This window comes from Salmo salar, chromosome ssa16 (genome assembly GCF_905237065.1).
Source record: "Salmo salar chromosome ssa16, Ssal_v3.1, whole genome shotgun sequence".
Taxonomy (NCBI): domain Eukaryota; kingdom Metazoa; phylum Chordata; class Actinopteri; order Salmoniformes; family Salmonidae; genus Salmo; species Salmo salar.
In genome coordinates this window covers 41,103,472-41,155,303 of record NC_059457.1, presented here as the reverse complement: position 1 = coordinate 41,155,303, position 51,832 = coordinate 41,103,472, and the positions used below count along the sequence as shown (strand labels likewise).

Genomic DNA, 51,832 nt, shown 5'->3' with positions numbered 1-51,832 from the left:
AGAATTGACATGGCTACAGTAATTCTTTACATTGGTCAGGATTCAGGAAATGTTCTATAAACTTGTGAATGGAAAGGTCAAAGCTCAAATCAAGCTCAAATGCCAGCTGTGTGAATTCATTTGTAGCTATTGGTTTTGATCATTTCCGAAAGACAGTGTCAGGATAGATTATCCGGTCTAGCTATTTTTGACAAAGAAATGATTGTAAAGACTTAAGTGTACTGGTAAGTGGCCAATCATTATCATGATAAGAAACATAATGGTCTCTTTTCAGGGTGGACAGAGGAGACATCGAAGCCTCACAGAAAATGGGTGGCACACATTTCTAAAAGTTTCTGTAAATACTTATTTATTTTGTTCAGTCCAGTTGATTATTTTTCTCCCCAGTGTGGGTTGCTTCAATGGTCAGGCAAAAGTTTTTACTTTGGAACTGCCAGTCCCTGACTTGTTAATCAAAGTGGATATTAATGTAAACTTTAATACATTTTTGTATGAAGCCGCCTTCCATCGGGGCATGACTATAATGTTTACATAATGAGCCAACTACAAAGGAGAAGTGCTGCATCTTAAAAAGGAGGCAAGCTGAACACAGGAGGTTGGTGGCACCTTAATTGGGGAGGACAGGCTTGTGGAAATGGCTGGAACGGAATTTGTGGAATGGTATCAAACACATGATGCCATTCCATTTACTCTGTTCCAGAGATTATCATGAGCCATCCTCCCCTCAGCAGCCCCTGCTGAACAGTGCAGGCCTGTGAAGACATTAGTCAGTCCACTCACATTCACTCAATCCATGTGTTAACTCTACTGTATGTATGGAAAGAGTCTATCTACCCCAACCCTGTCCCAATTACCAGACACACCACAGGTTGGCATCCTAATGAACTGCATCCATAAAGGTAGGTTTTTAAAGGTCCACATCACTCCAAATAATGTTTTCAGACCTCAAAAGTGGTCAAATGTTGTGATCATGTCCCACACCATCCATTGTGTAGATCCAGCTATGCCTCAATATCAAATGAATGGGAAAGATGGGCAGTATCTAATGTTACAGATGTATTCAGTGCTTATCGCTTCCATTTATGGATCAGAATGTGGTATCATTAATCTAGAAAATGGTTATGCACCAGCAGTATTGTCTTTTATACAGTATACAGGCGAATCTCAGAAATCCACAAAGCACTTTACTTGATTTTAATGTATGAGGTAAATGGCACAATACACTGTATGGCAACGTTCCAGTTCATTTGCTGAATTGTTCTTGAGTTTCATCTGTTTTTGCACAAATAAAATGAAATATATAAGTATGTAATAATTTCCTTTTTCAGAATCAGACCTGCCTAAATCTCATTTACAACATTTGTTTTTGTGTTTAATCGGCTAAGTTACACATTCTGTTAACATATGACCCCAAAGTTATCTGTCTTGCAATTTGTAGTCTGACATTTCAGATTTACATATGAAGTAGTTTGGTAGTAGTGAACTACTTTTTCAAAGTATATTTTTCTTAAGGGTAGCTTAACTTCTTCCAGTGTAAAGTAATTGGTAGCTCGGTAAACTATATATTTTTTAGAGTAGCTTCCCCAACTGAGTTTCATACATGCTTGAGTTTCTTTTGTCAGTAGATCCAGGGTTAGAAAACTGCTATATTTGTCATTCATTTGTATTCCCTTCACATTCAGAACTCTTTGCCTCATCCTGTATGCTTAAAGAGGCTCTCCCCTCTGGCAAGTGGAGCTATGACAGTTACCTGGGACTTGAAGTCTTTCAAACCCTCTTTTCTCTTGCTCTGGTGAATCCTCTGAGTGCACCTGACTGACGTGTTATTTCAAAGATGAAAGCCGAAAGACATCAAAAGGGAAAACAATGTAAAAAATACACAAGAACAGACTGAAGCATGCTGTTCTTTTACACGGTGGTAAGACCTCATGCTGGACTCAGGAATGCCAGTGCTTTAATGAGAACTGAGGGAGTTGACTCACTATGGTTTTTTCCTGCAATGTAGTCAGTCATTCTCTAAGACAGCAAAAAAAATATATATATTTCAATAGTTCCTATACTGTATTGCACTTGAAGCATCTCTGCTGTTTAAATGGCTATAGTTCTAAAGTTACCAAAATGCCCTTAGGAGCTTCAGACTGTGACAATACTTTTTTTCACAGAGCTTTGACAACATATGGGGTCTGTCCAGAGGACAATCTCCGCCACACGCTTACATAACGCTGCTTCTGCTTCTGCTTCTCTCTGGCGCTGTGCTGTATAGACAGAAGCTCCACCAGGATATATAGCTAGTCTACTGTGGCTCTGTTACTGTGTAGTGCCTGTAAAGTTGTGGTGGCTCTATAAAGACAGACATTACCATAATGTAATGGATGGAGTGAAGGTCTCCAACTGGGCTCCATCATACGTCGACTGCTGTTAGACGAGCAACAGCGACAGGTACTTATTATTCCACATTGACTTTCAAATGAGCTACCATTGTGCATTTTCGCAGCCTGGACGTTATTTATGATCCACACACAGTGGGAGGGTGATTGGTTGAAAGCCGAGAGTTTTAGCCAGAGGTAGCTACATGATGAGTAAAGTCCAGCACATGAGAGCCCTACAATTCAGGTGTGTGTGTGTGTGTGTGTGTGTGTGTGTGTGTGTGTGTGTGTGTGTACGCGTGCGTCTGTGTGGGAGTGGGGTGGTCAACATCTGAGGACAAAACATATTTTTGGGGATCTGTTTACATTCACATGAGTGACCTTGGGAACAATAGGGAATGGAGTGATTATGCAGCAGAAGTGTTCACTGAAACAAAGGAAACAGTCATTGGAAACAGCTGGGGTATTGGAGAGCGTAAGCCATGTTCAAGTAGAGCTTTAGATGGATTAATACAGCCTCCTCTATTACTTCCAGGGTTAGTTGTTATCCACACAGCAGTGGTCAGCTAAGCACAGGCGCTCGAGTTTGAGAAGGAATCTTCTTACCCTGGAATGGGGATTATCCCCCCCCCCAATCACTTTGAGTACATGTATCTATTAGAATATGTCATGGTCTTTCTGCAGTATTTCTCCATTCATTTTCCTATTGTCACTAAAGGGGATTTCTCAGAAGTAGTTTGTTGTGCTGAGTAAGCCCATGGCAAATGCTGAAACTGTTCTTCCTGAATGACAGACACTGTCAGTGTTCTCAGTGACTGTCATTGTCTCGTTTAGGGTGCATCCAAGGAGGGAGTCGCACAGTGAGTAAAAATACCCCTAGGAGGCATTTCTGGGTTTGTCAGACACATCACAACTAATCCAGACAGTTGCCAATATAGGATTTGAATCAAGCTTCAAATAGCAGCTGCCACTGCATAACTGGAACAAATAGAAGTCAGAGAAGCAGAAAATACCATGAAACAACAAGAGGTGCCTCAGCTCCATAGGTGACAATACTGTAGTTAACGGGCCGGGGCAGGTGTGTTACAGCTTGTATCTGCTCAGGGCTTTTATGTCTGTGTAGCTAACTGCTGTATGCTACGGTGCAGTGTTGTGGACCCACCCCACCCCCTCCTTATCCCCTTCTCGCCCCTTCTGGTATCCCAAGCTGAACAGGAGTAATCAGATGAGAGGCGGAGTGGGGAGGCTCACGTGGGGACACAGCGTCTACCAGGGATTAAAAAACAGGAATCTTGATTGAAGTTCCACTAGTCTCAATCTACAAGCGGGTTAAATGGGAGAGAGAGAGACAGACATACAGAGAGAGAGAGGGGAAGAGGGAGAGAGGTACAGAGGGAGGTACAGCAGTGAGAAGGAGTGGGAGGAATAAAGAGCGAGAAAGGGAGACAGCGCAGTGCTGGGCGGCAGGGGGAATGAGTGTGAGGGAGAGAGAGGGGGGGGAGACAGGAAGCGCGCCACAGCCACTGAGCCAGAGACGCAGGGAGAGGAAGACAGAGAGGCCATGAGCAGCAGAGAGGGCAACAGGGGGAAGCAGTAAGGATCACAGCACGCTAAGACGGAGCGTGAGGGGGTAGGACCGGGAAGAGAAAGAGAGAAAAAACAAAGGGATACAATCAGAAACAGGCTTGGACAGGAAAGGGGAGCGAGTGGGTGGGGGTCTGAGGAGAAATAAGCGGAAGAAAGTTTTCGAGAGAGAGGAAAAGAGCGGGAGAGGGAGAAGTCAATGAGAAAAACATTCCATGTGAATGTCAAGGGCGGGAAGCAGGAGGGGGAAAAAAGCTAATTCTTTAAGGAGTCTTCCTCTGTGGCTGCTGGACTGCTTCCATCATGTTCTCAGACACCAGAGCGCCTGCGGAGCACAGAGGCTTTCAGCACAGCAACCCTCATCTCAACCTCTGGCTCCACAATAGATTCAGGGCCCATCACAGTGACATGGGACTCAATGGGCAGCGCAGGCGGACTGATCCCAACCTTACCTATCCCAACAGAGCCAAAGAGGTAGGCTTTAAATCACAAGAGGTAATCAACAATATACATGGGAAGGAAAGGATGGGTCCCCATTTGAATGGACTGGAACTGGAAGAGCTAGATTTAAGAAGCCAAGAGGGCAGTCCTTCCAGGTGGAGCCAGGTCCTGTCTCCAGAGCCAGGCCTGAGACACAGCGCATCTGTCAGGGACCACTACACAGAACGCTCCTTTGTTTGGAACCACCACCAGACGTTACCACACCCCTCAGTCAGGAACTACGTGACTTCCCCCGCTCCACCAACACAGTTCAAAGGTCAAGACGGCTGTAAAGTGCCTGTTTGTTTGGAGGAACAGCTTTGGGGTTACCCCAGACAGACCTGTCAGAGGAACCTTCATAAATCCAGCTGGGTGGATTCAGCCACAGCCACACAGGGCTTACCCAGACACCAGAGTTTCGGTTCTACCTTGAGATCCACCCCCAAAAAAGTCAGAAACATCCAGAGAGACTTGACTAGACCAGTAGGCGGAGCAGAGACCAGAAGAGAACAGAAATACTTGACTAAACCTGTGGAGGGTTACAATGGACCCAGCTCTCTGCATGAGGTCATATTCTCTACAGAGGTTCCTCAGAGAAATATGGGAGGTCCCACTCTCCGACCCCAGCAGGGTCCCAGTAAGCCCTGTCCCATCCCAGAGGATGTCCAGACCAGGCCCGCCAGTGGCCACCATGGCTCCAGGAGAGGGCCAGGGCTGACTGGGTCGAAGAGGAGCCACCGGAAGGTGGTCCGGGATCAGATCCGGAGAGTGGTGGAGAACCTGGAGGAGGTTCTAGGAGGCCTGAAGGACATCCATCAGGAGATGAAGGAGGTAAAGACGTTTCTGTTTGCCTATAAGTTACAGATAGGGTCTATCTTTGATGGGAGGACTTAAAGCTGTTTCTCGTGCAGAGCTGTGGTGTAGTGGTAACACTCCCCGGCACAAGTCACATGTACAACGGCGACTGCGGTTCATGCCCCGCATCCCACTGTTCTGATTTCCAAACTGTCTCAATAAGTGTCAAATATTGAAAAAAAAAAGTTGTTTTGGGAGGGGATAGTGAGCGATATCCTGGTATTGTCATATAGGCTTCAAAATATTGCAGCTGCTTTCTTTGATGTTCCTTTGATATTTGTATATACATATCACGCTATTTCAACGTCCCGAAGGGACTGTGAAGAGCAGTTGTACAGTGTGTTACTTTTGCACTTCTCAGAAAGAGCATAATACCAGTTCATACGTTTGATACTTTAACATGCATTAAAGAGGCGTCTGAATTGATATACACTGTTATACTGCTTGGAAAGCATCTCTCCACCACAGTGTGACAGTCTTATCTATGAAACAGCATAGAAGTGAAGATTTCACTGCATTTTTAAAGGGAGGAAGTGGTGTTTGCTGGGTCGTTCCACCCATAGATAATGATAGAGAAAGCATCCCTATATCGTTTCCATTATGACGTCTGTGAGCGCACAGGCCGAGCTATTGAGGCAGTCTTCATTTTATACTAGTACATTTTCTTCTTCAAATCAAAATGTTTATTTATTTTATTTCACCTTTATTTAACCAGGTAGGCTAGTTCTCATTTACAACTGCGACCTGGCCAAGATAAAGCACAGCAGTAACACAAACAACACAGAGTTACACATGGATAAACAAACATACAGTCAATAATACAGTAGAAAAAGTCTATATACAGTGTGTGCAAATGGGGTGAGATAAGGGAGGTAAGGCAATAAATGGGCCACAGTGGCGAAGTAATTACAATATACCAATTGAACACTGGAATGGTAGATGTGCAGAAGACGAATGTGCAAATAGAGATACTGGGGTGCAAAGGAGCAAGATAAATAAATAAATACAGTATGTGGATGAGGTAGTTGGACGGGCTGTTTACAGATGGGCTATGTACAGGTGCAGTGATCTGTGAGCTGCTCTGACAGCTGGTGCTTAAAGCTAGTGAGGGAGATAGGAGTCTCCAGCTTCAGTGATTTTTGCAGTTCGTTCCTGTCATTGGCAGCAAAGAACTGGAAGGAAAGGCAGCCAAAGGAGGAATTGGCTTTGGGGGTGACCAGTGAAATTTACCTGCTGGAGCGCGTGCTACAAGTGGGTGCTGCTATGGTGACCAGAGAGCTGAGATAAGGCGGGGCTTTACCTAGCAGAGACTTGTAGATGACCTGGAGCCAGTGGGTTTGGCGACGAGTATGAAGCGAGGGCCAGTCAATGAGAGCGTACAGGTCGCAGTGGTGGTTAGTATATGGGGCTTTGGTGAAAAACTGTGATAGATGGAATCCAATTTGTTGAGTAGGGTGTTGGAGGCTATTTTATAAATGACATCGCCGAAGTCAAGGATCGGTAGGATGGTCAGTTTTACGAGGGTATGTTTGGCAGCATGAGTGAAGGATGCTTTGTTTTGCGAAATAGGAAGCTGACTCTAGATTTAATTTTGGTTTGGAGATGTTTAATATGAGTCTGGAAGGAGAGTTTACAGTCTAGCTAGACACCTAGGTATTTGTAGTTGTCCACATATTCTAAGTCAGAACCGTCCAGAGTAGTGATGCTGGACGGACGGGCAGGTGCGGGCAGTGATCGGTTGAAGAGCATGCATTTAGTTTTACATGCATTTAAGAGCAGTTGGAGGCCACGAAAGGAGAGTTGTATGGCATTGAAGCTTGTCTGGAGGTTAGTTAACACAGTGTCCAAAGAAGGGACAGAAGTATACAGAATGGTGTCGTCTGCGTAGAGGTGGATCAGAGAATCACCAGCAGCAAGAGCGACATCATTGATGTATACAGAGAAGAGAGTCGGCCCGAGAATTGAACCCTGTGGCACCCCCATAGAGACTGCCAGAGGTCCGGACAACAGGCCCTCCGATTTGACACACTGAACTCTATCGGAGAAGTAGTTGGTGAACCACGCGAGGTAATCATTTGAGAAACCAAGGCTGTTGAGTCTGCCAATAAGAATGTGGTGATTTGACAGAGTCGAAAGCCTTGGCCAGGTCGATGAATACGGCTGCACAGTAATGTCTCTTATCGATGGCAGTTATGATATCGTTTAGGACCTTGAGCATGGTTGAGGTGCACCCATGACCAGCTCTGAAACCAGATTGCATAGCAGAGAAGGTACAGTGGGATTTGAAATGGTTGGTAATCTGTTTGTTAACTTGGCTTTCGAAGACCTTAGAAAAGCAGGGTAGGATAGATATAGGTCTGTAGCAATTTGTGTCTAGAGTGTCTCCCCCTTTGAAGAGGGGGAGGACCGCGGCAGCTTTCCAATCTTTGGGGATCTCAGAAGATACGAAAGAGAGGTTGAACAAGCTAGTAATAGGGGTTCCAACAATTTCAGCGGATAGTTTTAGGAAGAGAGGGTCCAGATTGTCTAGGCCTGCTGATTTGTAGGTTTTTCAGAACATCAGCTATCTGGATTTGGGTGAAGGAGAAATGGGGAGGCTTGGGCAAGTTGCAGTGAGGGGTGCAGAGCTGTTGACCGGGGTAGGGGTAGCCAGGTGGAAAGCATGGCCAGCCGTAGAAAAATGCTTATTGATTTATCGGTGATGACAATATTTCCAAGCCTCAGTGCAGTGGGCAGCTGGGAGGAGGTGCTCTTGTTCTCCATGGACTTTACAGTGTCCCAGAACTTCTTGGAGTTAGTGCTACAGGATGCAAATTTCTGTTTGAAAAAGCTAGCCTTTGCTTTTCTAACTGCCTGTGTATACTGGTTCCTAACTTCCCTGAAAAGTTGCATGTCGCGGGGGCTATTCGATGCTAATGCAGTACGCCACAGGATGTTTTTGTGCTGGTCGAGGGAAGTCAGGTCTGGAGTGAACCAAGGGCTATATCTGTTCCTGGTTCTCCATTCTTATTTAAGATAGTGAGGAAAGCACTTTTAAAGAATAACCAGGCATCCTCTACTGACGGAATGAGGTCAATATCCTTCCAGGATACCCGGTCCAGGTCGATTAGAAAGGCCTGCTCACTGAAGTGTTTTAGGGAGCGTTAGACAGTGATGAGGGGTGGTTGTTTGACCGCGGACCCATTACGGACGCAGGCAATGAGGCAGTGATCGCTGAGATCCTGGTTGAAGACAGCAGAGGTGTATTTGGAGGGCAAGTTGGTTAGGATGATATCTATGAGGGTGCCAGTGTTTACAGATTTGGAGTTGTACCTGGTAGGTTCATTGATAATTTGTGTGAGATTGAGAGCATCCAGTTTAGATTGTAGGATGGCCAGGGTGTTAAGCATGTCCCAGTTTAGGTCACCTAACAGCACGAGCTCTGAAGTTAGATGGGGGGCAGTCAGTTCGCATATGGTGTCCAGGGCACAGCTGGACAAATGCTATTTGTCACTTGCTTCGAAACAACAGGTGTGGACTAACAGTGAAATGCTTACGGGCCCTTCCCAACAATGCAGAGAGAAAGAAAATAGAGAAATAATAGAAAAGTAAAACATGTAATAATAAAAGTAGAAATAGATACAGAAAGAGTAACAATAACTTGGCTATATACAAGGAGCATCAGTACCAAGTCGATATGCAGGTGTACGAGGTAATTCTATGTTCACCTTTTGTTGCCTTACAGCCTGAAATGAAAACACATAAAATCAGACTTTTTATTTACACACAGTAACCCACAGTGTCCAAATGAGAAAAATGAACCCACAAGTAAAACAGTAAAATACCATATTTGGATAAGTGAACACCCCCCTGAGTTAATACTTGGTGGAACCACCTTTTGCTTGAATTACAGCCATGAGTCTCTTTGAATTCGTCTCTACTAACTTTGCACACCTAGACTGTGGAATATTTGCCCATTCTTCCTTGCAGAATTGTTCAAGCTCAGTCAAATTGCATAGTGAGCGCTCATGGACCGCACTCTTTAAGTCATTCCACAGATTGTCGATGGGATTTAGGTCGGGGCTCTGACTAGGCCACTCAAGGACATTCACCTTCTTGTCCTTCAGCCACTGTATGATTACTTTGGCGGTGTGCTTTGGGTCATTGTCATGTTGAAACGTGAACCATCTTCCCATTTTCAACTTCCTGGCAGAGGGCTGCAGGTTCTCATAAATCTGTCGGTATTTTGCACTGTCCATTTTCCCTTTTATCCCAACAAGTGCTCCCTGCTGAAGAGAAACACCCCCTCAACAGGATGCTGCTGTCACGTGTGCTCCCTCTCCGGCCTCTAGGTCACCAGGCTGCTCGTTATGGCGCACACCTGTCAACATCGTTACGCGCATTATGACACTAACCTGGACTCCATCACCTCCTTGATTACCTGCCCTTTATATGTCACTCCTTTGGTTCCTTCCCCAGGCGCCAATGTTTCTGTGTCATGTCTGTGCGTTGCCCCCCCCCAAAAAAAAATGTCTGCATTGCCCATGTTTCTTATTTGGTATTATGTTGTGTTTATTTATTAAAACGCATACTGCCTGAACTTGCTTCCCGACTGTCAGCGCACATCGTTACAACTGCCACCCCCGTGCTTTACTATAGACTTGGTGTTCCTCGGGTGGAAAGATGTATTGGGTTTTCGCCAGATATATTGTTTTGCATACAGGCCAAAAATGTTGGTCTCATCTGACCACAGCACCTTTTGCCACTTGGCCTCGGAATCTACAATGTGCATTTTGGCAAAGCTCGAACCAGACTTGATGTGGCTTTTTTTGAGGAGTGTTTTTCTCTTGCCACCCTCCCATAGAGGCCAGATTTGTGGAGCGCTTGTGGTATTGTGGTCACATGCACACATTGACCAATCTTTGCCATAAAGGCCTGAAGCTCCTTCAAAGTCACCATTGGCCTCTTGGTAGCCCCTCTGATCAGTCTCCTCCTTGCCAGGTCATCCAGTTTGGAGGGACGGCCTGATCTATGCAGGGTCTGGGTGGTGCCATACGCCTTCCACTTCGTAATATGGTCTTAACTGTGCTCCGAGGGATAGAGAAAGCATTTGAAATCTTTTCATATCCATCCCCTGACTTGTGCTTTCCACAACTTTATCTCATAGATCTTTTGAAAGTGCCGCCCATAATGGATTATTTGCTTTGAATTGCACTACTAAGCAGTGGAGTCCTCTATGAACTGCTTTTATTCTGAACTAATCAAAGTCACTACAACTGATCACAGATGGAAGCCAATTAGCTTGATTTGTGGTTGGTTATACCTCAGCAAGTTTGCAATTTCAATTCTAAGGGGGGGGTTCACTTATACTAATAGGGCATTTTACAGTTTTGGGGATTATTTTTTTAATTGATATTGTGGGTTACTGTGTGTAAATATAGCTGGAAAAGTATAATTGTATGTGTTTTCATTTCAGTCTGTAAGGCAACAAAAGGTGAACATTTTGAAAGGGGGTGGTAACTTTCTATACCCACTGTATAACTAGGAATAAAGTGCTAGATAGTAAACGGTAGGAGCACGGATGTGATGAGTCAAAAAAGTTAGTGCAAAAAGGGTCAATGCAGATAGATAAATAGTTAACCAAATAGCTACCCGGACTAACTATTTAGCAGTCTTTTAGCTTGGGCGTAGAGGCTGTTCAGGGTCCTGTTGGATCCAGACTTGGTGCATCAGTACCGTTGCTGTGTGATAGCAGAGAGAACAGTCTATGACCTGGGTGGCTGGAGTCTGTGACAATTTTTATGGCTTTCGTCTGACATCGCCTTGTATAGAGGTCCTGGATGACAGGGAGCTCAACAATGACGTACTGGGCTGCCCACACTATCCTCTGTAAAGCCTTGCGGTCGGATGACGAATCAGTTGCCATAGCAAGCAGTGATGTACCTAGTCAAGATGCTCTCAATGGTGCAGCTGTATAACTTTTTGAGGATCTGAGGGCCCATGCCCAAAAAAATTCAGCCTACTAAAGGGGAAGAGGCGTTGTTGTGGCCTCTTCACGGCCGTGTTGGTGTGTTTGGACCATGATAGATCCATAGTGATGTGGATGGCCATCCGTTTCCTGTAGTCCACGATCAGCTCCTTTGACTTTCTGACGTTGAGGGAAAGGTTGTTGTCCTGGCACCACACTGCCAGGTCTCTGACCTCCTCCCTATAGGCTGTCTCATCGTCGTCGGTGATCAGGCCTACCACCGTTGTGTTGTCAGCAAACTTAATAATGGTGTTGGAGTCATGCGTAGCCATGAGGACGTGGGTGAACAGATAGTACAGGAGGGGACTAAGCACGCACCCCTGAGGGGCCCCCGTGTTGAGTGTCAGTGTGGCGGATGGGTTGTTGCCTACCCTCACCGCTTGGTGGAATCCCATCAGGAAGTCCAGGATCCAGTTACAGAGGGAGGTGTTCAGTCCCAGGGTCTTACTCTTAGTGATGAGCTTGTAGGGCACTATGGTGTTGAATGCTGAGCTGTAGTCAATGAACAGCATTCTCATGTAGGTCTTCCTTTTGTTCAAGTGGGAAACGGCAGTGTGGAGTGCCATACAGATTGCATCATCTGTGGATCTGTTGGGGTGGTATGCAAATTTGAGTGGGTCCAGGGTGTCTGGGATGACGGTGTTGATGTGAGCCTTGACCAGCCTTTCAAAGCATTTCATGATTACAGATGTGAGTGCTAAGGGGTGATAGTCATTTAGACAGGTTACCTTGGCATTCTTGAGCACAGGGACTATGGTGGTCTGCTTGAAACATGTATGTATTACAGACTGGGTTAGTGAGATGCTGAAAATATCAGTGAAGACACTTGCCAGCTGGTCGGTGCATGATCTGAGTATGCGTCCTGGTAATCCGTTTGCCCTGCGGCCTTGTGAATGTTAACCTGCTTAAAGTTCTTACATCGGCTATGGAGAGCGTGATCACACAGTCATCCGGGAACAGCTTGTGCTCTTATGCAGGGTTCAGTGTTGCGTACGTCGAAGCAAGCATAGAAAGCATTTAACTTGTCTGGTAGGCTCGCGTCACTGGGCAGCTCGCAGCGGAGTTTCCCTTTGTAATCCGTGATAGTTTGCAACGCTGCCACATCCAACGAGCGTCAGAGTGTGGAGTAAAGGTGATCTAGAGTTATTTTGTCTCTAGTTGCACAGGTGACATGTTAGTAGAAATGTTTTCCTGCATTAAAATCACCGACCACCAGGAGCGCTGCCTCTGGATGAACATTTTATTGTTTGCTTATGGCCCCCTGCAGCTCGTTGAGTGCGGTCTTGGTGCCAGCCTCAGTTTGTGGTGGTAAATAAACAGCTACGAAAAATATGGTAAATATTTGTTAAATAGTATGGTATACAGTTTATCATGAGGTGTTCTAACTCAGGCAAGCAGAACCTTGAAACCTAATATTAGAGATTGAGTACCAACTACTAATTAACAAAGAGACGCACCACCCCCCTTGAGCTTACTTTACACTACCGTTCTGTCCTGTCGATACATAGAAAACCAGAGAATATTATCCATGTCCTTGTTCAGCCAAGTTTCCAAGAAACCTAGGATATTACAGTTCTTCAGGTTCCGTTGATAGGATAGTCTCGAATAGAGCTTGTCCAGTATCTTCTCCAGTGATTATACATTCGCCAATAGAACAGAGGGTAGAGGCGGATTATTTACTTGTCCTTAGTTTCATCAGGGTTCCCCGCAAATCAGTCTCTATATTGTCGTCTCTTTCTCTTCCGAGTGTCGGGATTACGGCCTGGTCCGGGGTGAGCAGTATGCCCTCTGTCGCCAACTCATTGAAGTAGAAATCTTCATCCAAATCGAGGTTAGTGATCGCTGTTCTGATGTACAGAAGTTATTTTCGGTCTTAGGAAATGATGGCGGGAACATAATGTATAAAAAAGTTACGATCAGCGCAAAAAAACATACAAAATAGCAGAGTTGGTCAGGAGCCCGTAAAACGGCCTTTATACATTCCAACACCATTCTCTTTTGTTGGCAAACAAACTGAAAGGAATACATTCTGCCACCTGTAGTGTGTTGTTTGAACAGGTATAAAGCCAAGATTGGCGATTTACTGCCACCTGCAGTTATGGAATTTTTTCTCACGAGTATATTCATTGGCTGATCCCTCCTGATGACCCGGATGGAATCATATGATCCTTCCTTAACCCATTGGAAGTCCCACCCACTTGACTACTTCAAAATGGTGAAAGTCCTCAATCGTGCTGCCCATGCTAATACAGGCTTTTGGCTAGTAGAGGCCTCTATCATTCTCTATGTTTCCATCAAATGAGAAAACCTTCTGGGTAGTGTAACTTCGTCCATTTTTTCCCCCATTTCATTTTAACATTCTGTTATAAAGAGCACATGTTAAACTTAATGAAAAACAAGTATCCCATCTCAAGAAGTTAATTAAATATAAAAATGACTACAGTAAGTTCCAAATAAAGTTACAGGGTTGACGATTTCCTCTTAAATCAGCCATAAATCCATTTGTGACAAGGGGAATGGAAGCTTGCTGTGTGCAACAGGGAGGGGTAATTGAATGCAAACTTTACAAAATGAAATTGTTGAAACATTTCTAGCCTGTCTATCTATTGATAACAGGGTTAATGTGTTATGCTTGACCCGCTCAGTTTCCCATTATCAAAACACCAAAAAATGGCCAAAAAGAGTAGAACCAGCTCACTGCTTTTACACTATGATTTGACTATTAAATGTAAAATGTTTATTTTGAAATAAATATTAAAGCAAAAGTTCAGTTCATGTAACAGGGTGTTTTTTGTATTTTATTTTATTAATCACTTGAAATAAATAATAATCTTCAGAAATTACTTTGTCAAATCAACAAAATAACTAGGGCTTTACAATGATGGTGAAAACGTTTTAGGGTTAAGTGGGTTAAAATCTTCTTAGAAGGGGTGAACAGAGGAACATGTTAAAATATTGAATTTGGGCACTTTAGCAAGTCTTTATTCAATAAAAAAAAAATCTGATGTATTAAAATGACCATGTGGTCTATATTAAAGGGCACAATATCTATTGGTGCACAATTTCTGCTTAAAATATCAAAGGGACGCAAAAGGCGCTCTTTTCGTGGAACGACCCTGCTATGCTCCATTTACCTAATGTATGCATTGTTTTAAAGTGATGCTCAGCAGCGGTACCCACTCCTCTCTGGTCCTTCCACCACCAGATGCTGACAGGGGAGCAGCTGGAACCATGCTTTTAATCCTTTTATGGAAACGCCTGAGCCCTGGCTCATATTCTCATCCCATAAAAGTGACATGTAAATCGGCCCCTCTCACGTTATCTTGCTGCATTACTGTACTGTATATGGCACTCCTGCCGTGCCAGGTGGAAAGTTCCGCATAAGTGCAGTTCGAGAGCAAGGGTATTCCACGTGGGTATTTAAAAGGATAGTAGAATGTTAAATAAATGTATGGAGTAACATCCAGCGATGCTGCTCTTATAGTGTGGTGCAAGGAACATCTCTTACTGGAGCAGGTGGTTAGGGACCTGAAGGAAGACACCAGAGAACTTGAGTAGTTAAGTGAGAAAAACAATTTGCCTAGCAACAGCACGACCACACACAGCAAAGGTTGAGGCAGATCAAACATTTTCTCCATCTAATTTTCTCGCATCTCTCCAGCCCCATCTCTGACGTGTATCTTAATCTCTTTCACAGGTGGTGCAGCAGATTGAGCTGCTGACCTCGTCCATTGACCTGAGTGAAGGGGAAGCCAGCCCCAGCCTGCCCAGTGACAGTAGCTCCACCTCCAGTGGAGTCGTGATGGGCAGTAGCCATCAGAGGCCCAGGGGCCCAGGGGGTGAGGAGACCAGGCAGGGGGACGCAGCTCTGTCCTCCGTCATCAGGACTAACTCACCCCAGCGTCACAACCCTGCCTCCAGCCCGGTCTGCCTCCTCCACCAACTTGCTCCCAGGCCTCACAGGAGTAGCCCTGTTCGCCCTCCCACCCCTGGTCTGTCCCCCATCAGTACCAACCCACCTCACCCCAACACCCATGATCCCTCAGTCAAGAGCAAGAGTTTACATTACCCCCTCAACCCTGCCTCTAACTCTGCTCTGTTTCACATCCTTGGACTTTCCCCCCATGAAATAAGTCCCCCTCCTCACCCCTCTGCTCTCAGTCCTTCTGTCACCTTAGAAACCCAAACAGGGCCACCCATGAGGTCACCTCTCCCTGTCAGCCCACCCAGAGCCCTTAAGACCCAGACCATGGTGGAGGGAGTGAGGACAACATCTGCTAAATCACTGGGGCTAACCCAGGGCCAGACGGTACCACACGGCCCAGGGAGAGTTCCAGGGCCCAAGGGCCGCAAGCCGCCTCCTTACCCGCACGATGGGCAGTTTGATCGGGGGGCAAGTAAAGGCAAGGACCCCAGGAAGGCTCCCCCGTATCCTGTGAAGAGAAGACTGCTCTCGACCACGGTGTGAGAGGGAGGAGGTTGGATCAATGGAGCAACTGCCACAGAGCTGAGGGAGCAGAGGGTGATTTAAGGCTCGCCAACTTGAGCAGAGTCCACGTTTCCAAGGTGATGAGAGGTGTCTCGGGGTAGGTATATGTCAGCAGAGTTCTGCTGCATTTGTGCTGACACCCTGTCCACCTTTCTGGCTTGGCTCTGACCAAGGACAAGAGACAGGATAAGAGACAGCAACACCTGGCTCGGCCGCACTTGTAACGTCTAGGGCCCGATGCAGATGCTCACTTAGCAGAATGATGACACGACCAAATAGGAAGTGAGAACATCTCTTTGGTGTACAATGTCTCTTGGCTGACTTGGTCCCACAGTGCTTGGAAGTGTATCTGGGGGAGATGGGGGAGAGGGGGACAGAGAGCGGGGCAGCTGGCCATTAGTCCTAACCTTCAATGGGCCCTTGGTGGTGATGCCTAACCTAACCCTCCTCATCCACAAGCTCCATCTGTTCCCTGTAAATGTCAATCAGGAAATAGAGAGGAAGAGAGAGAGAGATGGGGGAACACAATCCAAACTGGCCGAGAGCATTTACAAGAGAGAAATGATGACGCACTCATCGGGTCGTATCATGGTGCCCGTAGTTCAGAATCAATCTACCTGTATCACAGTGGTTGTAACGTGCCATTGCATGTTGTAGATCATTTGTATTTGTAGTTAATTTGATGCCATCTTGTGGACTTGACATGTACTTCAGCAGATACATTTGGACTGGAAACATTGTTCTAATCAGGGATCTTAGGAATACCTTCCAATGCAATTTTTAGACAATGTTGGCCATGTTTTCTGATGGGAAGTTAAAAGTCAACAGTTATAGTAGTAACAGATGGCCAATAGTAACGACCTGTTTATAAACTGAACAAAAATATAAATGCAACATGCAACAATTTCAAAGATTTTACTGAGTTACAGTTCACATAAGGAATTCAGTCGATTGAAATGAATTCATTAGGCCCTCATCTATGGATTTCACATTACTGGGAATACAGATATGCATCTGTTGGTCACAGATACACAACACGAACAAAAGTATGTGGACACCTGTTCGTCGAACGTGTCATTCCAAAATCATGGGCATTAATATGAAGTTGGTCCCCCCTTTGCTGCTACAACAGCCTCCACTCTTCTGGGAAGGCTTTCCACTAGATGTTGGAACATTGCTGATGGGCTTGCTTCCATTCAGCCACAAGAGCATTAGTGAGGTCGGGCACTGATGTTGGGCGATTAGGCCTGGCTCGCAGTCGGTGTTCCAATTCATCCCAAAGGTGTTCGATGGGGTTGTGGTCAGGGCTCTGTGCAGGCCAGTCAAGTTCTTCCACACCTATCTCAACAAACCATTTCTGTATTGACCTCGCTTTGTGCATGGGGGCATTGTCATGCTGAAACAGGAAAGGGCCTTTCCCAAATTGTTGCCACAAAGTTGGAAGCACCGAATCATCTAGAATGTCATTGTATGCTGTAGCGTTAAGATTTCCCTTCACTGGAACTAAGGGGCCAAGACCAAACCATGAAAAACAGCCCAGACCATTATTCCTCCTCCACCAAACTTTACAGTTGGCACTATGCATTGGGGCAGGTAGCGTTCTCCTGGCATCCGCCAAACCCAGATTCGTCCGTCGGACTGCCAGATTGTAAAGCGGTATTCATCACTCCGGAGAACGCGTTTCCACTGCTCCATAGTCCAATGGCGGCGAGCTTTACACCACTCCAGCTGATACTTGGCATTGCGTATGGTGATCTTAGGCTTGCGTGCGGCTGCTCGGCCATGGAAACCCATTTCATGAAGCTCCCGACAAACAGTTATTGTGCTGACGTTGCTTCCAGAGGCAGTTTGGAACTCTGTAGTGAGTGTTGCAACCAAAGACAGACAATTTGAATGCGCTATGCACTTTAGCACTTGGTTGCCCGTTCTGTGAGCTTATGTGGTCTACTACTTCGCGGCTGAGACTTTGTTGCTCCTAGATGTTTACACTTCACAATAACAGCACTTACAGTTGACCGGGGCAGCTCTAGCAGGGTAGAAATCTGACAAACTGACTTGTTGGAAAGGTGGCATCCTATGACGGTTCCACGTTCAATGTCACTGTGCTCTACTGCCATTCTACTGCCAATGACGTGGTTAAATGTTGGACATACTGCCAAATTCTCTAAAACGATGTTGGAGGCAGCTTATGGTAGAGAAATTAACATTCAATTCTCTGGCAACAGCTCTGGTGGCCATTCCTAGATTCAGCTGGCCAATTGCGCGCTTCCTCAAAACTTGAAACATCTGTGGCATTGTGACAAAACTGCACATTTTAGAGTGGTCTTTAACTGTACCCAGCACAAAGTGCACCTGTGTAATGATCATGCTGTTTAATCAGCTTCTTGATATGCCACAACTGTCAGGTGGATGGATTATATTGGCAAAGGATACATGCTCAACAAATTTGTGCACAAAATATGAGAGAAATAAGCTTTTTGTGCATATGGAACATTTCTGGGATCTTTTATTTCAGCCAGTTGTGGAAAAAAATACCCAAATGTCATACTTGAGTAAAAGTAAAGATACCTTAATAAAAAATTACTCAAGTAAAAATGAAAGTCACCTAGTAAAATTCTACTTGAGTAAAAGTCTAAAAGTATTTGATTTTAAATACACTTAAGCAGTGGCGATTTCAGCATGTACATCTTGGTTGGGAAAACAAAAACAAAACAAAAATTAGGATGCATGCCAGCAAAGCCATGTCACAACACAACACAACACTAAACAATACATTAATTGCACTATAACGGTGACAAACGGTGCCCACAAACTGTTAGGGCCTACATAAAGCTGTCCCAACAGCAGAGTCCCAGAACAGAAGCAGTCCCAAAACCTTACCACTGCTACACCTGGCTCTCAGCGGAGCCTTGTCTGGCAGCGGAACAGTTCATTCAGCCTCATTTAATGCCTTTAAAAAACATAGCTGATGTGGCTGACTTTCTGAAACAAATGTGGTTTCTATTGACAATTGAGATGTACAAACTATCGCATAAGGGGACGACAAGCGGCTAAGAGGCAATCCATCATTTTGATTAAGACATTAATGAGAGAGCTATGACGGACGTAGTCAATATAACTATTTGTTCAGCACATTTGAAATGTACAGTGACAGAATTCAGAACTTGGGCTGTTCTTACAGTGTTCTCCCTGTACACAAAGTCAGAACCGTAGGATAAATAAAGGGGGCATATAAGCAGACAATGGAAGCTCTTACAATATTAGATGATTACATTTCTCTAAAATAGGTTATAGGCTACATGTGCACCACCAAGTCAAAACATTAGGCAAAATTAAGATGGAAAAATAGACCAAATTATTAGGGTGATGCACATAGGCTACTAACAGCTTACTACACAACATACACTTAATATTACATTCTAAGCTACAGTATACATATCTCCCTGGCATATTACATAATTTATGCAGCAGCATACAATACATTTTTGAACAGGAAGGTGGCGCGGCGGTCCTTTGTGGGCAAATTTTTGCATCAAACTTTGTCATCAAAATCTGGTATTCTCTGGATTTATGGTGCTTTCAAGATAACTGGAAACTCGGGAAAAAAACAAGGTTGAATCATGATGATATCAGTGATCTTCAGGTCGTAGCTCTAGAAAGAGGCCTGAATTCCTGACTTATAATTCCGAGATGGATGACCGTTCAAAATGTATTTTCCCAGTCGGAGCAAATTTTTCCCTGAGTTCCCAGTTGTCTTGAACTAACTGAAGTCAGATTTCCCAGTCCGAGTTAACAGTTGTTTTGAGCGCGGCACAAATCATGCTTCATTGACAGCATGGCCAATGTTGAATGTTTATAATTTTAAGCTTGGAAAAGGGACCCTGAAACCCAGACTTGGGACCACACAGTCACTCCACTGAATAGCAGGCTAGTGATTGCTTTGCAATGCTTGCAGTTAGCCACTGATTCCTTCCAAACCACTCATTGTTGAATTTGCAACTTCCGACTTGTTGTGTAATGTTGATGTCCAATGGTCGATGAGCACCGATACGTTTTATCTATAAATTCTCTTCATAATTTCCCTTCATATGACAAGGATTAAAAAAGATTTGCCAGTAGATTGTCGACTTGATTCATGATGATGACTGCGAGCTAAGATTTTGAAGTATGATGTTGACATGATCAGTTCAATCAAGGTACTGTAGATATAACATGATTTGACGTAATTTTATCTGTAGCCAATGACCTTGAGCCTTCTTGGATGGGCACTTCTAATGTAACTCTATGGCAGCACACAAGGGGCTTGAATTTTCAAGCTCTACCCTTAGACTTGGTGGTGACGTAGTGTCCCCATGAGTGACAGAACAATGAGCCAATCACGGCGCAACTAGAGAACATTACCAAACCCTACGCTACGTAAACTCAGCAAAAAAAAGAAATGTCCTCTCACTGTCAACTGTGTTTATTTTCAGCAAACTTAACATGTGTAAATATTTGTATGAACATAACAAGATTCAACAACTGAGGCATAAACTGAACAAGTTCCACAGACATGTGACTAACAGAAATGGAATAATGTGTCCCTGAACAAAGGGGGGGGGGTCAAAAGCGGGGTCAAAAGCAAAAGTAACAGTCAGTATCTGGTGTGGCCACGAGCTGCATTAAGTACTGCAGTGCATCTCCTCCTCATGGACTGCACCAGATTTGCCAGTTCTTGCTGTGAGATGTTACCCCACTTCCACCAAGGCACTTGCAAGTTCTGGGGGGAATGGCCCTAGCCCTCACCCGCTGATCCAACAAGTCCCAGACGTGCTCAATGGGATTGAGATCCGGGCTCTTCGCTGGCCATGGCAGAACACTGACATTCCGTTCTTTCAGGAAATCACGCACAGAACGAGCAGTATGGCTGGTGGCATTGTCATGCTGGAGGGTCATGTCAGGATGAGCCTGCAGGAAGGGTACCACATGAGGGAGGAGGATGTCTTCCTTGTAACGCACAGCGTTGAGATTGCCTGCAATGACAACAAGCTCAGTCCGATGATGCTGTGACACACCGCCCCAGACCATGACGGACCCTCCACCTCCAAATTGATCCCGCTCCAGAGTACAGGCCTCGGTGTAACGCTCATTCCTTCGACGATGAACGCGAATCCGACCATCACCCCTGGTGAGACAAAACTGCGACTCGTCAGTGAAGAGCACTTTTTGCCAGTGCTGTCTGGTCCAGTGACGGTGGGTTTGTGCCCATAGGCGACGTTGTTTCCAGTAATGTCTGGTGAGGACCTGCCTTACAACAGGCCTACAAGCCCTCAGTCCAGCCTCTCTCAGCCTATTGCGGATAGTCAGCCCTGATGGAGGGATTGTGCATTCCTGGTTTAACTCGGGCAGTTGTTATTGCCATCCTGGACCTGTCCCGCAGGTGTGATGTTCGGATGTACCGATCCTGTGCAGGTGTTGTTACATGTGGTCTGCCACTGCGAGGACGATCAGCTGTCCGTCCTGTCTCCCTGTAGCGCTGTCTTAGGTGTCTCACAGTACGGACATTGCAATTTATTGCCCTGGCCACATCTGCAGACATCATGCCTCCTTGCAGCATGCCTAAGGCAGGTTCACGCAGATGAGCAGGGACCCTGGGCATCTTTCTTTGGTGTTTTTCAGTCAGTAGAAAGACCTCTTTAGTGTCCTAAGTTTTCATAACTGTGACCTTAATTGCCTACTGTCTGTAAGCTGTTAGTGTCTTAACGACCGTTCCATAGGTGCATGTTCATTAATTGCTTATGGTTCATTGAACAAGCATGGGAAACAGTGTTTAAACCCTTTACAATGAAGATCTGTGAAGTTATTTGGATTTTTACGAATTACCTTTGAAAGACAGGGTCCTGAAAAAGGGAGTTTATTTTCCGCTGGCTGCCCCACCACCACAGAAAGTACTGAACTAGGCTGAAACACCTGCATTTTGGAGCTGCCTTACTCAAGAAAGCAAAAAAGAGACCATGTTTGTATTATTCGGCTTTATTAACTCAACGATTTTATAAAAAATGTTACATTGTTTGCAAACTGTCCAAAAACATTATGCACATCGAATTTCGTCTTTGTGTAATAGCTACATTTTCATATGGAACGTAATAATGTAACTCATGGCTATGGAATCTGCTGAACTGAAAATGTGTGCCCTAATAATATAAAACAAGAGCATGAGATCGACACACAGAACTCTGAAAGTAATCCAAGCTGAAAACCATCAAACCTGAGCATGGACAGCAGTGTGAAATATTAGCAAGGACATTCTGATCAATTAGCTGTGTCAAAACATGAGAACACACATTTCACATTCCCAGACAACATGACTTTTATTGGAGCATCAGTTGCACATTGTGATTTAGAAAGCCAAAGAGTAGAAAATAAAATATAAAAAAATAAGTGCCCGGTGGTATTTCCTTCTGGGAGCCATGGGACTCCACTATCAACGCTGAGTGAGGGCCTCCTCTAGACAGACAGGGATGAACCTGGTATGTGCTGGCAAGCTAACTATCCTCTACATCAAGGCAATATGTCTCTAATCCTGGTGGGCCAAATAAGCATCTGTTCTAAAGCTCCACCTAGCTTCATTAAGACTGTTGGTAGGAGTGAGAGAGGAGGGAGAATCTATCTATCTAGATCAAAAGAACAGAGAAACTGGGCTCCATGCTCTACAGTGTCTGTACTAACCATTCACTTGCTTAGAGAAGAAGCAGATTGGAAAAATATATATCTGTTAACGTGCGCACGGCGAAGACAAAAGATTACTCACATTTCCCTGGCTTAGCATAAGACCGATAAATCCTCTGAACCTATAACTCTCTACACCCGTTAAGATCAGACATCCCAAGATGCATTCTCATACAGTATGGAACATAATGAATTTTCCATGTAAAGCCATAATCCTCAAAATAACAAACAATAGATTTATTCAACAGCATAGTTGTAGACCACCAAGGTCTAAGGCTGTCTAAGACTGTATCGTCCTTCGTGCTTGAATATCGTCTTTCAATTGCCACTGTTGTCGACATTAGAGCACAATGGCCTGCCTTGAGAGCACGCCTGGATGTCACCATTTGATGATATTACAACAGTCATTGGGATTTCCAGCCAATCAAAGCTCATTGCGTCGTGTCCGGCCAATAATAGTCAGTTTGGAGAGCTCAGCGCGGAACTTCCCATCTTTGTGGGTCACTGGAAGGGTGATGGGAGAGGAAACAAGTTACTACAATATCATAACACAAGTACAACATTCAACAACATTCAGTAGTAGACAGTGGCATACCACAATTTAGCAGGGCCCCCCTGAAATGTTTGCAGTTTTATAGCAAATTTCCTGTAATTCTATATTTTTGGCCATGGCTTATAACGTGTTCATATTCATATTATTACCCATGGCCCCACCCCCCGCGGAGGTATATGCTAAGCCAGTGGAAGTAGGTTGTTATAATGTTCAGATTGCTGTTGCTGACATTGTGCCAAAGTATAGATCCATCATCAATTCTATCTACTTTTGTCGCAAACGCTTAATTCCAGACAAATAGGTAAAAAACAAGAAGAGTATTGATCTGTTGTGACAGACATACGGGAATGCAGTAGCTCAGCAGTAAGCAGACTAGTCATCTCACCTGTAGAATCCCCCACAGTGAATTCATCTTCCTTCAAAGTCACATCCCTCTGTCCTCCCGTCGCAGTCTGGGACTGTGGAGACGATGACGGGGAGAGATGGGAGCAGGGGATTGATGAGAAAAGGGATAACAAACAAGGGGATGAAAGTGTGAATGGAAAAGAGAGAAACTCATCACGACAGAGGCAAGGAGAGTTACAGTGGAGTGACAAGGTCGAGGAGATGCTCTGCTTCTCAGGAGTGCTGGTTATTTTTATCCCAATGTTTAGTGAGTGTTGTTTATTCTGTCTTTTCACAGGAGACAGTGCCGTCAGGAGGAGAGGTTGAACGGTTCTGTTCTGACGACAGCGTCTGTCTGAGGCTTTGTCCTTGCGAGGGAGGATGGTCAAGAAGAGGCCTGTGGGAGAGCAGTGTATGTGCGGCGATGTACAAAGCCTCCTCGCCTGACAGACTCCTCAGAACAGCGTTTCCCTGTATGGTGTTTGGGTAAACACTGGTGGGTTGCCATTGGTTTGTGTGAAGATGTGGCAATAAACTGCGTCATGACTGCAAACATCAGTTTACATAGTAGATCAGAGGGAGATATAAAAAACTTATGGTGGGACGGACACAGCACAGAACGGTTTAGGAACCACTGCCTTAGAACTCTGTGTGCAACTTACATGTGATGTGACACTAGTCTGAGAGTTGTTTGTACTCTGAACACAGCAGCATTCACTTGGGAGAAGAATACATGGTTAGATCTGAATGCAACATGGTAACAATGTACTCTCTGACTGCAATATAATGTTCTCTCAAATACCTACAGTAACAGTCAAAAGTTTGGACACACCTACTCATTCAAGGGTTTTACTTTATTTTTACTATTTTCTACATTGTAGAATAGTAGAATAATAGTGAAGACATCAAAACTATGAAATAACACATATGGAATCATGTAGTAACCAAAAAAGTGTTAAACAAATAAAAATATATTTTATATTTGAGATTCTTCAAAGTAGCCACCCTTTGCCTTGACAGCTTTTGCACACTCCTGGCATTCTCTCAACCAGCTTCATGAGGTAGTCACCTGGAATGCATTTCAATTAACACGTGTGCCTTGTTAAGTTAATTTGTGGAATTTCTTTCCTTCTTACTGCGTTTGAGCTAAACAGTTGTGTTGTGACAAGGTCGGGGTGGTATACAGAAGATAGCCCTATTTAGTAAAAGACCAAGTCCATATTATAGCAAGAACAGTTCAAATAAGCAAAGACAAACGACATTCCATCATTACTTTAAGACATGAAGGTCAGTCAATTCGGAAAATTCAAAGAACTTTGAAAGTTTCTTCAAATGCAGTCGCAAAAACCATTAAGCACTATAATGAAACTGGCTCTCATGAGGACCGCCACAGGAAAGTAAGACCCAGGGTTACCTCTGCTGCAGAGGATAAGTTCATCAGAGTTACCAGCCTCAGAAATTGCAGCCCAAATAAATGCTTCAGAGTTCAAGTAACAGAAACATCTCTACATCAACTGTTCAGAGGAGACTGCGTGAATCAGGCCTTCATGGTAGAATTGCTGCAAAGAAACCACTACTAAAGGACACCAATAAGAAGAAGACTTGCTTGGGCCAAGAAACATGAGCAATGGACATTAGACCGGTGGAAATATCTCTTTTGGTCTGATGAGTCCAAATTTGAGATTTTTGGTTCCAACCGCTGTGTCTTTGTGAGACGCAAAGTAGGTGAACGGATGATCACCGCATATGTGGTTCTCACCGTGAAGCATGGAGGAGGAGGTCTGATGGTGTGGGGGTGCTTTGCTGGTGACACTGTCTGTGATTTATTTAGAATTCAAGGCACACTTAACCAGCATGGCTACCACAGCATTCTGCAGCGATACGCCATCCCATCTGGTTTGCGCTTAGTGGGACTATCATTTGTTTTTAAACAGGACAATGACCCAACACACCTCCAGGCTATGTAAGGACTATTTGAACAAGAAGGAGAGTGATGGAGTGCTGCATCAGATGACCTGGCCTCCACAATTACCCAACCTCAACCCAATTGAGATGGTTCGGGATAAGTTGGACCGCAGAGTGAAGGAAAAGCAGCCAACAAGTGCTCAGCCTATGTGGGAACTCCTTCAAGACAATTGGAAAAGCATTCCAGGTGAAGCTGGTTGACAGAATGCCAAGAGTGTGCAAAGCTGTCATCAAGGCAAGGGGTAGCTGCTTCAAAGAATATAAAATATATTTAGATTTTTTTGTTTCTACATGATTCCATATGTGTTACTTCATAGTTTTAATATCTTCACTATTATTCTACAATATAGAAAATAGTTAAAATAAAGAAAAACCTTTGAATGAGTAGCTGTGTCCAAACTTTTGACTGATACTGTGTGTTGCCATGACAATCTATTTTATCATCTCTACCCATATAAAGCCCTATATTAGCCTTGATTTACAGTTGAAGTCGGAAGTTTACATACACCTTAGCCAACTACATTTAAACTCAGTTTTTCACAATTCCTGACATTTAATCCTAGTAAAAATTCCCTGTCTTGAGGTCAGGTAATTATTATTTCAGCTTTTATTTCTTTCATCACATTCCCAGTGGGTCAGAAGTTTACATACACTCAATTAGTATTTGGTAGCATTGCCTTTAAATTGTTTAACTTGGGTCATACATTTCAGGTAGCCTTCCACAAGCTTCCCACAATAAGTTGGGTGAATTTTGGCCCATTCCTCCTGACAGGGCTGGTGTAACTGAGTCAGGTTTGTAAGGCCTCCTCGCTCGCACACACTTTTTCAGTTCTGCCAACAATTTTCTATGGGATTGAGGTCAGGGCTTTGTGATGGCCACTCCAATACCTTGACTTTGTTGTCCTTAAGCCATTTTGCCACAACTTTGGAAGTATGCTTGGGGTCATTGTTCGTTTGGAAGACCCATTTGCGACCAAGCTTTAACTTCCTGACTGATGTCTTGAAATGTTGCTTCATTATATCCACATCATTTTCTTTCCTTATGATGCCATCTATTTTGTGAAGTGCACCAGTCCCTCCTGCAGCAAAGCACCCCCACAACATGATGCTGCCATCCCCGTGCTTCACGGTTGGGATGGTGTTCTTCGGCTTGCAAGCCTCCCCTTTTTTCCTCCAAACATAACGATGGTCATTATGGCCAAACAGTTCTATTTTTGTTTCATCAGACCAGAGGACATTTCTCCAAAAAGTACAATATTTGTCCCATGTGCAGTTGCAAACCGTAGTCTGGCTTTTTTATAGCAGTTTTGGAGCAGTGGCTTCTTCCTTGCTGAGTCGATATAGGACTCATATTACTGTGGATATAGATACTTTTGTACCCGTTTCCTCCAGCATCTTCACAAGGTCCTTTGCTGTTCTTCTGGGATTGATTTGCACTTTTTGCACCAAAGTACGTTCATCTCTAGAAGACAGAACGCGTCTCCTTCCCGAGCGGTATGACGGCTGCGTGGTCCCATGGTGTTTATACTTGCGTACTATTGCTTGTACAGATGAACGTGGTACCTTCAGGCGTTTGGAAATTGCTCCCAAGGATGAACCAGACTTGTGAAGGTCTACAACTTTTTTCTGAAGTCTTGGCTGATTTCTTTTGATTTTCCCATGATGTCAAGCAAAGAGGCACTGAGTTTGAAGGTAGGCCTTGAAATACATCCACAGCTACACCTCCAATTGACTCAAATTATGTCAATTAGCCTATCAGAAGCTTCTAAAGCCATGACATAATTTTCTGGAATTTTCCAAGCTGTTGAAAGGCACAGTCAACTTAGTGTATGTAAACTTCTGACCCACTGGAATTGTGCTACAGTGAATTATAAGTGAAATAATCTGTCTGTAAACAATTGTTGGAAAAATGACTTGTGTCATGCACAAAGTAGATGTCCTAACCAACTTGCCAAAACTATAGTTTGTTAACAAGAAATTTGTGGAGTGGTTGAAAAACAAGTTTTAAGGACTCCAACCTAAGTGTATTTAAACTTCCGTCTTCAACTGTAGCTTGCCAGTAAATCAGGATAAAAACAGACCGAAGTCTAAAAATGTGTAGGTAGGTACATACAGTCAATGTAGAAGACATGTTTCCATGGGGATATGCAGTTCTACCTCATTATCACTGAGACAGACAGAAGCGCACTTGAACCAGGAGACCAGCGGAGAAGACGGGTCAATGCTGCTGCGACAATATGCTGACATTGGACATATACCTTATCTACTTTACACCACAAAACATGTTAGCAAAGACTGTGCTCCAATGCATTATTATGTAGAAATGCCGATAGGAGAGCAAATTACATGACCCATCTGTATATGGTGGATACTTACATATGCACTGGCATACTCAATCTTGGCTCCTTTCAGCTCAGCCTTGAACTGTGTGAAAAACAGGTAGGACTTCCCTTGGGGTCTATCAACAAAGAGGAAGAGAGAAATCAACAAAAATGAAGATAGGGATTAAATCACTACTGACGTTTTTATTCCATTTTTTTATTTCACCTTTATTTAACCAGGTAGGCCAGGTGAGAACAAGTTCTCATTTACAGCTGCGACCTGGCCAAGATAAAGCAAGATTGTTGACTCTGCTATTAGTTATTCACTAGGCAAAGCTAAGATGAAAAACTGGAACTGATTGACCTGAGATATCTCAGGTGAATGACCACCAAGCGACAGTTCAATGAATAACTCATTCAGTGTACATGGAAATCTCTGCAGTCTAACTTCTATTGTTCAGTGTGACCTCACACCAGGGATTACAGTTTACCTCCACAAAGAGCAGGAGAACAGACTGTCGTCGTCGCTCAGGCCCACACTCATCAGCCATTGCTGTTAAAACAACATAGCATGAAAACCTGTTATTATAATATTATTATTTTGATTATGTATTCTTTAGGTATGTGAGTAGTATGGCACAGGTTGAAATGTACTTTCTGTTGATCTACTCTGGAATGTACTTTTAAACTGCACACTGAAACCTATGAATCAGTTTACCGCAGGTAGCATATGTTTCAACTCTAGACTAGAATGAAGTGTCCTATTTATTAGGTTGAAACAACCTAAACTTAGATCAAGATACAACCTACCTCGTTGGTTCCCCCTTGTGATGCATACGTGAATGAACATTCATATTCTCTCTGTGAAAGTAGGAGGAATTTAAGACATCTGTACATTTTTCTTGATGATTAAATTGAGCCAGGAATGATCATTAAAAGACAAAACACATTATTTATTTGTAGGCCTAAGTGTTTGGAAGTCAAATCGGATGTTTGGGAGTCAAACAATGTATAGCTCATTATTATTTCAAACATCTGCAATTTGTAATACAACGGGGCACTTTATTTTCACATGCATCGGCTACTATTGTATATTTGGGATTTAACATAAAGACAACATGGATTGCGTCTCTGTCGGAAAATGTAGATCTATTCTAGGCCAATGAATAGCCTCCTTGTGGCACTCCGGTACTGACGTGTCAGCATATCAGAGGTCGTTTCCTCATCATCATGCGACGACCAGAGACTTAAGAAAAAAATGTTTTAGCTACATAGTTTAAATTATATTTCATTTGTGAGCGGTGCCATCATGTTCTTGGTTGTTATTTGAATTAGCTACCATATGTGAACCAACAGCAAGAGTTTGCAGGGAACTATAACGTTACTCGGCAATTCGTATGCATATTTGTGCCACTACAACATTACAATGCAACATACACGACTTCACTAGCTGTCAAGTAGTACAGTACTGTTGGCTGGATGTTGTGGCTAGCTATATTGCTTACCATTTTCTCAGAGAACGTGTGCACCATTCCACCGGGTTTTACGTTGAATTCCACAGTTTTCGTTCGCTCATCGGCACTAGCCAATGTAACTGTTGACGTTACAACCAACAAAGCAAGAAATGCAAAGTTATTTTGCGCCATTTTGGTCTGCTGCTACTGACCGATAATTCGTGCGAGTGCTCTGCGGAGTGTCGTCACATGGAACTCAAAATAATTCAAGTGATGAGGGAATTCGTGAAAAACACGTTTTTGCTCTCAAATACGCGAAACTTCTTGATGCTTTCAAATACAAACATATGTGGTTAAACAGTTTAATTTATTGTTCTTCTTTTTCAGCCTGCATAAATCTTAACTATCCAATCAGTATCTCTCTGCGATAGTTCATTTTCATCACACGAGGGCGCCATTTTCTAAGAATACTGAGGCTGTGTTCTTGTCTCATCTTGCACTGGTGACTAAGCTGATTGTTCTGAAGTTCATCTACAGGAGAAGCCACACATTTCAACCTTTTTGTTTATGGTTATTTATCCTCTATTTTACTTGATTGTTTGTTATTATTTGATCTCATTGAGATAAAACATTGTATTGTATTGTTTACAAGTCATCGAGAAAACCAAAACAGTCCACAGGTCAATTATGAATAGTTCAACTGTCTTTGCAAGAATTCTACCACTTTTAATATAAAAAAATATATATAAAAAATAAAGTAATAATGTAAAGAAAATGTTAAAACCAGTATTGTGAAAGTAGACTATTCAACGTTATGAACCCATCAGCCCTGGTTCTATAGTAATAGTAAATAACAGTGGTATAGCAGTTGACTCCGTATGTATTTCTGGATCTGCGCTGGCCAGCGTCTCTGTTTATTTAAGTCTTGTCTGAGACTTTCATACACTCACCCCTACAAGCCCCTTTCCCTCCACTCTATAGAAGGCCAGCCCATTTCAGGTTCCTCACGTGCACTGGCTGAAACTGCACTGCTAATTCAGGGATACTTCACTGTAATCTTTGTCCATGATTCATGTGGTGATGACGTATGGCGAGGGCCATAGGATGTGACAGAATGAACGGCAATAATTATTTATTTATTTCACCTTTATTTAACCAGGTAGGCAAGTTGAGAACAAGTTCTCATTTACAACTGCGACCTGGCCAAGATAAAGCAAAGCAGTTCCACACATATAACAACACAGAGTTACACATGGAGTAAAACAAACATACAGTCAAGAATACAGTAGAAAAATATGTCTATATACAATGTGAGCAAATGAGGTGAGATAAGGGAGGTAAAGGCAATAAATAGGCCATGGTGATGAAGTAAATACAATATTGCAATTAAAACACTGGAATGGTAGATTTGACAGTAGATGAGTGTGCAAAGTAGAAATACTGGGGTGCAAAGGAGCAAAATAAATAAATACAGTATGGGAAGAGGTAGTTGTTTAGGCTATTTATAGATGGGCTATGTACAGGTGCAGTGATCTGTGAGCTGCTCTGACAGCTGGTGCTTAAAGCTAGTGAGGGAGATAAGTGTTTCCAGTTTCAGAGATTTTTGTAGTTCGTTCCAGTCATTTGCAGCAAAGAACTTGAAAGATAGGCGGCCAAATGAGGAATTGGCTTTGGGAGTGACAAGTGAGATATATCTGCTGGAACGCGTGCTACGGGTGGGTGCAGCTATTGTGACCAGCGAGCAGAGATAAGGCGGGACTTTACCTAGCAGGGTCTTGTAGATGATCTGGAGCCAGTGGATTTGGCGACTAGTATGAAGCGAGGGCCAGCCAACGAGAGCTACAATGCACACTGTGCTTAAGTGTGTAGAAGAACAGTCACACTTTCGTATTGCTTCCAAAAGCTAACAATTACGGTATTTCTAAACAAGTGTATTCCTGTCCAAGCTCAATAACAAACCTGTGTGTCTTCACGTCTTCAGCACTACCCTGCTATGTCTGAGAGAGAGTAAGAGTCTGAGCCAGACACAAGGGCAGCACTCACCTGACTCTATGGCCCTCTTCATTGAGCTTATTAGACAGATGGGAGACTTCTTGGCAGACGCTCATTTGTATGCTATAAATGTGGAACAACACTAGTATTTAGGACTGTGTATAAAAAAATAACAGGATCATTCGTTTCAGTTCAGTTGAAGAATTCCCCACCACCCCCAGCCCCATCCTGCTGGTCTCCCCACCCATCCCCTCTTCCATGCCCAAAAATAATAGAATAACAGGATTTCACCATGGTAAAAATGACTAGAAATGACCCTGATGGTGTCTTGACTGTTTGGTATTTGCACAGGGGCTCTGAAGGAAAAGTACAGGGACATTAATAAGTGCACATTTTTCTATTTCAAACAGGCTACTTGTTAAACTATATTGATGTGCAAATGGGTTTAACCAATAGAATTCCTTGTTCTGCCCAAGTAAACACTCTCTTTTTGAAGCATCAGACACTCCGCTGTTTAACTCTAAAGAAACAAATAAGACATTTATTACATTTAAAAACACCATGAGTTCCCAATGTTCCATGTTTTCTAGATATTCAACAAAAAGGTGCAATTCTTTTATTTTTATATTCTTACTGATACAACGAGTAATAGACTATTGAAAGCCCAAGCCTATCATATAGGTATACCCATTTAGCCCAAGCCCAAATATTGATTATTTATCTTTGAGGATGCTGTCTGTACATTTACAGTATAGTAACCACTACTGTATGTTTGACCAATGTCTCCCCCAGGTCTGGTCTGCTCTGGGATGGTTGTGTACAGTAAAGTACGTGAAGGATGGATCAGTCCTGCTGCTGATCTCTGCAGTTATCTGGCCTGTTTCCTGGCTGACACTGTAGCCGTGAAATTTCTCTGCTCCTCGCCATTACCCAAAGGGCAGTCTGGAGCACCCAAAACTGTAGCACATTACTGAGGCTTAGCACGTTGGGCTCCCTGGGCAAACAACCGGCACCATCGCTCTCTCTCTCTGACATTCTGTCACACTTCAATTCACTTCAGCACTTCTGTTTTTACCAAAGATGGCGTGAGCTAACACTGAGAGGTCATTTTTGGATGGAAGATGACTGAAATATCCCTCTGGTGGTTTGTGGACGGAGTTCAAGCATACAGTTAGTTTCCCTATGTACCCATCCAGAGTGAGTAACCCTTATACTTATTCGTGTGTTTCTTGAATGATGGTTTGTTACAAAATAGGGTTAATTATAAAAATAAGTAGCTTTTCACTGTTTCACTAAGGATATGGGGCGATACTAGATGTACTCTGTGACCTCCACACCTTTGAAAGAAGGTTATCATAAATACTGCAGAGGTATTTCCTCTTGTCAAGTCCTTAAAGGGGATGTGTTGATGGTTTTTCATGGAGAAGGTATTTTCATGGAACAAGTTAAGCAGTGGCAACAGAGCCATTCCATAGACCATTTGCCTTTAATAAATGAGCTCCATCCAGCTGAACAAACCGGAGCCTCTTTTATTTCCATGGCATGTTTAAGATGACAAGGACATGAGGCAATGTGCTTAAAGTGTAGTCCTTTCAATTTAACTCATGCTCAGTATTCCCCTGTTATAAAATCAACAAAAGGCACTACCTGTTACATTACCTCACCCAAATTGTTGTCATTAATAATTCCTGGGTATTTGGAACTCGTTAAACTTTTTCCATTCCTGAATGGGACCCATCAGACAGAGGCTCTGGTTAACACTGCGGCTGAATGTAAACACATTTCAAGAAATCTTAGGCACTTGACATGGAGTTGACACCAGGGGAGTGGGTCCTCTCGACAGCTTTAATGACATACTGAGGGAGAACCTGGCAGAACACACGCAAGAGCAGCTTCCACGCTCAAGCATTTAATTTTTCTTTCCCTTTCCAAGAAACACAATGTGCTAAGTTGGATAATTTCATACATTTCTGAGGCATGCCGTGTTTTCTTAAATAATTTAAGAAATCAACCTCTCTGCCCTCAAATGGTTTTGAGCTCAGCTTGAGTTAAACGCACTCCTGCCACCATCATTACGCACACCTGCTTCCCTCATCACACGCAACAGTGATTCATTGGACTCACCTGGACTCAATCACCTGTTCTGATGCTGTTCCTGTCCTGTTCCATGTCTGTGCTAATTAAATGTTCACTCTCCATACCGCGTCTTTCTTTTTCCCAACGCAGTTAAGTCAAAACCACGCCCCGTTATTCAGAGGGGCATTCTACAACGCTTTAAGTGCTCTTCAAGTCTCCAAGTCCGGAAGTGAATATCACGTAGAGCAAAATTTCAGTCACTGATTAATAACATTTGACCTGGTGTTTCAAGATTGAAAAATATAATAACAATGTCTTGGACCGAGCTAGCCATTAATGTTCGTTAACACTCAAAGACAGATTCAATGGCTGTAGCATAGCGTATTCGACTGAATGATTAGCTAATAAATATTTGAGAAATTATTAATAATAAGCATATGCTTTTACCTGATAGTAGACTACTAATGATAATATAACAACATAAAATACCTAGCTAGTAAGGTTAAGTAGCCTAGGTTAACTTAGCTGACCTTCAATTTAGGGAATTCAGCAGAGTTCTCTGAGACATTTTTACAACTCATTGAAACTCTGAAAATAAATACATGGGCAAATGTTACCAAACATGATAATAATAGGCTTGCATTATGGTAGGCAGATAATTGTTAAATTACACTTTCCATCCTTACCTTGGAAGGTCACTGTCTCTGCGCTGATCGCCTGTGAGTGAGACAACGCTAGCTAGCCAATGGGAGCGTAGTAGAACATCTCTGAATAACGGAGCATGGTTTTGGCTTAACTGCGTTGGGCAAAAGAAAGACTCCGGAGGCGTACCTGCTTCTCATCATCAGCGTTGGTTCTTATAAACTCAGCAAAAAAAGAAACATCCTCTCACTGTCAACTGTGTTTATTTTCAGCAAACTTAACATGTGTAAATATTTGTATGAACATAAGATTCAACAACTGAGACATAAACTGAACAAGTTCCACAGACATGTGACTAACAGAAATGGAATAATGTGTCCCTGAACAAAGGGGGGGTCAAAATCAAAAGTAACAGTCAGCATCTGGTGTGGCCACCAGCTGCATTAAGTACTGCAGTACATCACCTCCTCATGGACTGCACCAGATTTGCCAGTTCTTGCTGTGAGATGTTACCCCACTCTTCCACCAAGGCACCTGCAAGTTCCCGGACATTTCTGGGGGGGGATGGCCCTAGCCCTCACCCTCCGATCCAACAGGTTACAGACGTGTTCAATGGGATTGAGATCCAGGCTCTTCGCTGGCCATGGCAGAACACTGACATTCCTGTCTTGCAGGAAATCACGCACAGAACGAGCAGTATGGCTGGTGGCATTGTTATGCTGGAGGGTCATGTCAGGATGAGCAGGAAGGGTACCACATGAGGCAGGAGGATGTCTTCCCTGTAACGCACAGCGTTGAGATTGCCTGCAATGACAACAAGCTCAGTCCGATGATGCTGTGACACACCGCCCCAGACCATGACGGACCCTCCACCTCCAAATCGGTCCCGCTCCAGAGTACAGGCCTCAGTGTAATGCTCATTCCTTCGACGATAAACGCGAATCGGACTATCACCCCTGGTGAGACAAAACTGCGACTCTTCAGAGAAGAGCACTTTTTGCCATTCCTGTCTGGTCGAGCGACGGTGGGTTTGTGCCCATAGGCGACGTTGTTGCCAGTGATGTCTGGTGAGGACCTGCCTTACAACAGGCCTACAAGCCCTCAGTCCAGCCTCTCTCAGCCTATTGCGGACAGTCTGAGCACTGATGGAGGGATTGTGCATTCCTGGTGTAACCCGGGCAGTTGTTGTTGCCATCCTGGACCTGTCCCGTAGGTGGGATGTTCGGATGCGCCGATCCTGTGCAGGTGTTGTTACACGTGGTCTGCCACTGCGAGGGTGATCAGCTGTCCGTCCTGTCTCCCTGTAGCGCCATCTTAGACGTTTCATAGTACGGACATTGCAATTTATTGCCCTGGCCACATCTGCAGTCCTCATGCCTCCTTGCAGCATGCCTAAGGCAGGTTCACGCAGATGAGCAGGGACCCTGGGCATCTTTCTTTTGGTGTTTTTCAGAGTCAGCAGAAAGGCCTCTTTAGTGTCCTAAGTTTTCATAACTGTGACCTTAATTGCCTACCGTCTGTAAGCTGCTAGTGTCTTAACGACCAGTCCACAGGTGCATGTTCATTAATTGTTTATGTTTCATTGAACAAGCATGGGAAACAGTGTTTAAACCCTTTACAATGAAAATCTGTGAAGTTATTTGGATTTTTAAGAATTATCTTTTAAAGACAAGGTCCTGAAAAATTGATGTTTTTTTGTTGTTGCTGAGTTTAGAATAAGGCTCCAGTCATATTTTATATTTTTCTCTAAATATTTAGGCAAACTTTATTACAAAAGACAATTTCTAAAACTAAGAACTGCTGAAAAACGTCCTCAAAAACATACAGTATCTATTTTCATTACAAAATAACCAAATATATATATTTTAAACCCAGTATATACACTGTTTGACAGTAGCAGTTAGTGTTCTTATGCCTGCTTTAGTAGTTTGAATCTATAAAAGAATGCAAAGAAATCCATGCATTTTATTATCCATACATAGGAATTTATGGTGCATTTTATCACATAAATACAGAACATACGTGTGGCTCATTTCAATGAGCATAGAACTTTAGGGTCAGTGCCTGGTTTACTACATTTATTCTCCATCAAAATAGAAATGGCCTAAAGGAGACAAGAGCACCATTGACTTTCTTGGAATAACCGCCAACTTGGGACAACAAAACAAACAAATTTGTTTGATTTGAAATGGCCTTTCAAAGACTTGTTATGTCTATGTTTGCACAGCACCATAGTATACATTTTAGCTTAGCATTATACTACTGTAACTTTGACATACTGTATACAACCTCCGCTGCTCTCATGCAGGACGTGCATGTCTTTATTACAAAGAGGATAACTTGTTAAATACTTACTGTAGCTAAGTACATCACAGCTCACACCTAAGAACATATGCATTGGATGATTTAAAAAAGCCAGAAAGTGCTTAACGAAAGACAGGTGTCAATACTGACTTCAACAAAAAATACTGATACAACTCCATACATGTTACTCGTCTGGCTTGGTTATCATTGGCAGGCATATGGTAGCAGAAAATGGCCCCTCCATCAGAGCAATTCAGGGTTAACTCCTGTAGAATAAACACAAACCAATGATAAACACATATTTCACAGTATCGCAAATTAAATGTGTATATCAATTATATACAGAAAGTCTTTGTGACTTACCCAGTGATCCTACAGTTCCTGGCATGGACATAGCTTCCTGTGTACCTGATGTCACACTTCACTATGTTGTTTGAGAAATCTGACTCCTGCACTTGCATAGTTGGGTTTACTGTCACCTGAGGTACATCATGAGTCAAGACGGGTCAATGACATGTTGCTAGTTCTGCTATATGTTTTGGACAACTGAAAAATGCCAGTGACAAAGAGCTGTATCTATCTGGTTTACAGTGAGCTCCAAAAGTATTGGGACAGTGACACATATTTGTTGTTGTTTTGGCTATGTACTCCAGCACTTTGGATTTGCAATGATACAATGAATATCAGCTTAAAGTGCAGACTGTCAGCTTTAATTGAAGGGTATTTTCCTAAATTTCCGATGAAACGTTTAGAAATTACAACACTTTTTTTACATAGTCCACCCATTTAGGAGACCAATAGTATTGGGAGAAATTAACTTCTATGTGTATTAAAGTAGTCAAAAGTTTAGTATTTGGTCCCATATTTCTAGCTCGTAATGATTACATTAAGCTTGTAACCCTACAAACTTGTTGGATGCATTTGCTGTTTGTTTTGGTTGTGTTTCAGATTATTTTGTGACCAATGGAAATTAATGTGAAATAATGTATTGTGTCATTTTGGAGTCACTTTTATTGTAAATAAGAATATAATATGTTTCTAAACACTTCTACATTAATGTGGATTCTACCATGATTACAGGTAATCCTGAATTAATTGTGAATAATGATGAGTGAGAAAGTTACAGACACACAAATATCATAACCCCAACAAATGCTTACCTCCCCTGTTATTGTAATGGTTAGAGGTTAGCAGGTCTTGGGGGTATGATATTGTGCGTCTGTAACTTTCTCACTCATCATTATTCACGATTAATTCAGGACTATCCGAATACTATACTTTTGACTACTTTACTACACATATAAGTGGATTTCCCCCAATACTTTTGGTCCCCTAAAATGGGGGGACTATGTACAAAAAGTGATGTAATTTCTAAACGGTTCACCTGATATGTATGAAAATAACCTCAAATTAAAGCTGACAGTCTGCACTTTAACCTCATAGTCATTGTATCATTTCAAATCCAAAGTGCTGATGTACAGAGCCAATACTGTCCCAAAACGTTTGGAGTGCACTGTATATCTGTCTCTTCCTTAAAGTGGCTATAGTGTTACCTTGAGAATATAGTTTCCTGGTGGCACGTCTGTGATGTCAATCCACTGGCAATCAATGTTGGCATTGTAGGTGTCGTAGCAACCAGGACCCAATCCCTGTACCATACATGTGATTAAAAACATATAACAAACTGATTGGTTGATCGATTGATCAATTAAACTATCAGAACCTGTGTGTGTGCTGTGCAGGCGAAGCGTCGGCGGACTCCCGGGTCACAGCTCGTGTCCTCCAGACAGAAGCTGGCCTTGTGTCCCTCTGCCACCTTCCTGCCTGTGATGACATCCAGCAGGTCATAGTTACTGAAGGCCTCCATGCTGTGGTAGTGCTGGTGGCAGCTGTGCCATTCCCATTGGTGTCTGGGTTTGACTGGGAGGAAGTCAGCAGTCCCCTGGTTCTTCACCCTCTGAGGAAACCTCAGCAGAGTCCTGTAGTCGATGTCTCTGACACCTGGTCGATATGCTGACCTTGGGGGAGAGAAATTAAAAATACAAATAACAGACTGTACATAATGACTAGGGTCAGGAGTTTTTCCTGACAATGTCACCTGACCATAACTTTCTTGGTCAGAAAAAACTCCTGGCCCCAATTATTACAGATAAGTGCATGGACTTTCATTTGAATTATCATTAATGACAGCTTAATAACAACTTAATAACAAGTTAGTAACAGTTCACGTATTATGCTTTAGAAGACACTGAGGAGGAGCCTTGAGGTGTATTTGGGACAGTTTAACATTCACCTAAGGAATCCACAGCCTTTCATTTGAAGTTTATTTTACTTGGCAGAGCAGAGCAGAGCAGAGCAGAGCAGAGAGGGAAAAAAATCGAGGTCGGCTGCCAGATTGTATGGTACTGTCGTTATACTGTTACTTCCAAATGGGCCAGTGCCAAGGAAGTCTGGTCGACACAACCTGCCTGATGTCTACCTCTAATCAAACAAATGACTGTATATGTCAAATATTATTAATTAGTGTTATAATACATTGACGATGCCAATATAAATGTTTTAGTGGTATTGATCTTACACATTGATATGTGTAATCAATAATAAAGCATGAACTCCTACCGTGACAGACAGTTTTCCTCTCCTGCACATCTCAGGGCATACATCTGTACCCGTTGGATATAAGAAGCAGCTTGGATATAGTAGGGGTCAGGGACAAGGTCTGGGAGACCTGGGGAAGAGGAATCACAATCCATCTGTGTTAGCTGTATGATTTACAAGGGTGTGTGAGGGTTGTTGTAACCTACCACATTTGTATTTTTATCAACAAGAGAGTCTGAAGCGTTTTATGTATTGTTTGTAATATTCTGTACTTTTATTTGGATGTAAAAATATGTCTGCATAATGCAAGGCAAATGGCCCTGGGTAAAATAGAACACCCTACTATTTAAGATATAGAAGCTAAGCCTAATTCTCACATACTGTCTACCTTACCGTTATGAAGTAATCTGGTGCCATAGCCTGTTCCCGGTGGAAGACGCACAGGTTCTCTGGTTCTTCCGTTATAAAAAACAGAATTTTGGTGGTTTTTATTTGGGTCCGTGGGATCATCACCATAATCAACTATCATATTATTACTTTCAACCCTCCTCGGTTGCTGGGGCTGCGAGCGAGTGATGTGCGCCTCCACGCCATTGTTAGAAAGCGCACTCAGCGCAGTTGGAGATGTATTTGATTCTGGAGCTGGAATGCGTCTGGATGAGGGAATAGAATCCGCTGCTTGGGCAATGCGCTGAGCGCGTTGTCTGTTGCCTGCATCCTTGGCATTATTCACGTAGCCAAATGTGGGTGGGTGGGCTGATGCTTCTGGGGTCTCATGTCGCGCTTGGCTCGTGCCGCGACCATGCGTAATCTCTGCGCTCCTGACCGGTGACACAGATACCTGTCGCCAAACCGGCAGGCTGACATCAACCCGAGTAGGGTTTCGTCCTCCCCTCGGTATCCCACTGCCTGAGAACTCCTGGAGAGCCCCGGAACCGGTACCGTTGGAAGTGGAACCGGTGCCTCCTTGGGAAGGGGGACGCGCTCCTGGGTATCCCGCCACCTGCACCGTGTCCCTCGGGGAAGGTGGGTGACGTTTATTGACATCATTATTGGTGTTCAGATAGAGCTGAGCAGGTAGTCTCCCCGCCTGTGCCGGTGCGAGATATTCAGACCCCGTGCTGAGTAAACTATACATCCGACCGTTGTTCTCCCATTGGATTCTGTGTCTCCATGGCCCCATTCGCGCACGTAAATGGTGCTGTCCAGTGCTTAAACTAACCAGAACATAAAGCAGGCAAAAAAGTGGAAAAGAAAACCTCTCCATGGCAAAAAGTGTCTGAACTACACAAAACACTTCGTAAATTTGACACTTCTGTAAAAATGTAATCTAAGTGATGTTGGGGTGATGCTGGGGTATGTTTTGTACACACACTTGACTCTGTCAGGGAGTTGCGCACCACATCTCCATAGTGAAATTCAGGTGAACTACTTGGAGTGAAAATGTAGGCACTCACTTTCATAGAATTTGTTTGTCTACGCATGCACAGAGAGGAGCAAGGGCTTATTTTACAGACACCATGTTTAACTTAACCGTTTCGTCACCATATCGGGCGTGCTATACAACTATTTGTTTAGTAGGCCTATAAGTACATTTTCCGCATAAGCGGTAGCACTTTCTTAGAGCACGTTGAGATTTTTTGCTGAAAATGCAAGATACATTTTTTTTTTAATTAAGTGGTTTTAGTTTTAAAAAATGTGTCCCTGATTAGTCATCCAACTTAGTCTATTTTTTTTGCGTCATGACGCAATGACCTCTTGGCGATTGGGAACTTCTGTTACAACAAATGACTGATAGTCATCATAAGCAATACGTTCTATACGTGGATTAAATTGAAACCTTCATAATAGGGGAATAGAAAATGTGTTTTATAATAGGTGCTATTTGCATCATGAAAATAAGCACACATGCAGGTGGCGCGCGCTGCTGCTGCATGGCTCTTTGAGATCCATTTACCCTGTTTATTTTAACGGTAAATACCACATTGGAAAAGCACACATTGGGGCGGGCCTTGTATTACCTCACACCACCTCTCTGAAATACAGTACCATGCAGCTGAGGGATAAGAATAGGGGTTATCGAGTTCTGTTTCTCTATGACTCTCCACTCTGGTCCCTCGATTACCGCACGTCTCCTCAAAACCTGCTTGCCACCTGATGGCAGTGAACCTATAGGGAAAGTATTTACTGAGTTTAAAAAACGCAGCCCGCCTGACCTGGTTAAGGAAAACTACAGAATTCCTGCCATACGACCTATCGTCAAGTCTACCGCAGTGTCGCTCTAAATAAGGCTGCATCCGTTGTATAAAAGCAACAGGTCACGTTGTTCAACTGGTCACCAGTTATTCTACCTCGAGTTGAATACGAAATAAAATAGTAAGTATTTAAATAAATTAAGTTTTGTCGTCTATCTAAAACATGTAAACACGTAAAACAAATGTTTTTTATTGGCACACTAGATAAAAAGTAGGCCTACATAGGCCTATGCCTTCAGGTCAAACCAGGTATTTAAAGGTCACAGCAGGGATTTGTAATACAAACATCTGACAATGTAACTTACCTCAACTATGTAGTTTACTTTTTGTAGTTACCATACCTTTCACATTTTATGTCATGTTCTTCTGTGCACTCCAATGAAGGATAACGGAGGTGATGTCCGCAGCTACAAGGAATAATTAAAAACCCTTGCAAAACCTCCCTTGTACCTCATCCAAACTTGATTTTTTTTTATTTGGAAAGGAAACTACTGGTAAACTCTACAATACATGTGGCTATCAACGTCAGGTGTAGTTCAGCATTAAAGCGCATTGGGACACCAAACCCATCATGGATATACACACAACGGTGTGGCTATTGTCAGAAGGTGGGTGTAGCTGGTGCATGAAGTCAGGCGCAGGAGAGCAGAATGAGTGAGCAACGTACTTACTCAAAATAAAAGCACAAGGTTACAATACACTTGACCAACAATAAACGATAATCAATTACAAACGGGTGAAAACAGCACCCGTCGAAAACCAGCCATAACGTACCGAATGAACATAGGGGGAAACAGGGTAAAATACATGAATGAACATGTAATTGGGGAATGAAACCAGGTGTGTAGAAAACAAAGACAAAACAAATGGAAAATGAAAGGTGGATCGGCGATGGCTAGAAGACCGGTGACGTCGACTGCCGAACGCCGCCCGAACAAGGAGAGGGACTGACTTCGGCGGAAGTCGTGACAGCTATACACAAATGCAAGGCGAAGTACATCTCAAATAAAGCTCTATCTTTCGATCTCATTCCATAATGGACTTTATTAACCTTGTAATTAACAATCTTATTACTCAACAATAATCCAAAAAGCAGACTAATCTTCTACAATTAACTACAAACCCCAATGACAAAACTTTGTTCCAATGTTGCCTATATGAAATGGAACTAACCTACAGTCGCATCTTATCAAGCTTTTCCTAGTGTCTCACTTTAATAAACTGCCAAGTATAAATGGCAAGATAATTATTTATCCATACATTTTCAAGGGAGTATTGCAAATTGTGCAGAGTAGGGTCTCATTTACTGCTGAATGATAATGCCAATGCCAGTCTTTCAGATGGCCAATGCCTATGCTTAAGGTTTTAAATACATGACTTTACCCAGACGTGAACTGTAGTTACATAAGACCATGAAACTGATTGGTATCTTACTCAATGGCTCATGATGATTTGCCATACACTACATGACCTAAAGTATGTGGACACCTACTCGTCAAACATCTCATTCCAAAATCATGGACATTAATAAGGAGTTGGTCCCCCCTTTGCTGCTATAACAGCCTCCACTCTTATGGGAAGGCTTTCCACTAGATGTTGGAACATTGCTGCAGGGACTTGCTTCCATTCAGCCACAAGAGCATTAGTGAGGTTGGTCACTGATGTTGGTTGATTAGACCTGACTCGCAGTCGGCGTTCCAATTCATCCCAAAGATGTTTGATGGGGTTGAGGTCAGGGCTCTGTGCAGGCCAGTCAAGTTCTTCCATACCAATCTCGACAAACCATTTTGTCCACATACTTTTGTATATATAGTTTATATCACCATGGAAGTCTTGGATGCTGTCGAACAGTGTGAACTCTTCCTAAATCAGAGATCTGTTACTGTACAGGTCAGATCTGTTACATGAAGCCTTCACGTCAGATCTGTTACAGTGCAGAAATCTTAGAATAGTCTGCAAGTGAAGAGTGCTAATTGGCCCTGTCCCATGGCAGTATACAGCACAGTAAAATACAGTATGAATGCCTGTGTGATATGAATTGCAAGATGAATAGCAAGATGATTACGTAAGCTATTGCACATTTGCTTACAATGACTCCATGACCACTTCTGTGTGATACCATTTGTTAAACAGCTCAGTGTCAATATAACTCATATATCATCATAGGTTGTGCAAGGTGACAGAGGGTAGGGACAGAGGATAGGGACAATAGGTTACCATACCATAGGTTTCCATGGAAAGACAGGTGGGTTATTGTGTGTAATTGTTTCCACTCATTATATACTTAATTGAAAGGGTGTAAAGTGCCTTCACTAGAGCCTCACCTTTCCCTGCTTTGTCCTCCTCTGATGCATTGTGGCTAGACAAGAGGCAGGCTAGGGAGCTACCTGTCAGTCAGGAGGGTAGCTATGGGCAACAGGCCAGTTATGCTGTGGATTAGAGCGTGGGGGTGTCCATCTTTGTAAAAGTAATATATCTCCTCCCCTGACATTGCGTGAATCCCAGCTCATTATAAACACACAGCCTGCCTATGTCCATAAGCACTCAGAGCCTTTCAGCAATGTGTCTGTCTTCCAGAGGGCAACCATTACAGGGTCAGCTGGCTACAACTGGATGGGTGTCAACAGGTGGTTACTAAGTAGGTCTCCTACAGGTTCCTCACAGCCCTTCCCTCTGTCAACAGGTTTTATTTAAGGTCATGGTGTCACACCCTGATCTGTTTCACCTGTCTTTGTGATTGTCTCCACCCCCCTCCAGTTGTCACCCATCTTCCCAATTATCCCCTGTGTATTTATACCTGTGTTTTCTGTTTGTCTGTTGCGAGTTCGTCTTGTTTGTCAAGTCAACCAGTGGTTTTGTGTCTCAGCTCCTGATTTTCCCAGTCTCTCTTTTCTCGCCCTCCTGGTTTTGACTCATGCCTGTCCTGACTCTGAGCCTACCTGCCTGACCACTCTGCCTGCCCCTGAGCCTGCCTGCCGACCTATACCTTTGCCCCACTGATTTACTGACCCCTGCCTGCCTTGACCTATATTGCCGGCCCCTGTTGGATTATTAAATCATTGTTTACCTTCATACCTGATACATGGGCTTCAATAGAGCACAGGTTACAGGTAGCATAGCAGGTAGAACTCAGGAATGTCACTTTGTTAGATGAGAGAAGTTGCTATAAGAAACCATACTATTACCATGTTCTTACCACTTTATTCTGTGTTGTAAAGTGTTACCATAAATTAAACAAATGATGAAACCAGACAATATTCTATGCAAACAGCTCCCCTTGTCATCTGGAAACAGATATTTATATTTATTTCAAACAAGGTGCAGTTGTAGCCATTTGTTCAGAAATTGTTTTGGTACTTCATTGTGGTATAATGACAATGACTGTTATTATTGTTGACAAGCTTGGTAGCTATAAATGATGATCCGACCATGGACATTATTAAAACCATACAACTGTCTGTATTGGTGCTTCAATAGCTTAACCATATGCCAAACATCATACCACAAACTATTGGCATGCAGTTTCCCCTTGATTTAATACAGAATGTCATGTACTGTAGATGGTATTCAGGCACGCATATAATGATGGATGTACAACAGAGTTTATACACTTTTCCCTCTGGAAAGTTCCTCCAGGAAAATGTCTAGACAGGATTTGTTGTTGCTTAGGTTAAGATTTAATATAGACCTTACTGTAAAGCAGCTTTGAATAATTCAAGCACTGTTACTGTAGGGTGTGTGTGGAAAAGCTGATTATATATATGTATATGTATATATATATACACTGCTCAAAAAAATAAAGGGAACACTTAAACAACACATCCTAGATCTGAATGAAAGAAATAATCTTATTAAATACTTTTTTCTTTACATAGTTGAATGTGCTGACAACAAAATCACACAAAAATAATCAATGGAAATCCAATTTATCAACCCATGGAGGTCTGGATTTGGAGTCACACTCAAAATTAAAGTGGAAAACCACACTACAGGCTGATCCAACTTTGATGTAATGTCCTTAAAACAATTCAAAATGAGGTTCAGTAGTGTGTGTGGCCTCCACGTGCCTGTATGACCTCCCTACAATGCCTGGGCATGCTCCTGATGAGGTGGCGGATGGTCTCCTGAGGGATCTCCTCCCAGACCTGGACTAAAGCATCCGCCAACTCCTGGACAGTCTGTGGTGCAACGTGGCGTTGGTGGATGGAGCGAGACATGATGTCCCAGATGTGCTCAATTGGATTCAGGTCTGGGGAACGGGTGGGCCAGTCCATAGCATCAATGCCTTCCTCTTGCAGGAACTGCTGACACACTCCAGCCACATGAGGTCTAGCATTGTCTTGCATTAGGAGGAACCCAGGGCCAACCGCACCAGCATATGGTCTCACAAGGGGTCTGAGGATCTCATCTCGGTAACTAATGGCAGTCAGGCTACCTCTGGCGAGCACATGGAGGGCTGTGTGGCCCCCCAAAGAAATGCCACCCCACACCATGACTGACCCACCGCCAAACCGGTCATGCTGGAGGATGTTGCAGGCAGCAGAATGTTCTCCACGGCGTCTCCAGACTCTGTTACGTCTGTCACGTGCTCAGTGTGAACCTGCTTTCATCTGTGAAGAGCACAGGGCGCCAGTGGCGAATTTGCCAATCTTGGTGTTCTCTGGCAAATGCCAAACGTCCTGCACGGTGTTGGGCTGTAAGCACAACACCCACCTGTTGACGTCGGGCCCTCATACCACCTTCATGGAGTCTGTTTCTGACCGTTTGAGCAGACACATGCACATTTGTGGCCTGCTGGAGGTCATTTTGCAGGGCTCTGGCAGTGCTCCTCCTGCTCCTCCTTGCACAAAGGCGGAGGTAGCGGTCCTGCTGCTGGGTTGTTGCCCTCCTACGGCCTCCTCCACGTCTCCTGATGTACTGGCCTGTCTCCTGGTAGCGCCTCCATGCTCTGGACACTACGATGACAGACACAGCACACCTTCTTGCCACAGCTCGCATTGATGTGCTATCCTGGATGAGCTGCACTACCTGAGTCACTTGTGTGGGTTGTAGACTCTGTCTCATGCTACCACTAGAGTGAAAGCACCGCCAGCATTCAAAAGTGACCAAAACATCAGTTAGGAAGCATAGGAACTGAGAAGTGGTCTGTGGTCCCCACCTGCAGAACCACTCCTTTATTGGGGGTGTCTTGCTAATTGCCTATAATTTCCACCTGTTGTCTATTCCATTTGCACAACAGCATGTGAAATTTATTGTCAATCAGTGTTGCTTCCTAAATGGACAGTTTGATTTCACAGAAGTGTGATTGACTTGGAGTTACATTGTGTTGTTTAAGTGTTCCCTTTATTTTTTTGAGCAGTATATATCCATGAGATCGGTAGAGATCTTAGATCTTCACGGTGGTCTCCAGGTTACACAACACTGCAAGACACTTGGTACATATTCATATAGGGGACATGAGACAACACCATTTTTTTACCTTTATTTAACAAGGCAAGTCAGTTAAGAAAAAATTATTATTTTCAATGACAGCCTAGGAACAGTGGGTTAACTGCCTTGTTCAGGGGCAGAACAATAGATTTGTACCTTGTCAGCTGAGGGATTTGAACTTGCAACCATTTCGGTTATTAGTCCAATGCTCTAACCACTAGGCTACGCTGCCACCCCAAATAGTGTTGTGTCTTTATGTAACCGATGTGAAATGGCTAGTTACTTAGCGGTGGTGCGCGCTAATAGCATTTCAATCAGTGACGTCACTCGCTCTGAGACTTGAAGTAGGGTTTCCCCTTGCGTTGCAAGAGCCGCAGCTTTTGTGGCGCGATGGGTAACGATGCTTCGTGGGGGTGTCAGTTGTTGATGTGTGCAAGGGTCCCTGGTTCGAGCCCGGGTTGGGGCGAAGAGAGGGACGGAACCTACACTGTTACAATTAGTATAATTAAAGGTGAAGACTGTTATTTTATCAAATCAATTCTCTGTAATTATTATTACGTGATTAAGTTAATCATGTAAATGTAATTAACTAGGAAGTCGGGGCACCACCGAAAATCTTCAGATTACAAATTTATATTTTTCCGAATATAACTCTTCAGATATTTTAATATCTGATCAATTAGTCTTCTATTAATTCATTATTATTACCTTCCGTCAGTCTCATTTCAAACGTTGTAGAATTCTTGGTTATCTGCACGAACCCAGCCTAAACCATGAATCATCCATACATCAATTGGCTTAATAATTTATTTACTAACTAACTAAATAAATAATCACAAATGCATAAACAAACAAACAGTAGATATTGGTTACTAACAATGATAGGGAAGATTCCCTAGTGGGCTAAGCCGATATGACGGCTTGTTGGACAAAGGAAAGTGGGTGTAGATTGATAATGGAGCGAGAAAGACAAAATGGCTTCACTACACAGTGGATAAATAAATTAATTGAAATGCTAATCCTTTGCACATGAACACTCGCTCATTCAGGAATAATTGCAATCAATATATTTACGCTCATATGTCGTTGTTGTTTTCTCTGTTGGAATCGTTGGTCCGTCTGCTGGAGAGTCAGTTCATCAAAGAGTGGATGTAGGTCTATCGGCGGCTCCTGATAGTGTCTGTTGTAATAGATACGTCAGGCGTCCATTGTTCTTAGAATAGATGTTTCGGCGGTTGCCGGTATTAGAGCATCTGCTAAATGACGTAAATGTAAATGTATTTGCATCCCAGGTTTACATAATTTCTAGCTGCAGACTAGTAATTAGTATATAAGATTTGCTGTTATTCTGTATAGGTCGATAGTCTCAGAGTTTAACCATTGCCAGCCGTGTAGCCAATGCACCACCTGGTATGGTTTTCTAGTCTTGGTACTCAACTATTCGCAATCACAGCTCACGCTGTGGGTTTGCTTAGTCTGAAGAGGATTTCCTCAGGATGGGTTTTTATTCGTAACAATAGAAAAGGGCGGTTCCATGACGCCTGATCAATTCTCTCAAATTAAAAGGTTAACATCACATTACATCATTTCACAAATAGTTTCATCTTTACTCATTCATTTTATACAAGAATTAGATACAAACCCCATAATTGAGAAATGTACACATTCAGAGATATAGTTATGTGTGTTTCCTCTCCTCCATGAGGTTGGTGAGAGAGGGGGAAGCCACGATCTACACCCAGAAAGGGCCACGTCATGACAGTCCCCCCCTGGTGGTTTGGATCTTGTGATTATCCTGCAAGTTACAAATCAACATAACTTTTTTTATAACATTTATAGCTACCCACCCAAATCATCGTTGCAGTCCCCCTCTGGTGGTTGAACTTGGTAGGCTCTCTGAAAGCGGAGCAGTCCACCACAATGATGGGCAGTGGATGTCCAGTTGGTGATCGCCGTTGTGGTCCCACTCTAGTGGTTTACCTTGGTGGGTTTCCTGGAAGCTGCAAAGTACCACAGGAATGGCCAGGGGATGCCCAGGTTGACGATCGCCGTTGCAGTCCCCCCCTCTGGTGGTTTACCTTGGTAGGATTTCTGCAAATGGAACAGGCCGCCACAAGGATGGGCAGCGGGTGTCCGGATTGTGATAGCCTTTCCAGAACCATTGTCTGGTCGTCCAGACTGGAAGATCTGGGCAGTAACTTAGGCAGATGTTAACAACGCACACACACTCACTAAATATATAATTACATTAATTCCCCAATGAACGGTGTTGTGGCACTAAGTGATGGTTGTATGGGGACTTTGTTTATGGCTCTATCACTTCCTAAATGTCATAGGAACTGAACCGATAAGGCATAAACAAAGATATACAAAATATAGTTATTACACCTTAATCATCTAATTGGACTGTATTCTCTTTATGTCCAAGGTCCTGGCAAAATGACTATCATGGCATTGTCTCTAATGTCATGTCTAGGGTTTTCCTACTTGGTGTGTTGCTTAGGCACTATCCTAAGTTGATAACTGCATGATAAGTCTACAGCTGCAAGGCACCAGCTTCAGGCAGTCTACAGGGATGACCTATGGACTTCTGGGAAGAAAACTGGTGAATACTGTAGCTGTAGAGTCAAAGGCCTCAAAGTAAATGTTCAACTTTACTAAGGCTGGTATTTTGCTCTGACCCTTAAGTGATCCTAGCATAAATCCTAATTGGATGTTCCGTTGTACATGTGCGTTTATGCTTACACAAGCGCACATGTCAAGAGAAGAAAACCAAGTATCCTGGAAAACTACAACTTCTTCAGAATGAGTCTGACGTAATCATGTAATTTTCAGGTCAATGCCTGGAGGTCAGTCAAAATTGGTGTTGAGGGAGTCTGTAGTGGTTTTACTACGAGTCCCTGTGTCTTCCACTATTGTAGTGGCGATAGGTATGAAGTCTATTTCATAGCTATGTTATCCACGGAGGAGCTTACCTCACGACGGAATTACTCTTTAAGCATTGGACCAGTTGTACGTGGTGTGATCATGGTTCATGACTTCTAATAACTTTCCTCCTGAATGGAGGGTTCTTTTATTAGTGGCATGTGTGTTAACCATTGCAAAAGTGCTCTAGAGATTCCCTTTTGCACTCTGAGTGACTCCTAACAACTCTGTCACTGTTGTCAAGGGTAATTTGATTTGTTCGGTCTCTAACCTTCTTACTGATTGTAGCTGGACTGACTGTTGCTGGCATTGGTACTGGAACTCAAGGGGACCAGTTATCCTACCGATTTATTGTGAAATATTACGTGATTAGAGCATTTTACTAGTTGTATTGTAGTTGAACCTACACATGGCAAGGCATGACTATTTTTGCCATTTGGAAGTCCACTGGACTTCTTCTCCGACCAGTGTGGTACACCTCAGTAATATCTTAGATGTGTTCTAAGATTATCCCCGTCTAGGGGCCTGTCTGCTCCTCACTGTTCTCACAGGGGAGTTTACAACTAGATTTGTTTTATGCTTTGGCGGCCTCGTACGGTGTTGCACGTAGTCTCGACTCCCCCACCGGCCTCAATGAGGCTCATCATGGGTCTGGACTACTATTCCCCCCCTTTGTGTCTCGGGACCCACCTACCAGCGAGTGGTGTTGGTATTCGAGTCACAAACGAAAAGGTCGGACACTATGTACGAGTTGTTAGCGGACGCGTTGTTATGAGAATGGCTAGAACCCTTCAACCAAATCTGGTGTTTGTGCTTCAAAACGCTCAGTGGCTGTATCATCGGAAGCAGAGTACGCTCTGCGCATCAATGTTTTTCTTGCTGAGATGGCCGCAGTCTTGTGGAAGTGTCCGAAGAGCAAGAGAAGTTAATCTCATCTACAGTATTGCACGACTGCAAAGAGGAGGGAAGTTGCTTATTCATAGAGACAACTGGCTCGAAATCATGAAAATAACGGTCAATCAGTTTTGCTGATGGAATGTGTTGAGATATCGTAACATCTCTTTGGATCGGATTCTGCACTAAGAGGTTTCGAAACGTCTTTTTCCCAAGGGGTGCTTTCGACAGATACCCCTCGTGAATGACTGCGTTGCAGCTAGCGTTAGGGAAGACAGTGTGGTCAGTGGAGAAGGCACTGTGGCCTGTGACCATACATGGTTGGTTTTCCAATCCATCAGTGGGAGTAACCGATCCATCAAGTCTGCTCCGAGAAGCAGGGGTACAGATTCGAGGCTAGTGACATACACAGGGTGAATGAGCGATACGTCCTGGAAGTGTAGTTTCAGCATAACTCTCAATGTGAGAGGCGAGGTGTGAAACCTCGAAGTGTAGTGTCGCATCGTTCCATTTTTAACCAACGTTTAGTTGGCTTCAAAGCCCTTTTGAGATCATCGAACAATGTTTGAGAGATTAGCGATATTGTTGCGCCCGAATCAATTAGTGCATGACAAGTTAAGCAGTCCTCCAGGACTGTTTCCAGGTATCGCCGTTTAGTGGACATATTCCCCACAAAGTGGAGTGGTCGTTCGCAACGACATGATGTGCCATTTCTGTTCAAGGTGAAAGCAGATCGACTTTTTGGGTTTTGATTAGGCTTGGCTTTAATGAAGCTTTTGACCTTTGTTTTCGCAGCCTTTGTATCAGAGTCTATAGGCAAAGCTTGTGGGCTTGTTTCTTGATCAAGCAGGCCCTAGACAGGGTCTCGAGTGAGAGCGAGAGAAATTAGAATTTCAACGTCCTTGCAAAGGGTATTAATTCCTGCGGACCTGGTGTCCAGTAATTCCCCATCTAGTCCTTGTGACTTATCTTTTACCCTTTTCTCGAATTTTTCTCGCTTTAGTTCTTCATGTAGTGGAACTTCTAGAGAATATTGGTCTACGTTTTGATTGTCCTTTAACCCTTTGTTACCCTTGTGCTCTGACAATTTGTGTGGGTTGGGTGCAGGCGAACAGGTCGTCATAGCGTTAGTCGTTTCGATGGCGATGTACTTTACAGTTATTTCGACCGCGGAGGTTATTGGAATCGTGGTTTCATGGTAGAATACCTGATAATGCACCCTCTAACTGGAGTGAGTGCTCCTGGTCAAACTTCAAAACCAAGTGGTCAGGGCTCTTAGGGTTGTGAGCTTTTGATGCCTCCAAAGCTGTGCTTGTGAGCTCTCGGAGTTGTAAGATAGGCAAGCCAACGTGGGCTGCAACCTGGCTGTTGACTAGGTGGGACGCTTGCCCAGACAGGTTAAAAGGAGTGCTCCTAATCTCAGTTTGTTACCTGTATAAAAGACACCTGTCCACAGAAGCAATCAATCAATCAGATTCCAAACTCTCCACCATGGCCAAGACCAAAGAGCTCTCCAAGGATGTCAGGGACAAGATTGTAGACCTACACAA

The 51,832-nt window shown here is 43.4% G+C and overlaps 3 protein-coding genes across 3 annotated transcripts; 1 reads left to right on the top strand and 2 right to left on the bottom strand.

Moving 5' to 3' along the window:
* Positions 1-3,723: 3,723 nt before the first annotated feature.
* Positions 3,724-24,266, top strand: LOC106573826 (uncharacterized). Its single transcript, XM_014149192.2, has 3 exons — positions 3,724-5,261; positions 14,990-15,878; positions 23,725-24,266. The coding sequence occupies exons 1-2, from the start codon at positions 4,254-4,256 to the stop codon at positions 15,758-15,760; spliced, it is 1,779 nt and encodes a 592-aa protein (XP_014004667.2). The 5' UTR covers positions 3,724-4,253; the 3' UTR covers positions 15,761-15,878; positions 23,725-24,266.
* Positions 21,778-29,568, bottom strand: LOC106573827 (myeloid-derived growth factor). The gene is made up of 6 exons (XM_014149193.2): positions 29,218-29,568; positions 28,523-28,573; positions 28,204-28,265; positions 27,768-27,849; positions 23,428-23,500; positions 21,778-22,993 (listed from the first exon to the last, which is right to left on the bottom strand). The coding sequence occupies exons 1-6, from the start codon at positions 29,356-29,358 to the stop codon at positions 22,914-22,916; spliced, it is 489 nt and encodes a 162-aa protein (XP_014004668.1). The 5' UTR covers positions 29,359-29,568; the 3' UTR covers positions 21,778-22,913.
* A 6,038-nt stretch (positions 29,569-35,606) lies between these two features.
* Positions 35,607-40,216, bottom strand: LOC106573825 (protein-lysine 6-oxidase). Its single transcript, XM_014149191.2, has 6 exons — positions 39,172-40,216; positions 38,800-38,908; positions 37,904-38,198; positions 37,734-37,829; positions 36,544-36,659; positions 35,607-36,446 (listed from the first exon to the last, which is right to left on the bottom strand). The coding sequence occupies exons 1-6, from the start codon at positions 40,043-40,045 to the stop codon at positions 36,440-36,442; spliced, it is 1,497 nt and encodes a 498-aa protein (XP_014004666.1). The 5' UTR covers positions 40,046-40,216; the 3' UTR covers positions 35,607-36,439.
* Positions 40,217-51,832: the final 11,616 nt, after the last annotated feature.

What these genes read in the sequence shown, in the direction of transcription:
- LOC106573826 (XM_014149192.2), top strand. Translation starts at nt 4,254, where the DNA reads ATGTTCTCAGACACCAGAGCGCCTGCGGAGCACAGAGGCTTTCAGCAC. An exon ending in TCCATCAGGAGATGAAGGAG is followed by an intron (nt 5,262 to 14,989) that starts GTAAAGACGTTT and finishes TCTCTTTCACAG; the next exon opens with GTGGTGCAGCAGATTGAGCT.
- LOC106573827 (XM_014149193.2), bottom strand. Translation starts at nt 29,358, where the DNA reads ATGGCGCAAAATAACTTTGCATTTCTTGCTTTGTTGGTTGTAACGTCA. An exon ending in ACACGTTCTCTGAGAAAATG is followed by an intron (nt 28,574 to 29,217) that starts GTAAGCAATATA and finishes CTACTTTCACAG; the next exon opens with AGAGAATATGAATGTTCATT. An exon ending in CACTGTGGGGGATTCTACAG is followed by an intron (nt 22,994 to 23,427) that starts GTGAGATGACTA and finishes TCACCCTTCCAG; the next exon opens with TGACCCACAAAGATGGGAAG.
- LOC106573825 (XM_014149191.2), bottom strand. Translation starts at nt 40,045, where the DNA reads ATGGAGAGGTTTTCTTTTCCACTTTTTTGCCTGCTTTATGTTCTGGTT. An exon ending in CACCAGATTACTTCATAACG is followed by an intron (nt 38,909 to 39,171) that starts GTAAGGTAGACA and finishes CCTCTTCCCCAG; the next exon opens with GTCTCCCAGACCTTGTCCCT. An exon ending in CAGGAAACTATATTCTCAAG is followed by an intron (nt 36,660 to 37,733) that starts GTAACACTATAG and finishes GATGTACCTCAG; the next exon opens with GTGACAGTAAACCCAACTAT.